This window comes from Loxodonta africana, chromosome X, assembly GCF_030014295.1.
Source record: "Loxodonta africana isolate mLoxAfr1 chromosome X, mLoxAfr1.hap2, whole genome shotgun sequence".
Lineage (NCBI taxonomy): Eukaryota > Metazoa > Chordata > Mammalia > Proboscidea > Elephantidae > Loxodonta > Loxodonta africana.
The window spans coordinates 95652096-95724184 of record NC_087369.1 but is presented as its reverse complement, the minus strand read 5'-3'; positions in this window follow the sequence as shown (position 1 = coordinate 95724184).

Here is a 72089-nt window from a genome sequence, read left to right as displayed (position 1 = left end):
TTTTTTATTGCTGAGTAGTATGCCATAGTACGGATGCAATAGAGTTTAACTATGCACCTGTTGAAGGATTTGTTTCCAGTTTGGAACTACTAAAAATAAAGTAGTTACGAAAATTCATGTACCGGTTTTTGTGTGTAAATACATTTTCATTTCCCTGGGATAAATGTCCAGGAATGTAATTTTTGTGCCAAATGGTAGTCACATGTTTGGTTTTACAAGAAATCGCACAAGAGGTTTTTAAGGATCAAGCTGGAAATTGTTTACTTCGTTTTCTACCAACATTTATTTCACTGTCTAGAAATGATGTACATGGCGGATTCCTAACTGAAAATGAGTCTCAGAAGTGTAATCTGTTTGCTCAGGAGGAAAGAAAACAGATTTTGGTGAACACATAGCAGTTCTGCTACCCACATTCTGGACTTCTTTAATTTGGAGCCCTGGTGGCGCAGCGGTTAAGAGCTTGATTGCTAACCAAAAGGTCAACAGTTAGAATTCACCAGCCGCTCCTTGGGAACCCCATGGGCCAGTTCGACTCTGTCCTGTGGGGGCGCTATAAGTCCTATTGCTATGTGTTTGGCTCTAATTGGCCAGAGTATGTTTTGCATTTACAATCTGAAAAAAAGTTCTGGTTGGAGGCATTAGAGAGAAGAGAGTTCACTCATTTCCAGGTAACTGTTTCTACCTTTGACGTTACTTTTCCCTTTTATAGATATGGTGCTAGCTGGCATTGCTTTAGATATAGAAACTATGGCGGCGGATTTTCAGAATGTCGTTGCACTCTTTGTCTCTTTGGATAAAGAGTACAGAACTGATTTGACATAGTTTTTTTTTTTAATAATTCAGTTCATTTTTATCGAAATATCTTTATGGAGCATATGGTATCAAATAATATGCTTGACCTTCACTCCTTTCACTTTGAGGGGATTTTTGACATTATGTAGACACAACCAGAAATTACCTTTGGCATCTCCTGTTGTTCAGAAAAAAGAATAATCGATTATTTCTCTACATGTTACTCAAACAATGAGAAAACAAACAAACCAATTGCCATCAAGTCCACTTCGATTTATGGCAACGTCCGTGCGTCGGAGGGGAGCTGTACTCCCCAGAGCCTTCAGTGGCTGGTTTTTTGGAGAGTAGATCACCAGGACTTTCTTCTTAGGCACCTCTGGGTGGACTCAAACCTCCAAACTTAAAAGTAGCAGCCGGGAGCCTTAACTCTTTGTACTACCCAGGGATTCTCACTCAAACAAAAGGAGTACAAAAGCAGCTCTGGAAGGAAATTGCTGAATCACCCCTCTCCCCCACATTCCTTAAGACAGAATCAAGGCTTAATTCTTGAAGGTAATTTCTGGTTTAGCAACCTTGAGTAGTTTCGAACAATTGATTAAAACTTTGCTTTCCATTTTCCTAAGTGAGAAGACCCCATGTGTTTGTCAATTTGTCGTACTGTGGTGGCTTGTGTGCTGCTGTGATGCTGGAAGCCAGGCCACCCGTATTGCAAATACCAGCAGGTTTACCCATGGTGGACAGGTTTCAGCTGAGCTTCCAGACTAAGGCAGACAAAGGAGGACCTGGTGGTCTACTTCTGAAATTATTAGCCAGTGAAAACCTTATGAACAGTAGTGGAACATTGTCTGATATAGTGACAGAAGATGAGTCCCTCAGGTTGGAAGGCATTCAAAATATGACTGGGGAAGAGCTGCCTTCTCATTTAGAGTCAGCCTTAATGACACTGACAAACTAAATCTTTTTGGGACCTTCATTTGCTGGTGTTGCACAACTCAAAATTAGAAGAAACAACTACAAACATCCATTAATAATAGGAATGTGGAATGTACGAAGTATGAATTAGGAAAATTGGAAATCATTAGAAATGAAATGGAATGCATAAACGTTGATATCCCAGGCATTACTGAGCTAGGATGGACTGGTATTGACTATTTTTAATCAGACAATCACGTATTCTAGGATACTGGGAAAGAAAAATTGGAAAGAAAAGGCATTGCATTCATCACCAAAAAGAACATTTCAAGATCTATCCTGAAGTACATACAAAAGGATCAGTGATAGAGTAATATGCATACACCTACAAGGAAGACCAGTTAGTAAGACTATTATTCAAATTTACACACCAACCACTAAGGCCAAAGATGAAGAAATTGAAGATTTTTAACAACTTCTGCTGTCTAAAATAATCAAATATGCAGTCAAGTTGCATTAATAAGCACTGGTGTTTGAAATGTGAAAGTTGGAAACAAAGAAGAAGGAACAGCAGTTGGAAAATATGGCTTTGATAATAGAAATGACGACGAAGATCTCATGAGAGAATTTTGCAAGACCAACAACATCTTCATTGCAAACATCTTTTTTCAACAACATAAATGGTGACTACATGCGTGAACCTTGCCGGATGAAATACATAGGAATCAGATCGACTACATCTGTGGAAAGAGACTATGGAAAAGCTCAATATCATCAGTCAGAACAAGGCCGGGGCCGGCTGCGGAAAGGACCATCAATTGCTCACATGCAAGTTCAAGTTGAAGCTGAAGAAAATTAAAACAAGTGCACGAGAGCCAAAATACCACCTGGAGTATATTCCACCTGAATTTAGAGACCATCTCATGAACAGATTTAATGCATTGAACACTAACGACCAAAGACCAGACTAGCTGTGTAATGGCATCAAAGACATCATACATGAAGAAATAAAGAGGTCATTCAAAAGACAGGAAAGAAAGAAAAGATCGAAATGAATGTCAGAAGGGACTCTGTTCTTGAATGTAGAGTATCTAAAGCAAAAGAAAGAAATGATTAAGTAAAAGAACTGAACAGAAGATTTTGAAGGGTGGATTAAGAAGGCAAAATAACGTATTATAATGAAATGGGCAAAGACCTGGAGTTAGAAAACCTCGGCATTTCTCAAGCTGAAAGAACTGTAGAGAAAATTCAAGCCTCGAACTGCAATATTGAGGGATCTACGTGGAAAATATTAAAAAACTAAAAAAAAAAAAAAAAAAAACCCATTGCTGTCGAGTTGATTCCAACACATAGAGACCCTATAGGACAAAGTAGAACTGTCCCATAGGGATTCTAAGGAGCACCTGATGGATTCAAACTGCTGACCTTTTGGTTAGCAGCCATAGCTCTTTTCCACTGTGCCACCAGGGTTTCCATTAAAAAAAAAATTAGAGAGCATCAAAAGAAGATAGAAGGAATACACAGAGTCACTATATCAAAAAGAATTGGTCGACATTCAACCATTTCATGAGGGAGCATATAATCAAGAACTGATGGCACTGAAGGAAGAATTCCAAGCTGCACTGAAGGCATTGGTGAAAAACAAGGCTCTTGGAACGGACAGAATACCAATAGAGATGTTTCAACAAATAGATGCAGTGCTTGAAGCGCTCACTCATGTATGCCAAAAAAAATGGAAGACAGCTACCTGGCCAACCAATTGGAAGAGATCTATACTTGTACTTATTCTAAAGAAAGGTGATCCAACCAAAAGCAGAATTATTAAACAATGTCACTACTATTGTATCAATATTAATATTTCCACAAGTAAAATTTTTTCTGAAGATCATTCAAAAGCGGTTGTAGCAGTACATCAACAGGGAACTGCCACAAATTCAAGCTGGATTCATAAGAGGATGTGGAACAAGGGATATCATTGCTGATATCAGATGGATCTTGGCTGAAAGCAGAGACTACCAGAAAGATGTTTACCTGTGTTTTATTGACTATTGAAAGGCATCCAACTGTGCAACATAACAAATTATGGATAAATTGTGAAGAGCAGGAATTGCAGAACTTAATTGTACTCAGGAGGAACTGTACATAGACCTGTTTTGTTCGAACATGGGATATTGCCTGGTTTAAATTCAGGAAAGGTGTGCATCAGGGTTGTATCTTTTCACCATACCTATTCAATCTGTGGAAACCCTGGTGGCGTACTGGTTAAGTGTTACAGCTGCTAACCAAGAGGTCAGCAGTTCAAAGCCACCAGGTGCTCCTTGGAAACTCTATGGGGCAGTTCTACTCTGTCCTATAGGGTCGCTATAAGTCAGAATCAACTCGACAGCACTGGGTTTGGTTTTGGTATTCAATCTGTATGTTCAGCATATAATCCAAGAAGCTGGACTATATGAAGAACTCAGCATCAAGATTGGAGGAAGACTCATTAACAACCTGTGGTATGCATATGACACAACCTTGCTTGCCGAAAGTGAAGAAGACTTAAAGCACTTACTGATGAAGATTACAACTTTCAGTATGGAGTACACCGTAACATAAAGAAAATGAAAATCCTCATAATAAACATCGTAATAAACGGAGAAGCGACCGAAGTTGTCAAGAATTTCATTTTACTTGGATCCACAATCAATACCCATGGAATTCAAAGAAAAAAAAATCAAGCCCATTGCCACTAAGTCGATTCCAACTCATAGTGACCCTATAGGACAGAGAAGAACTGCCCAATAGAGATTCCAAGGTGCGCCTGGCAGATTCGAACTGGCAACCTTTTGGTTAGCAGCCATAGCACTTAACCACTATGCCACCAGGGTTTCCTCCATGGAAGTACCAGTCAAGAAATCAAATGACTTATTGCATTGGGTAAATATGCTGCAAAAGACCTCTCTGAGGTGTTTAAATCAAAGATATCACTTTAAGGACTAAGGTGCGCCTGACTCAAGCCATGGTGTTTTCAATCTCCTCATAAACGTGGGAATGCTGGACAATGTACAAGGAAGACCGAAGATGAACTGATGCTTTGAATTATTGCATTGGCAAAGAATATTGAATATACCATGGACTGCCAAAAGAATGAACAAATGTGTCTTGGAAGAAGTACAGTCAGAATGCTCCTTAGAAGAGAGGATGGAGAGACTTCATCTTCCGTGCTTTGTACATGTTATCAGGAGGGACTAGTCCCTGGAGGAGGAGCATGATGCTTGGTAAAATAGAGAATTGGCTCAGTGAAAATGAAGAAGACCCTCAACCACATGGATTGACACAGTAGCTCCAACAGTGGGCTCAAACATAACATCAATTTTGAGAATGGCACAAGACTGGGCAGTGTTTCTTTCTATTGTACATAGGGTTACTATGAGTTGGAAACAACTCGTGGAACCTAACAAGTGAAAAGCATCATTTTCTCTCCCGGTTTCTTTTGTTTCTCTAGCTCCACTCCTGGCTCTTCTTCTTGATGGTAGTGAGGTCCGTCCTCAACCTCTGAGGGACAGCTGCTTATATAGGCTAGTGGTTCAATCCTATTAGGCCAATTTTATGCACCCTATTTGCATAATAACTGACTAACCCCTTCACTAAACTAAACTCTCCAATCCCCTAACAAGTGGCTACATCTATTTGCATAAAAACTGACATTTTCGGCCAGCAGGGACTGGCTTTTTCCCTAGGTAACTGTAACAGGGGTAACTGTAATAACGCCTCAGGGCCAAGGGAAATATCTCCCAGGCTGTTTTCTTTTTGTCTCTTTTTCACAGAACTAAGGCAAAAGGCCACATTAAGAAGCTCATTTCACCACAATAACTGAATCTTATAACTGAAAGGAAACCACCATTCCCTGTATCTGAAAATCAGCCTTGTTCTGTGATTTCTAATTCTTGGGGTGTTATGCTAATTACCTCATTCCCTGAGAATTACCTTCCAAGCAGGTCAAACGGTATTCTGTAAGCAGTGTTTTCTAAAGTGCAATATGCCACTGGTGACTTGCCTGAAAGATTATTTTTTTAGTACAAAGAAAACTTAAAGAAAATTATTGATATATTTTTCATGTTATCAGAAAAATATTACTCATATATTAAATCCATGGTTTTATGGATATTATTGCTTAGGACATTGCTGAAGTGATGGTGATTCTAAAAGTTAGTAAATTTGAGGAAATACAATATTTTGAGAAAAATACTAAAAGTAGTTTATACAAATATAGAAAAAATGTGAAGTTTATTTATGAATAATGGAGTTTGGACTTTAATGTCTTGAATTTTGATTATTAAATCTTATAAGTCATAAACTTTAAAAAATATTGTTTAATATTTTATAAAAATAATTTTACTTGGTTCAAACATAAGAATAATGTAGTATTTACTTTGAAAAGTATTCCTCCCATTCCTATTATCCATCTTCTCCCCAAAAGTAACAGTTTACCACTACAATTAACTATAATTAATGTATTGCATGTTATATCCTTCCAGATACTTTTCAATTAATATGCAAGCTCATAAAATAGTATTTCCTTACCTCTCTCCTTTTTGTAGAAATGGAAGAATACTATATGCATCCTTCTGTATCTTGCTTCAAGTTAACTGATACTTGGTAATTTTTTAGTATCAGTACCCAAAGAGCATCCTAATCCATTTTTTAATGCTAAATATTATTCTGTCACTGACAGCATTGTACTTCGAGATAGATCTTGAAATGTTCTTTTTGATGATGAATGCACTGCCATTCCTCTTCAAGTTCTCATTCCCGGCATGGTAGACCATGTGATTGCCTGATTCAAAATGGCCCATACCGGTCCATTTCAGCTTACTAATGCCTAGGATATCAATGAACATTTCAAGATCTATCTGAAGTACAACGCTATCAGGGATAGGGTAATATCCATATGCCTATAAGGAAGACCACTTAATATGTCCATTTTTTTCCAGTATGCTATGATTTTGTCATTCTTTTATTTATTTATTTATTTATTTTTATAATTTTTATTATACTTTATGTGAAAGTTTACAAATCAAGTCAGTCTCTCACACAAAAACTTATATACGCCTTGCTAAATACACCTTGCTAACATACTCCCAAATACACTCCCTGTAGTGAGACAGCCCGCTCTCTCCCTCCACTCTCTCTTTTCATGTCCATTTTGCCAGCTTCTAACCCCCTGTACCCTCTCATCTCCCTTCCAGGCAGGAGATGCTAACATAGTCTCAAGCGTCCACCTGATCCAAGAAGCTCACTCCTCACCAGCATCCCTCGCCAGCCCATTGTCCAGTCCAATCCAAGTCTGAAGAGTTGGCTTCTGGAATGGTTCCTGTCCTGGGCCAACAGGCTGGGGGCCATGATCACTGAGGTCCTTCTACCCTCTCATCTCCCCTCCAGGCAGGAGTTGCCAACATAGTCTCAAGTGTCCACCTGATACAAGAAGCTCACTCCTAACCAGCATCCCTCTCCAACCCATTGTCCAGTCCAATCCATGTCTGAAGAGTTGGCTTCTGCAATGGTTCCTGTCCTGGGCCAACAGAAGGCCTGGGGTCCGTTACCACTGGGGTCATTCTAGTCTCAGTCAAACCATTAAGTCTGGTCTTTTTATGAGAATTTGGGGTCTGCATCCCACCGCTCTCCTGCTCCCTCAGGGTCTGCTGTGTTCCCTGTCAGGGCAGTCATCAGTTGTAGATGGGCGCCATCTAGTTCTTCTGGTCTCAGGATGATGTAGTCTCTGGTTCATGTGGCCCTTTCTGTCTCTTGGGCTCATAATTGCCTGGCATCCTTGCTGTTCTTCATTCTCCTTTGATCCAGGTGGGTTGAGACCAATTGATGCATCTTACATGACTGCTTGCTAGTATTTAAGACCCCAGACGCCACTCTTCAAAGTGGGATGCAGAATGTTTTCTGAATAGATTTTGTTATGCCAATTGACTTAGATGTCCCCTGAAACCATGGTCCCCAGACCCCTGTCCCTGCTGCACTGGCCTTCGAAGCATTCAGTTTATTCAGGAAACTTCTTTTCTTTTGGTTTAGTCCAATTGTGCTGACCTCCCCTGTACTGTGTGCCGTCTTTCCCTTCACCTAAAGTAGTTCTTATCTACTATCTAATTAGTGAGTACCCCCTCCCGCCCTCCCCCCTCCCTCCTCTCGTAACCACAAAAGAATGTTTTCTTCTCAGTTTAAACTATTTCTCAAGTTCTTATAATAGTGGTCTTATACAATATTTGTCCTTTTGCTACTGACTAATTTCACTCAGCATAATGCCTTCCAGGTTCCTCCATGTTATGAAATGTTTCAGATTCCTCACTGTTCTTTATCGATGCGTAGCATTCCATTGAGTGAATATACCATAATTTATCCATTCATCCGTTGATGGGCACCTTGGTTGCTTCCATCTTTTTGCTATCTTAAACAGAGCTGCAATAAACATGGGTGTGCATATATCTGTTTCTGTAAAGGCTCTTATTTCTCTAGGATATATTCCGAGGAGTGGGATTGCTGGATCTTATGGTAGATTTATTTCTAGCTTTTTAAGGAAGCGCCAAATCGAGTTCCAAACTGGTTGTACCATTTGACATTCCCACCAGCAGTGTAGAAGTGTTCCAATCTCTCCACAGCCTCTCCAATATTTATTGTTTTGTGTTTTTTTTATTAATCCCAGCCTTGTTGGAGTGAGATGAAATCTCATTGTAGTTTTGATCTGCATTTCTCTAGTGACTAATGATCATGAACATTTCCTCATATATCTGTTAGCTACCTGAATGTCTTCTTTAGTGAAGTGTCTATTCATATCTTTTGCCCATTTTTTAATGGGGTTATTTGTCTTTTTGCAGTTGAGTTTTTGCAGTATTATATAGATTTTAGAGAACAGGCACTGATCAGAAATGTCATAGCTAAAAACTTTTCCCAGTCTGTAGGTAGTCTTTTTACTCTTTTGGTGAAGTCTTTGAATGAGCATAAGTGTTTGATTTTTAGGAGCTCCCAGTTATCTAGTTTTTCTTCTATGTTCTTTATAATGTTTTCTATACTGTTTATGCCATGTATTAGGGCTCCTAACGTTGTCCCTATTTTTTCTTCCATGATCTTTATTGTTTTAGATTTTATATTTAGGTCTTTGATCCATTTTGAGTTAGTTTTTGTGCATGGAGTCAGGTATGGGTCTTGTTTCATTTTTTTTGCAGATGGATATCCAGTTATGCCAGCACCATTTGTTAAAAAGACTGTCTTTTCCCCCATTTAACTCTTTTGGGGCCTTTGTCAAATATCAACTGCTCATATGTGGATGGATTTATGTCTGGATTTTCAATTCTGTTCCATTGGTCCATGTATCTGTTGTAGTACCAGTACCAGGCTGTTTCGACTACTGTGGTGGTATAATAGGTTCTAAAATCAGGTATAGAAAGGCCTCCCACTTTGTTCTTCTTTTTCAGTAATGCCTTATTTATCTGGGGTTTCTTTCCCTTCCATATGAAGTTGGTGATTTCTTTCTCCATCTCATTAAAGGATGTCGTTGGGATTTGGATCAGAACTGCATTAAATGTATAGATCGCTTTTGGTAGAATAGACATTTTTATAATGTTACGTTTTCCTATCCACGAGCAAGGTATGTTCTTCCATTTATGTAAGTCTCTTTTGGTTTCTTGGAGACGTGTACTGTAGTTTTCTTTGTATGCCTTTTACATCTCTGGTAAGATTTATTCCTAAGTATTTTATCTTCTTGGGGGCTACTGTAAATGGCATTGATTTGGTGATTTCCTCTTCGATGTTTTTTTTGTTGTTGTAGAGGAATCCAACTGATTTTTGTATGTTTATCTTGTATCCGATACTCTCCTGAACTCTTAGTTTCAGTAGTTTTCTTGAGGATTCCATAGGATTTTCTGTGTATAAGATCATGTCATCTGCAAATAGAGATACTTTTACTTCTTCCTTGCCAATCTGGATGCCCTTTATTTCTTTATCTAGCCTAATTGCTCTGGCTAGGACTTCCAGCACAATGTTGAATAAGAGTGGTGGTAAAGGGCATCCTTGTCTAGTTCCTGATCTCAGTGGGAATGTTTTCAGGCTCTCTCCATTTAGGGTGATGTTGGCTGTTGGCTTTGTATAAACGCCCTTTATTATGTTGAGGAATTTTCCTTGTATTCATATTTTGCTGAGAGTTTTTACCATGAATGAGTGTTGAACTTTGTCAAATGCCTTTTCTGCATCAATTGATAAAATCATGTGATTCTTGTCTTTTGTTTTATTTATGTGTTGGATTACATTAATTGTTTTTCTAATGTTGAACCATCCCTGCATACCTGGTGTGAATCCAACTTGGTCATGGTGAATTTTTTTTTTATTATTTGTTGTTGAATTCTATTGGCTAGAATTTTGTTGAGGATTTTTACATCTAGATCCATGAGGGATATAGGTCTATAATTTTCTTCTGGTGTCTTTACCTGGTTTTGGTATCAGGGATATGGTGGCTTCATAGAATCAGTTTGGTAGTATTCCGTCCTTTTCTACACTCTGAAATACCTTTGGTAGTAGTGGTGTTAACTCTTCTCTGAACGTTTGGTAGAACTCTGCAGTGAAGCCGTCCAGAGCAGGGCTTTTTTTTTTGTTTGTTGGGAGTTTTTGGATTACCTTTTCAGTCTCTTTTATTATGGGTCTATTTAGTTGTTCTACCTCTGTTTGTGTCAGTTTAGGTAGGTAGTGTGTTTCTAGGAATTCACCCATTTCTTCTAGATTTTCAAATTTGTTTGAGTATAGTTTTTCATAATAATCTGATATGATTCTTTTAATTTCAGTTGGGTCCGTTGTAATATCACCCATCTCATTTCTTATTCGGGTTATTTGCTTCTTCTCCTGTTTTTCTTTTGTCTGTTTGGCCAGTGATTTATCAATTTTTTTGATTTTTTTGAAGAACCTGCTTTTGGTCTTGTTAATTCTTTCGGTTGTTTTTCTGTTTAGAGGGATCTTGTGTTTTAACCCATTCTGCCACTCTCTGTCTCTTTATTGGTGCATTTAGTCCATTTACATTCAGGGTAATTATGGATAGGTATGAATTCAGTGCTATCATTTTGATGTCTTTTTTTGTGTGTTGTTGACAGTTTCTTTTTCCCACTTAATTTTATGTGCTGAGTAGATGTTCTTTATATATTGTGCCTTTCCTCATGTTTGTTGTTGTTGATTTGGTTTCTGCTGAGTCTTTTTTTTTTTTCTTGATTTTTATTTTGATGAGTAGGATAGTTTGTCTCCTTTGTGGTTACCTTATTATTTACCCCTATTTTTCTAAATTTAAACCTAACTTTTATTTCTTTGTGTCTCTGTATCTTCCTCTCCATATGGGAGGTGTACTATTACATTTCTTAGTCCCTCTTTATTATTTTAATGTTGTCTTCTTTTATATAATAACATCACTGTCACACTGTTTTGAGCTTTTTTTTTTTTTAATAATCTTGCTTTGCTTTTTGGATTTCCCTGTCTGGGTTGACTTCTGGTTGTTCTGTCCACTGTTCTAGTCTTGGGTTGATACCTGATATTATTGATTTTCTAACCAGAGAACTTCCTTTAGTATTTCTTGTGGTTTTGGTTTGGTTTTTACAAATTCCCTCAACTTGTGTTTATCTGGAAATGTCTTCATTTCACCTTCATATTTAAGAGACAGTTTTGATGGATATGTGATTCTTGGCAGGTAATTTTTTTTCCTTCAATTTTTTTAAATATGTCATCCCATTGCCTTCTTGTCTGCATGGTTTCTGCTGAGTAACTCGAGCTTATTCTTATTGGCTGTCCTTTGTAGGTGATTTTCTGTTTATCCCTTGCTGCTCTTATAATTCTCTCTTTATCTTTGGTTTTAGCAAGTTTGATTAAAATATGTCTTGGTGACTTTCTTTTAAGATCTACCTTATGTGGAGTTCGATGAGTGTCTTGGATAGATATCTTCTCATCTTTCACGATATCAGGTAAGTTTTCTGCCAACAAATCTTCAGCAACTCTCTCTGTATTTTCTGCTATCCCTCCCTGTTCTCGGACTCCAATCACTCGTAGGTTATTTCCCTTGATAGAGTCCCACATGATTCTTAAGTTTTCTTCATTTTTTTGTGATTCTTTTACCTGACTTTTCTTCAAATATATTAGTGTCAAGTGATTTATCTTTGAGTTCAGAAATTGTGGCTTCTATTTACTTGGTTCTGCTCCTCTGACTTTCTATTGAGTTGTCTAATTCTGTAAATTTATTGTTAATCTTCTGAATTTGTGATTGCTCTCTGTCTATGGCTTTTTCCAGCTTATTAAACTTTTCATTATTTTCCTGAATAATCTTTCTAATTTCTTCAATTGCTTTATCTGTGTGTTCCTTGGCATGTTCTGTGTATTGCCTCATTTCCTTCCTGATGTCTTGAAGGGTTCTGTATATTAAACTTTTGTATTCTGGCTCGGGCAATTCCAGGAATGCACTTTCATCTAAAAGATCCCTGGATTCTTTGTTTTGAGAGCCTGTTGAGGTGATCATGGTCTGTTTCTTTATGTGACTTTATATTGTGTTTTACCTCTCTAGCCATCTATAAGTTATTGTATTAGTTTATGCTTGCTTACTGTGTCATAGCTTCTTGCTTTGTTTTATTTTCTTATACCCCTGTGGGTTGCTTGAGTGAACTAACTTGATTATTTTTGCCTTTGGAGCTCTGACGTCCTGTCCCCAGATGGCTAGAGGTGTTATCAGGTATATCAGTCTAGGATTCCATTCAGTTTTCTTGTATGAGTTCAGCTGAGGTTTCCAGGTAGCTGATCATCAAGTGTGTGGTACATGCTCTGTCCTACAGTCTTAGAGGGGCAATGGTGATTGGTGTATATGTTGGTATCTGATTGAAGCAGGGGGTCATGCTCTGAACAGGGCAGGGGGCTGAGAACCGGCCCCCAAGTGTCTCTGAGGAAAGCACTTCCTTGTTCCCTAGAATGTGCAGATGTGTGGGTTCTGCAGATGGACCTTTGGCACCCGAAGTTTTTGGTTGTAAGGACTGGGAGGTTCCAGTTATCTTTGGACTCCTGCTGCGGGTGGCTGGGTGACCTCAGTGGAACTACCAGTCCTTAGGTCCCTGATGTGGGTAGGTGAGGACCTTGTTTAATAGGCAAAGCAATGTCAAACATCAAACACCCACCTCTCCACCGCACAGTTGAAATGTTTGGAGTTTGCCAACAAGGGCCTATTCTCCCGAAATAGGCCGACACAGGTCCATACAGAAGGGAAACGTGCTCAAAGTCCACGGAAGTTTTATGCCTGGAGAGGAGCCACTTCTGTCCTGAGCTCCCCCATAGTGGAGCAAAGAAATTATCTTTTCCCCCAATTGCAAATTTTTTCCTTCCCCAAGTCTGGGAGGATGGCTCTAGGTGCTCATCAGGGTCTATCTCAGTCCTAGGGATTCAGCCCCTGAAGCCGGCTTGGGGGTGTGGGGGGGCATGGCAAAATATACGCAAGTACTTTGCCTTTGCCTAGAGCGCTGTTCTTCTCAGGTTCCAGAGGTGTGAGTAGGCTGTGTGGCTGGCTGCTTCTCCCTGAGGAAACTACAGCCAAACGCCAGTATCAGCGTGCTGCAGCGGCTCCTGGAATGGTGCCTGAGGGTTCCCCTTTATTCAGGTCTGATATCTCCTCTCCACTTCTGAATGGTCTCTTACTCTGCCTCCTCCTTAGTTCATTTTCTAAGCTTGCCTTAGAAGCTCAGGGCTCCCAGCTTATCACAAATATACTTGTTTCACTTGTTTTTTTGGGTCTTTGTTGTAAAGAGGGTTGGTGGAAGTGTCTGTCTCTTCCTCCATCTTGGCTCTGCCTCCCTAATATGTCTATTATTCAAATTTACACAGCAACCACTAAGGCAAAAGATGGAGAAATTGAACATTTTTAACAACTTCTGCAATCTGAAATGGATTGAACATGCAATCAGGATGCATTGATAATTACTGGAGATTGGAATGTAAAAGTTGGAAACAAGAAGGATTGGTAGTTGGAAAATGCGGCCTTGGTAATAGAAACAATGTCAGAGATCGCATGAGAATTTTGCAAGACCAATGACATCTTCACTGTAAACACCTTTTTCAACAACATAAATATTGAGTATATACGTGAACCTTGCCCAAGGAAATACACAGGAATAAAATTGATTACATCTGTGGAAAGAGACTATGGAAAAGCTCAATACCATCAGTCAGAAAAGGCCAGGGGCCGACTGCGGAAAAAACCATCAATTGCTCATATGCAAGTTCAGTTGAAACTGAAGAAAATAAGAACAAGCACAAGAGAGCCAAAATATGACCTAGAGTATATCCCACCTGAATTTAAGAGACCATCTCACGTGCAGATTTTATGCATTGAACACTAATGACCAAAGACCAGACTAGTTTTTTAATGACATCAAAGGCATTGTACATGAAGAAAGAGGTCATTCAAAAGACAGGAAATAAAGACCAAAATGGATGTCAGTAGAGACTCTGAAACTTGCTCTCGAACGTCAAGCAGCTAAAGCGAAAGGAAGAAATGATGAAGTAAAAGAGTTGAGCAGAAGATTTCAAAGGGCGGCTTGAGAAGACAAAGTAGTATAATAACGTGTGCAAAGACCTGGAGATGGAAAACCAAAAAGGAAGAACACCCTCTGCATTTCTCATGCTGAAAGAACTGAAGAAAAACTACAAGCCTCAAGTTGCAATGTTGAAGGATTCTATGGGCAAAATATTAAACGATTCGGGAAGCATCAAAAGAAGATGGAAGGAATACACAGAGTCAGTATACCAAAAAGAATTGGTTGACATACAACCATTTCAGGAGGTACAATATAAGTAGGAACCCATGGTACTGAAGGAAGAAGTCCAAGCTGCATTGAAGGCACTGGCGAAGAACAAGGCTCTGGGAATTGATGGAGTATCAATTGAGGTATTTCAACAAACAGATGCAGTACTGGAAGGAGAGATTGTCAGGAGTGATCAGTCCCCTGGAAAAGAACATCGTGCTTAGTAAAGTAGAAGGTCAGCAAAAAAGAGGAAGACCCTCAATAAGATGGATTGACACAGTGGCTGCAACAATGGGCTTAAACATAACAACAATTGTGAGGATGGTGCAGGACCAGGCAGTGTTTCATTCTGTTATACATAGGGTCACTATGAGTGGGAACTGACTCGATGGCACCTAACAAGAAGTCATATTCTACTGAATGAAAGTACAGTCATTTTTTAAAAAAAACAAGTCTCCTATTGATCAACATTTTAGATGTTTCTACTCTGTTTTCATTACAAATAGAAACCCTGATGGTGTAGTGATTAAGTGTTATGGCTGTTAACCAGAGGGTCTGAAGTTCAAATCCACCAGGTGCTTCTTGGAAACTCCATGGGGCAGTTCTACTCTGTTGTATAGGGTTGCTATGCTGCAAGGAATACATTTGTAAGTATAACTGTAAATTTCTAGAAGTGGAATTGTTGGGTCAAAAGATACATGCATTTCAAGTTTTCCTAGATCTGTCAAATTGTCGTGCATATGGAGTTATATTCATTTATCTCTTTTCTTCCCTCTCGTTCCGCCCCGATGAGATTTTTTTAAATTGCACTTTAGAAGAAGGGTTACAGAGCAAATTGGTTTCTCATTAACAATGAATACGCATATTGTTTTTTAACATTGTTTGCCAATCCCACGATGTGTCGATACTCTCTGTCTTGACCTTGGGATTCCCATTTCCATTCATTCAGATTGCCTGTCCCCTCCTACAATTCCGTCCTTGCCCATGGGCTGGTCCGAGCATTTAGTCTCATACATGGTTGAGCTGAGTATTATTTGTTTTATGGGCCTGTCTAATCTTTGGCTGGAGGGTGAACCTCAGGAGTGACTTGTGCACAGGGTTAAAAGGGTGTCTGGGGGCCATACTCTCAGGGTTTCTCCAGTCTCCTTCAGACCAGTAAGTCTGGTCTTTTTTTGTGAGTTTGAATTTAGTTCTACATTTTTCTCCAGCTCTGTCCAGTACCCTGTTTTTTAATCCCTGTCAAAGCAGTCGGTGGTGGTAGCCGGGCACCATCTGGTTGTGCTGGACTCAGTCTGTGGTAGTTGTGGTCCATTTTTACTTTGGACTAATCTTTCCCTTGTGTTTCAGTTTTCTTTGCTCTGTCTTGATCCAGACGGGGTGGGACCAGTGGAGTATATTAGATGGTCACTCACAAGCTTTTAAGACCCCAGACACCACTCACCAAAGCAGAATGTAGAATATTTTCTTTTTAAACTATGTTATGCCAATTGAGCTAGATATCCCCCAAGACCATGGTTCCCAGTCCTCAGCCCGTTAACTCGGTCCCTCAAGGAGTTTGGACGTCTCTAAGAATCTTCTATGACTTTGCCTTGGTCAAGTTGTGCTGACTTCCCCCGTATTGTGTACTGTCCTATCCTTCACCAAAGTTACCACTTATCTATCGTCTAGTTAGTGTTTTTTCTTTCCTCACCGCTCCCCTCCCTCTTAACCATCAAAGATCGTTTCTTTCTGTGTATAAACTTTTTCATGACTTTTTGTAATAGTGATCTCATACAGTATTTGTCCTTTCGTGATTAAATTATTTCACCCAGCATAATGCCATCCAGACTCATCCATGTTGTGAGATGTTTCACAGATTCATCATTGTTCTTCATCTTTTGCGTATATACCACAGTTTGTTTATCCATTCATCTGTTGATGGGCAACAAGGTTGTTTCCGTTTTTTGCTATTATGAATAATGCTGCAATGAACATGGGTGTGCATATGCCTATTCGGGTGATGGCTCTTATTTCTCCAGGACATATTCCTAGGAGTGACATTGTTGGATCACATGGTATTTCTATTTCTAACTTTTTAAGGAAGTGCCATATCATTTTCCAAAATGACTGTACCATTTTACTTTCCCACCAGCAGTGCAAAAGAGTTCCAATCTCCCAGCAGCCTCTCTAACATTTGTTATTTTCTGTGTTTCTGATTTGTGCCAGTAATGTGGTGAGATGGTATCTCATTGTAGATTTGATTTGCATTTCTCTGATGGTTAGTGACATGAGCATTTCCTTGAGTGTCCGTTAGTCACCTGAATGTCTTCTTTGGTGAAGCATCTGTTCCTTTTCTTTGCCCATTTTTAAATTGGATTATTTGTCTTTTTGTTGTTATCTTTTTACTTTTTTGGTGAGGTCTTTTGATAAGCATAAATGTTAATTTTTAGAAGATACCACTTATCTAACTTATCTTCTAGTGTTTGCGTATTGTTAGCTATGGTTTGTATTCTATTTATGCCATGTATTAGGGCCTCTAGTGTTGACTCTATTTTTTCTTCTCTGATCTCTGTAGCTTTTGGTTTTATTTTTAGGCCTTTGATCTATTTGGAGTTAGTTTTTGTGTATAGTGTGAGGTATGGGTCCTGTTTCATTTTTTTACAGGTGGACATCCATTTGCCAGCACCATTTGTTAAAAAAAAAAAAACAAAACTGTCTTTTCCCTATTAAATGGACTTTAGACTTTTGTCAAAGATCAGATGACCGTAGGGTTCTCGATTCTGTTCCATTGGTCAATGTGTCTGTCATTGTACCTGCACAAGGCTGGTTTGACTGCCATAGCTGTACAGTAGGTTCTGAGGGCAGGTAGCATGACTCCTCCTTCTCTATTCTTCAAACATGAGGAAATCCGCACAGGAGAGTAAGAAGAACAAAAGCTTTGTATAGATGCCCTTTATTATGTTGAGGAATTTTCCTTCTTTACCTATTTTATTGAGAGTGTTTATTAGGAATGTTTGTTGGACTTTATCGAATGCCTTTTTTGCATCCATTGAGGTGATAATGTGATCTTTTTTTTTTCTTTTGTGGTGGATTATGTTGATTGATTTTCTAATGTCGAACCATCCTCGTATACCTGTTATGAATCCCACTTGGTTGTTGTCATGGATTGAATTGTGTCCCACAAAATGTGTATCTCTTTGACTAGGCCATAATTCCAGGTATTATGTGATTGTCCACCATTTTGTCATCTGATGTGATTTTCCTATATGTTGTAAATCCTATCTCTATGATGCTAAAGAGACTGAATTCAATTAACATAACAGTAATGTTAACTAGATGGGACTCAATCTACAACATTAGATTGTGTCTTAAGCCAATCTCTTTTGAGATATAAAAGAGAGAAGCGAGCAGAGAGACATGGGGACTTCATACTACCACAAAAGCAGCGCCGGAAGCAGAGCATGTCCTTTGGACCTGGGGTTCCTGAACTAAGAATCTCCTAGACAAGGGGAAGATTGATGACAAGGATCCTACCCCCGAGCTGACAGAGAAAGAAAGCCTTCCCCTGGAGCCGCTGCCCTGAGTTTGGACTTCTAGCATACTAGACTATGAGGGAACAAACTTCTGTTTCTTGAAGCCATCCACTTGTGGTATTTCTATTATAGCAGCACTAAACAACTAAGACAGTGTGCATAATTTTTTTATATCATGCTGAATTGGCTATAATTTTTTGGAGAATTTTTGCATCTATATTGAGGAGAGAAATTGCTCTGTAATTTTCTTTTTTTGTGGTGTCTTTGCCTGGTTCTGGTATCAGGGGTATGCTGGCTTCATAGAATGAATTGGAAGTATCCCTTCCTTTTCTATGTTCTGAAATAGTTTGAGTAGTGCTGATGTAAGCTCTTCTCTGAATGTTTGGTAGAATTCTCCAGTGAAGCCATCAGGGCCAGGACTTTTTTTTTTTTAATTACCTTTTCAATCTCTTCTCTTGTTATGGGCCTGTTTGGATTTTTGACCACAGATTGTTTAGGTAAGTAGTGTGTTTCTAGAAATTTGTCAATTTTCTCTAGGTTTTCAGATTTGTTGGAGTATAATTTTTCATAGTTCTCTGTTATGCTCCTTTTTATTTCTGTTGGGTCAGTTGTAATGTCCCCCATTTCATTTCTTATTTGGGATATTTTCTTCCTCTCCTGTTTTTCTTCAGCCAATTTGGCCTATGGTTTGTCGATACTATTGATCATTTAAAAAAAACTGACCTTTGTTTTTTGTTTTTAATTTCTATTCTGCTTTAAGTGAAAGTTTACAAATCAAGTCAGTCTCTCATACAAAATTTATATACTCCTAGACACTCACCCCCTAATGAGACAGCACACTCCTTCTCTCCACTCTATATTTTTGTGTCCATTCAGCCAGCTTCTGACCCCCTCTGCCCTCTCATCTCCCCTCCAGACAGGAGCTGCCCACATAGTCTCATGTGTCTACTTGACCCAAGAAAATCACTCCTCACCAATATCATTTTCTATCCCATAGTCCAGTCCAATCCCTGTCTGAAGAGTTGGCTTTGGAAATGGTTCCAATCTTAGGCTAACAGAAGGTCTGGGGACCATGACCTCCTGGGTCCTTCCAGTCTCAGTCAGACCATTAAGTCTGGTCTTTTTACAAGAATTTGAGGTCTGCGTCCCACTGCTCTCCTGCTCCCTCAGGCGCTCTCTGTTGTGTTCACTGTCAGGGCAGTCATCGGTTGTAGCAAGACACCATCTAGTTCTTCTAGTCTCAGGCTGATGTAGTCTCTGATTTATATGGCCCTTTCTGTCTCTTAGGCTCATAATTACCTTGTGTCCTTGGTGTTCTTCATTCTCCTTTGATCCGGGTGGATTGAGACCAATCTATGCATCTTACATGACTGCTTGCTAGCATTTAAGACCCCAGATGCCACCCTCCAAAGTGGGATGCACAATGTTTTCTTAATAGATTTTATTATGCCAATTGACCTAGTTGTCCCCTGAAACCATGGTCCCCAAACCCCTGCCCCTGCTACGCTGGCCTTTGAAGCATTCATTTTATTCAGGAAACTTCTTAACTTTTGGTTTAGTTCAGTTGTGCTGACCTCTCCTATATTGTGTGTTCTCTTTGCCTTTCACTTAAAATGGTTCTTGTCTACTATTGAATTAGTGAATACCTCTCTCCATCCCTCCCTCCCCACTCTTGTAACCATCAAAGAATATTTTCTTCTCTGTTTAAGCTATTTCTTGAGTTCTTATAATAGTGGTCTTATACAGTATTTGTCCTTTTGCCTCTGACTAATTTCACTCAGCATAATGCCTTCCAGATTCCTCCATGTTATGAAATGGTTCACAAATTCATCATTGTTCTTTATTGATGCATAGTATTCCATTGTGTGAATATACCATAATTTCTTTATCCATTCATACATTGATAGGTCCCTTTGTTGCTTCTGTCTTTTTGCTATTGTAAACAGTGCTGCAACGAGCATGGGTGTGCATATATCTGTTCTTGTAAAGGCTCTTATTTCTCTAGGATATATTCCAAGGAGTGGGATTGCTGGATTGTATGGTAGTTCTATTTCTAGCTTTTTAAGGAAGTGCCAAATCAATTTCCAAAGTGGTTGTACCATTTGATATTCCCACCAGCAGTGTATGTGTTCCAGTCTCTCCACAACCTCTCCAACATTTATTATTTTGTGTTTTTTGGATTAATGCCAGCCTTGTTGGAGTGAGGTGAAATCTCAGTGTAGTTTTGGTTTGTATTTCTTTAATGGCTAATCATCGTGAGAATTTCCTTATGTGCCTGTTAGCTACCTGAATGTCTTCTTTAGTGAAGTGTCTGTTCATATCCTTTGCCCATTTTTTAAATTGGGTTATTTGTCTTTTTGTAGTTGAGATTTTGCAGTATCTTGTAGATATTGTTGTAGATATTAGAGATCAGATGCTGATCGGAAATGTCGTAGCTAAAAATTTTTTCCTAGTCTGTAGGTAGTCTTTTTACTCTTTTGGTGAAGTCTTTGGATGAGCATATGTGTTTGATTTTTAGGAGCTCCCAGTTATCTAGTTTCTCTTCTGCATTGTGAACAATGTTTTGTATACTGTTTATGCTATGTATTAGGGCTCCTAGTGTTGTCCCTATTTTTTCTTCCATGGTCTTTATTGATTTAGATTTCATATTTATGTCTTTGATCCATTAGTTTTTTTGCATGGTGTGTGGTATGCATCTTGTTTCATTTTTTAGCAGATGGATATCCAGTTATGCCAGCACCATTTGTTGAAGGGACTGTTTTTTCCCCAATAAACTGACTTTGGGCCTTTGTCCAATATCAGGTGCTCATATGTGGATGGATTTATGTCTAGATTCTCAATTCTGTTCCATTGATCTATGTATCTGGTGTTTTGATTACTGTGGCAGTATAATAGGTTCTAAAATCAGGTAGAGTGAGGTCTCCCACTTTGTTCTTCTTTTCTGTAATGCTTTACTTATTTGGAGGCTCTTTCCCTTCCATATGAAGTTGGTGATTTGTTTCTCCATCTCATTAAAAAATGTTGTTGGAATTTGGATGGGAATTGCATTTTACCTATAGATGCCTTTTGGTAGAATAGACGTTTTTACAATGTTAAGTATTCCTGTCCATGAGCAAGGTATGTTTTTCCACTTATGTCAGTTTCTTTTGGTTTCTTGCAGTAGCATCTTATAGTTTTCTTTGTATAGATCTTTTATATCTTTGGTAAGATTTATTCCTGTATATTTTATCTTCTTGGGGGCTACTGTAAATGGTATTGATTTGGTGAGTTCCTGTTAGATGTTCTTTTTGTTGGTGTAGAGGAATTTTGTATGTTTATCTTGTATCATGATACTCTGCTAAACTATTAGTATCAGTAGTTTTCTTGAGGATTCTTTAGGATTTTTTGTGTATAAGATCATGTCATCTGCAAATAGATATATTTTTACTCCTTCCTTACCAATCTGGATGCCCTTTATTTCTTCATCTAGCCTAATTGCTCTGGCTAGTACCTCCAGCACAATGCTGAATAAGAGCGGTAATAAAGGGCATGCTCCTATGGTTCCTGATCTCAAGGGGAACGCTTTCAGACTCTCTCCATTTAGGGTAATGTTGGCTGTTGGCTTTCTATAAATGCCCTTTATTATGTTGGGGAATTTTCCTTCTATTCCTATTTTGCTGAGAGTTTTTATCATGAATTGGTGATGAACTTTGTCCAATGCCTTTTCTGCATCAATTGATAATATCATGTGATTCTTGTCTTTTGTTTTATTTATATGATGGATTACATTGATTGTTTTTCTAAGGTCGAACCATTCCTGCATATCTGGTATGAATCCCACTTGGTCATGTTGAATTATTATAATTTTTTTTATATGTTTTGAATTCTATTGGCTAGAATTTTGTTGAGGATATTTGCTTCTAAGTTCATGAGGGAATTCCATCTGTAATTTTCTTTTTTTGTGATGTTTTTACCTGGTTTTGGTATCAGGGATATCCTGGATTTATAGAATGAGTTTGGGAGTATTCCATCCTTTTCTATGCTCTGAAATACCTTTAGTTGTACTGGTGTTAACTCTTCTCTGAACGTTTGGTACAACTCTCCAATGAAGCTGCTGAGCCAGTGTTTTTCTTGGGATTTTTTTTTAATTACCTTTTCAATCTCTTCTTTTGTTGTGGGTTTATTTAGTTGTTCTACCTCTGTTTGTGTTAGTTTAGGTAGGTAGTGTGTATCTAGGAATTCATCCATTTCTTCTAGGTTTTCAAATTTGTTAGAGTACATTTTTTTGTAGTAGTGTCATATGATTCTTTTAATGTCAGTTGGGTCTGCTTTGATATCGCCCATCTCATTTCTCATTTGGGTTATTTGCTTCCTCTCCTGGTTTTCTTTTGTTAGTTTGGCCAATTGTTTATCAGTTTTGTTAATTTTTTCAATGAAGCAGCTTTTGGTCTTAACTCAGTATTTTTTCCTTTCTCTATTTTATTTAGTTCTGTTCTAAATTTTTTTTATTTGCTTTCTTCTGGTACCTGAGGGTTTCTTTTGTTGCTCTTTTTCTGTTTGTTGAAGTTGTAGGGATAATTCTTTGATTTCTGCCCTTTTCTTTTCGAATGTGTGCATTTATTGATATAAATTGACCTCTGAGCACTGCTTTTGCTGGTCCCAATGGTTCTGACAGGAAGTATTTTTATTCTCATTGGATTCTATGGGTTTTTTATTCCATCCTTAATGTCTTCTATAACCCAGTCGTTTTTGAGCAGGGTATTGTTCAGTTTCCAAGTGTTTCATTTCTATTCCCTGCTTTTTCTGTTATTGATTTCTACTTTTATGGCCTTATGGTCAGAGAAGATGCTTTGCAATATTTTGATGTTTTGAATTCTGCTGGGGCTTGATTTATACCTAATATGTGGTCTATTCTAGGGAATGTTCCATGTGTGCTGGAAAAGAAAGTGTAATTGGCTGCTTTTGGGTGGAGTATTCTGTATATGTCTATGAGGTCAAAGTGGTTGATTGTGGCATTTGACTTTCAGTTTTTTGTATTCTATTACTTTTCTATTCTCTATTCCAATTATTTCCACTCTGATCTTTATTATTTCCTTTCTTATGGTGACTGGGTTTCCTTTTCCTGTTCTCTTTGTATTTGTTTGAGCTGTATAGCAAACATTTTGATTTTACCCCATTCTTATTTTTAATGTGTGCATCTTTTGCTATAAATTGAACTCTGTGCACTATCTTTGCTGTGTTCCAGATGTTTTGGTGAGATGTGTTTTCCTGTCATTTGATTCCAGGAAATTTTTTTATTCAATTTTTGATTTCTTCTATTAACCAGTGGGTTTTTAAAGTGAGTGTTATTCACTTTATATGTGTTTGATTGTTGTCCTTGTTTTTCCTGTTATTAACTTCTACTTTTATAGCATTGTGATCAGAGAAGATGCTTTGTATTGTCTCAATATTTTGGATATTTTTTGAGGGTTACTTTGTGGCCTAAGATGTAGTCTATTCCGGAGAATGTTCCATGAGTGTTGGAAAAGAATAAATGCTTTCCTGATGTTGGTTATTCTATATATGTCTGTGAGGTCAAGTTGGGTGATTGTGGCCTTAAGATCTTCTGTATTTTTGTTGAGTTTCTTTCTAGATCTTCTGTCCTTCATTGAGAATGAAGTGTTGTTGTTGTTAGGTGCCGTCCAGTCGGTTCCAACTCATAGTGGCCCTATGCACAACAGAATGAAACACTGCCCGGTCGTGCACCATCCTTACAATCGTTGTTATGCTTGAGCTCGTTATTGTAGCCACTGTGTCAATCCACCTCATTGAGGGGCTTCCTCTTTTCTGCTGACCCTGTACTCTGCCAAGCATGATGTCCTTCTCCAGGGACTGATCCCTTCTGACAACATGTCCAAAGTACGTAAGAGGCAGTCTGGCCATCCTTGCCTCTAAGGAGCATTCTGGCCACACTTCTTCCAAGACAGATTTGTTCGTTCTTTTGGCAGTCCATGGTATATTCAATATTCTTCACCAACACCACAATTCAAAGGTGTCAATTCTTCGGTCTTCCTTATTCATTGTCCAGCTTTCACATGCATATGATGTGATTGAAAATACCATGGCTTGGGTCAGGCCCACCTTAGTCTTCAGGGTGACATCTTTGCTCTTCAACACTTTGAAGAGGTCCTTTGCAGTAGATTTGCCCAATGCAATGCGTCTTTTGAATTCTTGACTGCTGCTTCCATGGCTGTTGATTGTGGATCCAAGTAAAATGAAATCCTTGACAACTTCTATCTTTTCTCTGTTTCTCATGATGTTGCTTATTGGCCCAGTTGTGAGGATTTTTGTTTTCTTTATGTTGAGGTGTAATCCATACTGAAGGCTGTGGTCTTTGATTTTCATTAGTAAGTGCTTCATGTTCTCTTCACTTTCAGCAAGCAAGGTTGTGTCATCTGCATAACACAGGTTGTTAATGCGTCATCTGGTGTTTTGCTTTGGTCTCTTACTGGAGCCATCCTGTCTTGATTCTTTTTATTTTTTTAGTGTTTTGATATTTTCTGCTGTCTCTGGGACATTCAGGAAGTATTTTCTTCATTTATTGATTGTAGAATTGTTTGTTTCATCCTGCTTTTTTTGTTTTATTTGCTTATGTCTGGGCAGGCGAGCTCAGTATGTTTTGTCACTTGCTTATCTGTGGGCATACTTCTCACCACCTTGTCCAGGTGGGCAGGGTTGGTTGCTCAGCTATGGTGCAGCAGGGCATGTCCAGCAGTGGGGGGAGAGGTGGGAATGGGTCGTTTGTGGCATGAACTGGGGTTGGTAGTGTTCACCTGCAGGGCAGTGCTGGGTGGGATCCAGAGGTCTGTGCCAATGTCACTTGTGGGGCATGGTGCTTGGCACACAGTGAAGGTAGGAGGAGGAAGAGCATACGATGTGTGGAGCTAAGTGGGTAAGAAAAAGAAGAGAGAGTAATAGAAGTGAAAAAAAACACAAAAACAGGGAAGACTCAAGAAGGCTGTGTTTTGGTAGCTTTCTAGCCACGTGGTGTATCATGGAATGCTGAGAAGGAGAATGGGTGGTACACAGGGCTAGTTGTGTGGGATAAAGGACAGCAAAGAAGGAAAAGAGAGAGGAGAAACAAAAAACAAAAACAGTGACAAGAAAAATATGGTGCTGAGGGAACAATTTGTGTGTTGGACAGAATTGGGGTAGCAGCGAGCTGGTGTCTCTTTCACTGTGTGGTGTGGCACAACCCTTCAGGAAGGGGCAGAGGCAGCACAGACCCTGGGTGGGAGGGGGAGGGTAAAGGGAGAAGGGAAAATATAAAGAATAATAAAAAATATTGTGATGAGGCAGCCGGACTCTGGGGGTGGTGCAGACCAGAGGAGGCTGAGTGTCAGTGACTCTCTAGCCAAGCAGTGCAGCACCATCCCTTCAAGAAGGAGCCAGGGTGGCTCACAGAGCTAGTTGGGCAGGAGAAAGGAAAGGATGGAAATGTTATAGAGAAGAAACAAACAAAAAAATGAAACACAACAACAAAAAAACAAATAAATTAATAGTAATATGGCACTGAAGTAGTTGACTCGTGGGGCAGCATGGGCCAAGGGAGGCCTTTTGCCTGTGGGTCTCTAGCTGAGTGGTGCAACACCACCCAACGAGAAGGCGTGGAGGCAATGCATGGGGCTAGGTGGGTGGGAAAAAGGAAAGGAAGGAAGGGGTAGAAAAAGAAGAAACAAAAAAGACAAAACCAAAAAATATGACGCTGAAGGAGCTGGATGGTGGGAGCAGTGTGGACATGGGGAGGCCATGTCCCAGTGGCTCTCTAGCCAAGTGTTGTGGCACAGTCTGTTGAAAACAGGCAGGTACAGCACACAGGGCTAGATAAGTGAGAGAAAAGAAAGGAAAGGACAGAAAGAAAAGAAAAAAATGGTGTTGAGGGAGCCAGCCAGTGGGGAGGGCATGGAACTGGGGAGGCCGTGCCATGGCTCTCTAGCCAAGCGGTGCATCACAGCCCATTGAGAAGAATTGGAAACAATGCATGAGGCTAGCTGGGTGGGAGAAAGGAAAGGAAGGAAGGGAGAGAGAAAGAGAAGAAACAAAAAAAGGAAAAAAAACTTTAAAAAGGCAATGGGGGAATTGGCCATTGGGCAGACCTAGGTGGCAGTGAGCTGGTGTCTCTTTGGCAGAGTGGCCATGACTCTTTGAAAAAGGGTGGAGACCTTATACAGGGAAGAAAGGTGGGGGTGGGAAAGCTTGTATCCCTGGTTACTGAGTGCTCTGTGTCCTGTTGGGAGCTCCATGAAGTTGCCTTCCTGTACTAGCTATCTGCAGTTCTTGGTGGCTGAGGTCCAAGATGGTGAATCCATGCACGTTAGCTGGTGGGGCACCTTCACTCTGTAGCTCTCCTCGTTCTGTTCTCTGTTTCTTATTTCATTCGGTTCTTGACTGAGTTCTTTATGCCTTCATTTGATGCTTAGGGTTTCAGGATTGATGTTTATATCTATTTTACTTAGTTTTTCAGGTCTTTGCTGTAGAAGGACAGCATGATGCTTCTATCTATAGTGCCATGTTGGCTCCGCCTTCTCATTTATCTTAACAGCAGTGTAGAATGACAGTTTTTTTCAAAATCTGCTGAGAGAAAGTCTTACCAAACTTTTGGAATTTTGCCAATGTGATAGGTTAAAAAATGATATTTTGGTTTAATCTTAATTTGCATTTTTTATAAGTGAGAATTAACATCTTTACATATACTTAAGATCCATTTGATTTATGTTTCTTGAAAATGTCTTTCACATCATTTCCTATTTTTCTGTTGGATTATTGGTCTTTTTCTTACTTATAAATAGAAGTCTTTTACATATTAGGGATATTAACTTTTTTGTGATATGTGTTACATTTTCTCCCTCATTTCATCATTTGACTTTCCTTATGGTGGTATTTTTCCCCATGCTATTTTTTATGTTGAATTTAACAGCTTATTTTTCTTTTATGGTTTCTAGATATTATATTATATTTTAAAGGTATTTTTCACTTGGAAGTTATAAAATAATTATCCCATATTTTTCGTAGTTATTTGAATTTTGAAGAGTTTGGAATTTATTCAAATTCTTAAAATTTGTTTCCCAGTTGGTTACCTACTTGCTCCAAGACTATTGGTGCAATAGTTAGCTTTTTCCTAACTGATTTGAGGGACTGTTTTACCATATGTAAACTTTCTGTATGTATTTGAGTTTATTTATGGAATTTTTTTCTGTTTCATGAGCCTTAGACAATGAATTTGTTGCAATTTTTGAAATTTGAGGCTTAAAAAATCATTGAAAGGTAGTATAGTAAACCGTACGTACTTTCATCCAGATTTCTCAATTGTTAATATTTTACCGCATTTTTACCACATTACTTTATAATTCTTTCTTCTCAATTTCTGGTCCAGGTATCCAGGATCTTAGACTGCAATTAACTGTCATGATTAAATATATATATATATATATATATATATAGGCAAATATATGCAACAAAAATTGCCATTTTAAGTGTACAAATCAGTATAATTGAGTGCATTCACCATGTTGTGAAACCATCCCCACTATCCATTTCCAAATGTCATTCACCACAGCAAACAGGAACTCAGTACCCCTAAAGAAATAACTCCTATTCACCCTTGTCCTCAAGCCCTGGTAACCACTGATAAACTTTGTCTGCGTTCCCCTATCCTGGGTATTTCATTTAAGTGGGAAAATAAAATATTTATTCTTTTGTGTCTGATTTATTTTGATTGGCATAATATTTTCAAGATTAATCCATGGTATAGCATGTATCAGAACTTTACATCTCTTTATGGCTGAAGAATATTCCATTGTATGCTGTCTTAATTAGTGCTGCTGTAGCAAAAATATTATAAGTGTGTGGCTTTAAAGAATGGAAATTTATTTTCTGACAGTTCAAGAGGCTAGGAGTCCAAATTCAGGGTGTGAATCAATGGGGAGGTCCTTCTTTGTCTATTTCATCACCTAGTAGCTGGCACCTGTTTGTCAGTTTGTTGTACTGTAGTGGCTTGTGTGTTGCTCTGAGGCTGTAAGTTATACCACCTGTATTATAAATATCAGCAGTGTCACACATGCGGGACAGGTTTCAGCAGAGCTTCTTGACTAAGACATACTAGGAAGAAACACCTGGTGATTTACTTCCAAAAATTAGCCAACAAAAACATTATGGATGGCAAAAGAACATTGTGTGATATAGTACTGGAAGATGAGCCATTCAGGTAGGAAGGCACTCAAAATATGACTGAGGAAATGCTGCCTCTGGAAAGTAGGGTCAACATTAGTGACACAGATGGAGCAAAGCTTTCAGGACCATCATTTGCTAATATGGCATGACTCAAAATGTGAAGTAACAGCTGGAAATGTCCATTAAAAATTGGAATGTGGAATGTACAAAGTATGAATCAAAGAAAATTAGATGTCATCAAAAATGAAATAAAATACTTAATGATTGAAATCCTAGGCATTATTGAGCTGAAAAAGACTGGTATTGGCCATTTTGAATTTGACAGTAATATTACATGCTGGGAATGACAAAAAGAAGGACAGCATTGCATTCACCATTAAAAAGAATATTTTGAGATGTATCCTGAAATACAATGTTGTCAGTGATAGGTAAGTATCCACATGCCTACAAGGGAGACCAGTTAATACAGCCAATATTCAAATTTACCCACCAACTATGAATGCTAAAGATGAAGACATTGAAGATTTTTACTAACTCTGCAGTCTGAAATTGATCAATCATGCAATCAAGGTGCATTGATAATTACTAGTGATTGAAATGCAAAAACTGGAAACAAAGACAAAGGATCAGTAGCTGGAAAATGTGACCTTGGTGATAGAAATGACGCTGGAGATTGCATGATAAAATTTTGCAAAACCAAAGATTTATTCATTAGAAATGCTTTTTTTCAACAACACAATAAACTTTACACAAGTGGACCTTGGTGATTAGATTACACAAGAATCCAATCAACAACATCTGTGGAAAAGGCAATGGAAAAGCTCAATATCATTAGTCCAGATAATGCCAGAGTATAACTGCACATCAGATCATTAAATGCTCATGTGCAAGATCAAATTGAAGCTGAAGAAAATTAAGGTAAGTACACAAGAGCCAGTTTGACCTTGAATACATCCCTCCTGAATATAAAGACTATCTACATTTGTTGCACTGAACACTAATGACCAAAGATAGGAATAGTTGGGGTGTGACACTAAGGACATAATACATAAGAAAGTGCAAGGTCACTAAAAAGACAGAAAAGACAAAAATGGTTGCTATAAGAGACTCTGAAACTTACTCTTAAGTGCAGAGTATCTAAAACAAATGGAAGAAATGTTAAAGTAAAAGAGCTGAAGAGAAGATTCAAAACATGGCTCAAGAAGACAAGGTAAAGCGTTATAATGATATGTGTAAAGACTTGGAGTTAGAAAACCAAAAGGGAAGACTATGGTTGGCATTTCTCAAGCTGAAAGAACTGAAGGGAAAATTGAAGCCTCTAGTTGCAATACTGAAGGACTTTATGGGCAAAAAATTGAATGACACAGAAAGCATCAAAAGAAGATGGAAAGAGTACACAGAGTCACTGTACCAAAAATAATTGGTCAATGTTCAACCATTTCAGGATTCAGCATATGATCGTGAACTTCTGGTACTGAAGAAAGAAGTTAAGGCTGCACTAAAGGCATTGGTGAAAAACGAGGCTCCAGGAATTGATGGAATAAAATTAAGATGCTTCTACAAATGAATAAAATGCTGGAAGTGCACAAAAAAATATATGTAAAGAGATTTGGAGGACAGCAACCTGGCCAACCAACCAGAAGAGATCCATATTTGTGCCCATTCCAAAAAAAGTGGTCAAATGAAATGCAGAAATTATTGAACAATAGCATTAGTATCGTATGCTAGCAAAAGTTTGCTGAGGATAATCCAAAAACAACTGCTGCTGTCCATCAATAGGGAACTGCCAGAAGTTCAAGTCTGATTAAGAAGAGGACATGCATGAGGAACATCTTTGCGGATGTCAGACGGATATTGGCCAAAAGCGGAGAAAACCAGCAAGATGTTTACCTGCGTTTACCTGTGCTTTAATGCCTAGGTGCAGTCATTCAACTCTGTGGATCATTAGAAATTATACATAAAACTATGAAGAATGAGGATTTCAAAATAATTATGCTCATGCAAAATCTGTACATGGATCAAGATGCAACCACTCAAATGAAACAAGGTGATACTGCATGGTTCAAAATTGGAAAAGGTTTGTGGCAGGGCTGTATCTTTTCATCATGTTTATTCAATCTATATATGATGAACAGTAATCCAAAAAGTCAGAGTTTATGAAAAAGAATACAACATCAGGATTGGAGAAAGCCTAATAACTTGTATAATGCAAATGACACAACCTAGCTTGCCAAAAATGAAAATGACTCAAAGCACTTACTGATGAGGGTCAATATAGATTACATATGAACTTAAAGAAAATGAAAATCCTCACAATTTGACCAATAAGAAACATCATTACAAAAGAAGAAAAAATTGAAGTTGTCAATGATTTCAGCCTACTTGGGTCAACAATCAATGCTCGTGGAAGCAACAGTCAAAAATTAAAATGTAAAGTATTATGATGACAAGTACAAAGACCTGGAGACAGAAAATGAAAAGGAAGAACATGCTCAGCATTTCTCAAGCTGAAAGAACTGAAGAAAAAATTCAAGCCTCAAGTTGCAACACTGAAGAATTCTACGGGGGAAATATTAAATGACACAGGAAGCATCAAAGGAAGGTGGAAGGAATACACTGAGTCACTGTACCAAAAAGAATTGGTCTACGCTCAACAATTTCAGGGGGTAACATATGATCAGGAACTGATGGTACTGAAGGAAGAAGTCCAAGGTGCACTGAAGGCATTGGCAAAAAACAAGGCTCCAGGAATTGACAGAATACCAATTGAGATGTATCAGCTAATGAATGCAGTGCTGGAAGTGCTCACTCATCTATGCCAAGCAATTTGGAAGACAACTACCTGGCCAACCAAATGGAAGAGATTCATATTTATGCCTATTCCCAAGAAAGGTGATCCAACCAAATGCGGAAATTATCAAACAATGGTATTAGTATCACATGCAAGCAAAATTTTGGTGAAGATCATTCAAAAGTCGCTGCAGCGGTTTATCGACAGGGAACTGCCAGAAATTCAAACTGGATTTAGAAGAGGATGTGGAACCAGGGATATCATTGCTGTTATCAGATGGATCCTGGCTGAAGGCAGAGAATACCAGAAGGATGTTTACCTCTATTTTATTGACTATGCAAAGGTATTTGACTGTGTGGATCATAACAAATTATGGATAACATTTTGAAGAATGGGAATTCCAGAGCACTTAACTGTGCTCATGAGGAACCTGGACATGGATCAAGAAGCAGTCATTCAAAAGAAAAAAACTGCATGGTTTAAAGTCAGGGTTGTATCTTTTCACCATACCTATTCAATTTGTATGCTGAGCGAATAATTCAAGATGCTGGAGAATACGAAGAAAAACATGGCATCAGGATTGGAGGAACACTCATTAACAACTTGCCTTATGCAGATGACACAACCTTACTTGCTGAAAGTGAACAGGACTTGAAGCATTTACTGATGAAAATTGAAAACGACACCCTTCAGTATGGATTACACCTCAACATAAAGAAAACAAAAATCCTCACAACTGGACCAATAAGCAAGATCATGATAAATGGAGAAAAGATTGAAGTTGTCAAGGATTTCATTTTACTTGGATTCACAATCAAAACCCCTTGAAGCAGCAGTCAAGGAATCAAAGTATGCATTGCATTGGGAAAATCAACTGCAAGAGATCTCTTTAAAGTGTTAAAAAGCAAAGATGTCATCTTGAGGACTAAAGTGCACCTAACTCAAACCATGGCGAATATTGAATATACCATGGACTACCAAAAAAATGAACAACTCTGTCTTGGGAGAAGTACAACCAGAATGCCCCTTGGAAGCAAGAATGGCCAGACCATGTCTCACATACTTTGGACATGTTTTTGGGAGGGATCAGTCCCTGGAGAAGGACATCATGCTTGGTAAAGTAGAGGGTCAGCAAAAAAGAGGAAGACCCTAATGAGATAGAATGACACAGTGGCTGCAACAATGGGCTCAAACATAGCCACAGTTGTGAGGGTGGCACAGGACTGGGCAGTGTTTCATTCTGTTGTACATAGGGTCGCTATGAGTTGGAACCAACTCAATGACACCTAACTACAACAACAACATTGTGCAAATTTGCTGCAAAAGACAACTTTAAAGTTCTAAAAAGTAAAGACGTCACTTTGATGACTAGGATGTGCCTGAATCAAACCATGGTCTTTTCAGTTGCCTCATATTTATTCAAAAATTTGCACAATGAAAAAAGAAGACAGGACAGCAATTGGTTCATTTAAATTGTGTTGGGGAAGAATATTGAATATACCATGCATTGCCAGATGAACAAATAAATCAGTCTTAGAAAAAATAAAACTGGAATAATCCTTAGAAGATAAGATGATGAAGTCTGGTCTTGCTTACTTTGGACACAACGAACAATGTCTAGGAAAGGATATCATGGTCAGTGAAACTGAGGGAAACATTCAATGAGATGGATTAACATAGTGGCCACACAAATAGGCTCAAACATATCAAAGATCATGAAGATGGCACAGGAATGGGCAATGTTTTATTCCATTATACATAAAATTGCTACGAGTAGGAGCTGACTTTATGGCAACTAACAAAATAGTTGGCAATCCTTGGAGTTACTAGGCTTGTAGATTCATCTGCTTTCCTCATCAAATAGTGTCTGTCTTCCCTCAGTGTGTGTCTCTGTGTCTATTCTTGCCTTTTTATAACTCAAAAGTGATTATGTTTAGGATTCACTGTATTCTGGTATAACCTCATTAACATAATAAAGTAAAAACCTTACAGGTAATCCCAGACTTACCATGTCTTCAAGTTATGATGGACCACACTTATGAACTTCAGTGTACCTGGAATATTGTATCTTCCTGGGAGTAAGTTAGGAAAAATGCAAAAATGCATGCAAGGTGTTTTAGGCTGGGTTCTCTAGAGAAACAAAACCAGTAAAGGGTGTGTATATATATATATATATATACACACACACACACATATATATATACATATATAAAAAAAAAAAAATATATATATATATACACTCTTCTCTGGTTTTGAGAGAGAGAGTTTATCTCAAGGAACTGTCAAGGAAATGGCCCACATTTTTGTAGAGGCTGGCAAGTCCCAAGTCCGTGGGTCAGGCATCAGGTTTCAGGCTGGAGGCTTCTCCTGACTCACGTAGCTGTAGGGGCTGATGAGCCCAAGAGCCATAGGTTAGAAGGCAGGCTGCTGGCTCACAGCTTCGAAGGCTGACAAATCCAAAATCAGCAGGTAACACAGCAGGCTGCTGGCCCAAGTCCCAAGAACTGGAGTTCAGATGCTGACAAGTCGAATGCAGAATTCAGAGCAGAGCAAAAGCCAGTGAGCTTTGCCAGAAAGTCCACATATATTGGATGCAGGCCACGTCCTCAAGGGAAATTCCCTTTCAATTGATTGGCTATTCATAGCAGATCACATCATGGAAGCGATTACAACATTATACGGCTGACAAACTACATCATAACTGCCAAACCACTGAGAATCATGGCCCAGCCAAGTTGACACACAACCTTACTGATCACACAGGGGATATGGACAAAATTGTTGTTATGTGAACATGATCCAAGCAAGCATTTGATCGGGAAAATATGATGGAGGAGAGGTGATCAGTGAAAAAATCGTTCATATGACAAGAAAGCTGAGGTAGAACTTGATATCACTCATAGAATACAAAGAAGGGAATTGACACATTAGGACTTAATGGATTTTGAAGAGGAAAGAAATGCTGAAGAAGAAAAATAATGAGGAAGAGAAAAGAGAGTTTTCAAAAATTTTACAGTGAAAGAATTAGCTGGAGTTTTTCTTGCTAAATCAGGGGCTTCAGTTGCTTGAAAATATGGATCCATATGCTGGTCGCTTTGTTAAAGTTGATAGGCACATTTGGGAAGCAATGAGATGTTACCATAAAATATATGAAGAAAAAAAGAAAAGAACCATACAGACAATTCTCACTAATTTTCTGGGTAGAAATGCCATCCCCATTCCCAGGAATAATCCAGATGACCCAGAACCTTCCACAAGTGGAGTCATTACCACAGCTAACAAAATGCCATAGTGGTCCAGTTCTTCCTCATCATCAAAGAAAATGTTTATGATTTGTGTATTTTTTATGTATGAATGTATGTATTAAAATATATCTGTAAGTTTATATGTAATGTTTCCAACCACCAAAGACAAATCGAATTTATAATGATACTACTAATAAAATGCAATCAGAATGAAAACTAAGAAAAAAAATGAGGTATCCCACTTAAGTCAGAACGGATTTACAATGGAGTCCTCAGAATGGAATTGCATTGTAAGTTGGGGACTTCCTGTATTTCCAAACAGGGTCATAATTATAGGTACAAGGGTTGTGGTTTCAAAACATATTTTGGGGGAACACAATTCACTCTATAACAAGCATATACCACATTTGTTTATCCATTCATCTGCCAGTGGGCATTTGGGTTGTTCCTACCTTTTGGCTATTGTGAATAATGCTTTAATGAACATTGGTACAGGTATCTGTTTGTGTCCCTGTATTCAAGTCTTTGAGGTATATACCTAGGAGTGGAATGTTGGGTCATATAGAAATTCTGTGTTTAACTTTTTACTTTAAGTATAATTTGGCTGGTATTAATATAGTTACTCCTGCAAAGATGTCACCTTGAGGACTAAGGTGCACCAGACCCAAGTCATGGCATTTTCAATCACCTCATATGCATGCTAAAGCTGGACAATGAATAAGGGAGACCAAAGAAGAATTGATGCCTTTGAAGTATGGTGTTGGCAAAGAATATTGAATATAACATGAACTTCCAGAAGAAGGAAAAATCTGTCTTGAAAAACATACAGCCAGAATGCTGTACTTAGAAGTAAGGGTGTGAGACTTTGCCTCATGTACTTCAGACGTGTTATCAGAAGGGACCAGTCCCTGGAGAAGGACTTCATGCTTGGTAGAGCGTCAGCAAAAAAGAGGAAGACTCTCAATGAGATGGACTGACACAGTGGCTGCAACAATGGCTTCAAACATAGCAAAGACCATGAGGATGATGCAGGACTAGGCAGTGTTTCCTTCTGCTGTACATAGGGTCTCTATGTGTGGGAACTGACTGGAAGGCACCTAACAACAGCAAACTCCTTTTCATTGTTATTTTCATGGAATATTTTTCCGACGCTTTCATAATCAACTTATTTGTGCCTTTGGGTCTAAAGTGGGTCTTTTGTAGACAGCATGTAGTTGGATAGTGTTTTATTTTCCAACCTGCCAATTTCTGCCTTTCAACTGGAGAGTTTAATCCATTTATATTGAAGTTATTACTGATAGGGACTTTCTTCTGTCACTTTGCTATTTGTTTTCTGTGTGTCTTACCTTTTTTGTCCCTTATTTCTTCCAATACTGCCTACTTTTGTGTTTAGTTGATATTTTTGTAATGAACCATTTTGATTCCCTTCTCATTTATTTTTGTGTATATTTTTTAGATTTTTTTTGTGATTACCAAGAGAATTACATTTAACATCCTCAATTTATAGCAACCTAGCTTAATTTGATACCAAGTTAACACTTCAATAACATGCAACAAGTCTGTTCCTGTACCACTCCACTCCCTTTGTGTTGTTGTTGCCACATATTGCATTTTTATATATGTGTTCCCAGTAACAGATGTTTATAATTATTTTTGTGCAGTGGTCTTTGAAATAGGGTAGGACATAACAAGCAGAGTTACAACACACACACACACAAAATCATAAAATTGGCCTCTATATTTACCTATGAAATTACCTTTATTGGAGATATTTTTTTTCTTCATCTGGGTTTGAGTTACTGTCTACAGTGTCTTTTCATTTCAGTCTGAAGGGCTCCTTTTAGCCTTTCTTGTAGGGCAGGTCTAATCATCATGATCTCCCTCAGCTTCTCTTTATCTGGAAATGTCTTAATTTCACCCTTCTTCTTGAAAGGAAGTTTTGCCTGATATTGAATTCTTGGTTGACTGTTTTTTTATTTCAACACTTTAAATATGTCATTTTACTACCTTTTGGCTTCCAAGGTTTCTGTGCCTAAAGATTGGAAGGAAAGACTGGGGAAAGAGGTTTTTTTTTTTTTTTTTTAATTAAGAATTTCAAAAGTACCTTGTGTACTTTTGATAAAATTCTCTGTATTGAGGATTCCCTAGTATGTGACAATTAGCTTCTCTTGCTGCTCTCAAGATTGTCTATTTTTGGGTTTAGAGAGTTTGGTTATAAAGTACCTCAGTGTGGATCTCCTTGGGTTTATCCTACTTGGATTTCCTTGAGCTTTTTGTATATATAGATCATGTCTTTTTTCAAATTGCAAAGTTTTTGGCTATTATTTCTTCAAATGTTCCTTCTTTCCTTTTATCTCTCTTCTCCTTCCAGAAGTCCCACAACCTGTAAGTTGTTCCACTTAATAGTGTTCCTTAAGTACCTTAGATTCTGTTCACTTTTCTTCATGCTTTTTTTTTCCCGTTTTGATCTTCAGAATCAATAATTTCAATTGTCTTATCTTCAAGTTTGCAGGTTTTTCTTGTCAGTTCAAATCTGCTGCTGAACCCCTCCAGTTTATGTTATATATTGTACTGTTCAACTCTAGTATTTCTGGTTGATTGCTTTTTATAATTTCTGACATATTCTTTATTGATATTCTCTTTTTGTTCCTGTGTCATTTTCCTGCCTTCTTTTAGTTCTTTATCTGTGTTTTCCTTTAGCTCTTTGAGCATATTTAATACTGTATTTTAAAGCCTTTGCCTAGTAAGTCCATTAAGTAGGCTTCCATGGAGATGGTTTCTGTTGCTTTATTTTGTTATTTTGAATGGGCCATTCTTTCTTGTTTCTTTGTATGCCTGTGATTTTTGTTGATATTGGACATTTGAATATGACAGTATGGTAACTCTGAAAATAAAATTCTTCCCCTTCCTCAGGGTTTGCTTTTTTTTTTTATTTTGAAGGCTATAGTTGTCTATTTTGTTTTGAGACCTTCCCTAACTATTTTTTCAAAATCTTTCCCAGTATTTGCAAATTGACTCTGTTCTGGGGCCCTTCTTCAACACTCAGCCAGGCTTGCACTGCACATAGATTTCAGCCAGAGGTGAAAGAAAAGGGTCTTCTTATAAATTCAGAGCATGTGTCTTTCCCTGTGCATATATATAGCTTTCTAAATTCCCTCTTAAATACAGTACTTTTGAAAGCCTTAATTAAAAAAAAATATCTCTCTCCCCAGCCTGTCCTGCCAGTCTTTAGACACCTACTATATGCCTTAATGGCACTCTTTAGCCACAGGCAGCTACAGATGGTTACAGCCTTAATTAATTTTCCATTGCCCCTCAGCCTTGTATGAGCTCCAAGACAGGTCAAACTGAGATTAGTGCCTTGCTTCAGTCCTTCAAACAGGTTAAGATAGACACACAATAATTTATGAATAAAACCTTCTCTGCTCCTTCTAGAGCCAGAAACCATGCTCCCTCTCTGGTAGCGTGGGCTGCTGCTATTTTACAATGACCCCTCTGAGCAGTGGAAGAGGTGGGGAGTGCCACATAGAGAACCAACACTTTCTTACTATTTATATGTCAACTTATTATTGCTTCAATGTTTGCTTAGTTTCTGTAACACTTTGACTGGTTTCCAGAGTTCTGACAAAGTTGGTTCTGCCAGTTTCTACTGGATTTATTATTATTCTCTTTGGTGTTTCTGTGGGAAGATGGGAGCATGCAGCTGCTCATGCTGTCATCTTGCTCAGAACTTCTAATTGTCATGACATTTTATTCTCCTTTAATGTGGGATAATTCCTCAGTATTTGTTTTCTTTCATGACCTTAGCATTTTGGAAGTGAAGAGTAAAGGTCAATTATTATGTAGAATGTCCCTGAATTTGGATTTGTGTGATTTTTTTTTTTTATGATTAGATTCTTGTTATGCATTTTAGGAAAGCATACTACAGAAGGGATGTAGTATTCTTTTCAATGCATTTTACCACATAGAGATTGATGTTGCTACGTCTCTTTCCTGGTGATGTTTAATTTGATCATTTATTTAAGATATGGTCTGTAATACTTCTACATTGAAAAAATGCTATTTTACCTTTTGTACTTAATAAGTATCTTGTGGGGAGATATCTTGAAAAACTGTAAATATCCTGTTCTTCATCAAACTTTAATCAGCTAGTTTTATAATCCATTCATGATTCTTGGCTGAATCAAATCTTACAATGATGGGTACAAAAGGGTGACTTTTCCAATTTCATAATTCCTTATAAATTTTTTAGTTGGCATTCTACTGTGAAGAATAACTTTTCTTTCTCTGATATTTATCAATTTATTTATATCCGGATGGACTTATGGATTTCTATTTTATTCGGTGAGTTATATAACACCCCTATCATTTTTTTTTATCATTAATAATTTTAATACTCAAATATAACCAGATTTGTTCACTGGTTGTCCCTTTAAGCTGGCTCTTGTGTCCTTTTTCATTTCATCTGTGTTAAAGCTCTGATATTAATTGCTTTAACTTTTTGGATGTTTATGTTCTCTTCACGAATTTACTCCTTTATAAATATGAAAGAACCCTTGTTATCTTTGGTAATATTCTTTGCTATAAATCCATTTTCTCTACTTTAATATTTACTACTCTGGCTTCTTTTTGATTTGTGTTACCATGATGTATCTATTTCCATCTTTTACTTTTAACTTACTTGTGTCTTTATATTTAAAGTAGGTTTAAAAAATTTTTTTTTTTCTTGTAGGTAACAAGATGTGTTTTCTTGTTTTTTTTAAGTTAAACAACCTTTTAATTGGAGTGATTAGACTGTTTAGATTCAATTTGCTTATTGTTATGTTTAGTTTATTGTTTGTCCTATGTGTTTATTTCCCTCTTTCTTCCTTTTCTGTCACATTTTGGATGGTGTTTTTTATGAATATTTTTTCTTTTGTATGGTTTAATAGCTATAACTCTTGTGTGTTAATTCAGTGATTGATTTAAGGTTTATAGAATATACATTTAATTATCTACAGTCTGAGTTCATCTGATATTACTCTGATTTACATATAGTATAAGAACTTCACAAAAATAGACTTCTTTTTCTCCATTCCTCGCCCTTGTGCTATTGTCAAATATTTTAATTCTACATATGTTATAAACCCCACAATGCATTACTATTATTTCTGCTTTAAGTATTCTTTTATGTTCAAAAAGAAATTTAAATAAGAAAACATTCTCTTATATTTATGTACAAAATTACCATTTCTAGTGCTACTCATTTCTTTCTGTAGATGCATATTTCAATCCAATTTCCCTTTTGCGTTAGCATTTCCTTTCACACTTTTTTTTTTTTGCAATGCAAGTCCGTTGTCTGATGATGATGATGAATTTTTTCAGCTTTTGCATGCCTGAAAAAATCTTTATCTCATTTTTGTTTTTGGAAGATGATTTTTCTAAGTATAGAATTTTAGGTTGACAAATGTGTTTTTCTTCTTTCAGTACTTTACAGGTGATCTTTCACTGTCTTCTGGTTTGCATTGCTTCCAACAAGGAGTCTGCCATCGTTCTCATTTTGTTCTTCTGTATGTATGGAAACCATTTCATCCTCTTGTGTCTTCTTTTAAACTTTCTTCAGTAGGACCAGAGAATCATTTAGTCCAAAAAAAAAAAATTGCCGTTGAGTTGATTCTGACTCATAGCGACTCTATAGGACAGAGTAGAACTGCCCCCATAGGGTTTCCAAGGAGTGCCTGGTGGATTCGAACTGCTGGCCTTTATGGTTAGCAGCCAAACTCTTAACCACTGTGCCACCAGGATTTCCTCATTTAGTGTAGCGCTATTTTTTTCCTCAAGGCAAAAATGTTCTGTGTAAATAACCTGATGTCCTGTGAGTTATAAGATTTTCCTCTCTGGCTTGTGAAAATCAGAATTATTTTCAGCCCCATGCAAACTCTGAATATTGTTGCCTCTAATACTCTTTTAGTTGTTTTCTCCCTAGGCTGGGGTAGTTGCCTCACAAGCATGTGGTGATAAATAATTAACTGGAGACTGAAAGGGGGCCTTCCACAAGTCTCTGGAGCTTTCTTTTTTTTTATATGCAACTCTATTCTTTACGGTAATCCTTCTAGTGGTTTCCGAGGACTTAAAACTCTGTCTCCTCAAGTAAGGGACACTCCTGGGCTCTGCATGAATTCCTTCTTATCTGTGCTACAGCCTAGAAACTAACTCTAGGCAGTGAGATGGGACAATCATAATGCTCAACTCATTTGTGCTTGCTGTGGATCATTGTCTTTGTTGCTTGAAAACCAACATCTTGAAAATTGATGTTTGACGAATGTTGTCTGGCTTATTAGTTATTTCAGGAGGGAAGAGTAAATCCGGTCTCTGTTACTCCAACTTGATTGGAAGTGAAACTCCTGTGTCCCTCTTTTACAAATGAGCTTTATAGAGTATGATTTATGTAAATAAAATTCTGCCATTTAAATTGTACTATTTGATGAATTTTGATACACACACATACACGCATATATATATATAAACAAAATGTCCACCATGACAATCAAGACATAGAATATTTTAATTGCTTAAAATGTTACTTTGTACTGCTTTCTTGTCAGTCCTCTCAAACTCCACTCCCAAGAAGCTACTATTCAGCTTTCTATCACTGTAGATTAAATTTGTCCTTTCTAGAATCTCTTATGGAGCAAATCATAGTCTATATGTAATCTCCTTTATATGTTTCTTTTTCTCTAGCTTCTTGCTCTGCATTCCTTTTTTCAGAGTTATCCATGTTGTTTTATGTATTGGTAGTGTTTACATTTCTATTGTTGAGTAAGGTTCCACTATACACATATATCAAAATTTTTTAAAATTCATTAACCTGTCAATGAGCGTTTCGTTTGTCATCCTTTTTGACACGTCCCTATCATTCTTTGAGAACTTCTTTACTTTATGGCACAATAAGGTGTTTCAAGTTCATCTTATACTTTCTTGCCCCAGACCTGTAGCCAACACTTTCTCTAATGAGACCTGGTTCCTTTTAGTGGAAAATGGTATTAAGAAACCAATATCTGATCACTAAGGGTGCTCATTGCATCTATATTTATTTCTGTTCTTAATTGCTCTCTGGATGGTTCTGACTCATGGTAACCCCATATAAAATACAAGGAAACATTGTCCAGTCCTGTGCCACCTTCACAATAATTGGTATGTTCATGTCCATTGTTGCAGCCACTGTGCTTTATGAATGCCTTCCAACCTAGTGAACTCATCTCCCAGTACTATATCAGACAATACTCTGTTGTTATCCTTTGGATTTTCTTTGGCTAATTTTTGGGACATAGCTTGCTAGGCTTTTCTTCCCAGGTTGTCGTAGTCTGGAAGCTCTGCTGAAACCTGTCCACCGTGAGTGACCCTGCTGGAATCTGATGCTTCCAGAGTCCTAACAACACTCAAGCCACCATAGTATGACAAACTGACCGATGGGTGGTGAATATCCATTTCTATGTCTATCAAAATATGAATTCAAATGTGTGACTTCGCACTGATGCTCCCAGTTCTAGATTTATTCTAGGTATCCCCCTTAATATAAGTGTATTTTCCTTCTTTTTCTGACATTGAGAAAGAAACCTAGCTTCCATCTTCTTCAATATCCCTGTATGTAATCAATCTTTTAAACATAATAGCTACATTCTTGGCTGCCTCCAGTAATTTTTTTTAATACAGAAAGTAAAAGGAAAGAATAGAACATAAAATGAAAGAAAGAAAAGGGAAGTATGATGGTTAATAATATCTGTCAACTTCACTAGGCTACGATTTTCAGTGGTTTGGCAGACACTATGTAATCACCTTCCATTTTGTGATTTGATGTGAGCATCCAATCTGTTGAAAGTGGAGTTTCCTTGGGGGCATTGCCAGCCTCCAATATATAAACGGATGTCCTGGCAAAGCCCATGTTCTTTCTCAACACTGCACTCCTCTTATTGCCTGACTAATGATTCTTAAGACATCAGCCTGAAAGAGCCTCTGGCCTGCTGACTGACTTAGAGATTTTGAATTTGCCAACCCCAGCAACACCATGAGCTGGTAGAGGCCTCCAGCCTGTCACCTGACCTATAGATTTTCTATTTATCCACTCCTGCAACCACGTGAACCTTCAGAGGTCTTCAGCCTGCTGCCTGATCCATGGATTTGGGACTTGCCAGCCCCCACAATTGTGTGAACCATAGCCTCAAAACTGCACAAGCCATTGGCTTGAAAGTAAATTTCTTTCTATATATCTATGGAGCCCTGGTGGCATGGTGGTTAAGTGTTGGCTGCTAATCAAAAGGGGGGCAGTTCAAATACACTAGCTACTCCTTGAAAACCCTATGGGGCAGTTCTACTTTGTCCTATAGGGTAGCTATGAGTCAGAATTGACTCCACGGCAATGAGTTTGATTTTTTTTTTGGATATACGTCTATATAGACTTCACTGCTTTTGCTCCTCTAATGGTTCTAGAGGAAAAAAAAAATCTTAAGGATGAGTTTTCTGAGTTGATTCTCAAGTCTGGCTAGACTTAAAGGCACTAATGCTTCTATTTACAGTAGAAAAAAATAGAGGGCACTGTTAATACTAATACACAAAATATAACCACCATTGGATCAAGTATCTATAAGAGGCAAGGCTCTGGGTGATTGTGTATTTGGTACCTTTCAGTATTTTTGTCAAACTGAGAAGTATAATGAAGTTGGCTAGTTGGTTCTACTTTCACTAAACAAAGTAGAGAAAAAAAAAGGATGACATCAGGAATTCATACTCCCAGATAAAGCGAGACATAAAAGACCTGAAAGTTCCTATTTGTGCCCTGAAAGAAAGCCTTATTTCTTGTAGTAACAGAGCTGGTATTGCCAAAAAACAAACCTAGAGTGTTATCCTCAGAGTGGCTGAATTACAAAGCCAATTGAATTCACAAACTCGAATACTGTCTAAAGTTAAAGTGAGGGCATTGATTGGGAAGAAATAGGATCCTGAAGGGATGGGAATATATGGGCATATACTCTTGAAGTTGGGGACACTGAGCACCTAAATTCTGTTGAATAGCAACTGTCAAAAGAACCAGCCCTCTCACTCCTTTGTGAAGAGATTACTCCAGATTTGACTGCTAAGCCACCTTGCTCAGTAAAACTAACATTTCCACCCCCACCTGATGAGATTAACCCAGCTGTGTCTGAAAAGTCCTTGTGTGAGACATTGCCTGAGGTGACACGTGGGACATTTCCTGGGGCATCACTTGAGGCAGATTTTTCTAATATGTACAAACAGAAACCTGGGGAATATGTGTGGGATAATGGTGCAAGGAACATAAAATTGGATCAGTCTGAGTTTATTGATATGGATCCATTAAGCACAGATTCTTTATTCAGCGTTTTAGCTAGAGAGATTAGAAAAGGATCTAATAGTTTATTTGGCTGGTTGACTGAAATGCGGACCAAATGAACAAGTGAAGTTGAAATGCCAGAACTACCTTGGTATACTGTAGAAGAAGGTTTTTAAAAGCTTAGAGACACTGGAATGTTAAAGTGAATTTTTTAGGTTGGACCCACAGAATCAACCACGGAGTGTCCAGAGGACACGCCTTTCACCACAGCTCTGAGGAGCAAATTTGTGAAGGGAGCCCCAGAATCCTTGAAGACTGCTGTGATTGCTCCTCTGCCTAGGTCAGATATTACAGTGGGAGCTGCCTAACTGAATTAAGACACCTAACTACAATGGGGCTCATTGGATCCCTGGGTGGTAGGAGTCAAGTGGCAGCACTTAGTCGTCAAAGATAAGGTGTGAATAGTTACTGTAATGGACAGCACAGTCAAAGCAGGAATCAAACTAATCTGACTCTCATGAACTTATGGCATTGGCTACTTAGTCCTGGTGTCCCTAGGAGAGAAATAGGAGGAAAACCTACTGAATAGTTCCTTGATCTTTACAAGTAGAAGAATTCTAGGTCAAGAGAATGGCAGTCTAACTTGAATCACCAAAATAGAGAGTCGTAACCGCTTAATCAATTCCCAGACTTGAGCCTGTTTACTGACCCTCAACCCCGTGGATGAAGGGGAGGCTGGGTCCCATTAAGGAAGGACCCCACTACACTGCCAAAAGTTTATACTGTTAATCTTTCTACCAGACTTCCCCAGTGGGATCTATGACATTTTATGGGAGTAACCATTTACTGGGAAAAAGGAAATAATAAGACTTTTTGAGGATTACTTGAAACTGACCCTGAACTGACACTAATTCCGGGAGACCCAAAATGTCGCTTTGGCCAACCAGTCAGAGTACGGGTATATTGTGGTCATGTTATTAACCGAGTCTTAACCCACGTCCAACTGGCAGTAGGTCCAGTGTGTCCCCAAGCCCATCCTGTAGTGATTTCCCCAGTTCCAGAATGCATAATTGGAATAGACATACTCAGTAACTGGCAGAACCCTGGCGTTGGATCCCTAACATGTGGAGTAAGGGCTATTATGGTATTAAAGGCCAAGTGGAAGTCATTAGAACTGCCCCTACCTAGGAAAATAGTAATCCAAAAACAATACTGCATTCTTGGAGGCATTGTAGAGATCAATGCCACCATCAAGGACTTGAAGGACTCAGGGGTGGTACTTCCTACCACATCCCCATTCTTCTCATCTATTTTGCCCAGTGCAGAAGACAGCTGAATCTTGGAAAATGACAGTAGACTATTGTAAACTCAGTTAAGTGGTAAATCCACTTGCAGCTGCTGTTTCAGATGTGGTTTCATTGCTTGAGTAAATTAATATATCTCATGGTTTCTGGTACACAGCTATTGATCTGGCCAATGCTTTTTCTAGATTCCTGTTTGTAAAGACCATCAGAAACAGACCTTCAGCTGGCAAGGTCGTCAATACACCTTCACTGTCCTGCATTAGGGGTATACCAACTCTCCAGCCCTGCGTCATAATTTAGTACACAGGTACCTTGATCACATTTCCCATCCACAAGACTTCACACTGGTCCATTACACTGATGACATTTTGCTGATTGCAGTTAGTAAGGAAGAAGTATCAATGATTCTGAATTTATTGATAGAGGGTGGAGAATTAACCAGACAAAAACTCAGGCTTCTTCCACTTCAGTGAAATCTCTAGAGAGCCAGTAGTATGGGGCTTGTTGAGATATTCCTTCTAAAGTGAAGAATAAGTTATTGCATCTGGCCCATACTACAACTAAAAAAGAGGCACAATGCCTGATTGACTTCTATGGATTTTGGAGACAAAATATCCCTCATTTGGGTGTGCTACTCTAGCATATTTATTAGAGTGGGGCCCAGAACAAGAGAAGGATCTGCAACAGGTCTAGCCTGCCGTGCAAGCTACCTTGCCACTTGAGCCATATGATTCGGCTGATCCAATGCTGCTGGAACGGACAGTGCCAGAGAAAGATGTTTTTGAAGTCTTTGGCAAACCTCTATTGGTGAATCACTAAGAAGATGCTTAAGATTTTGGAGTAAAGCCCTGCCATCCTCTACAGATACCTACTGTCCTTTTGAGAAACAGCTTTTGGCTTGTTACTGGGCCTTAATAAAGACTGAATGCTTAGCCATGAGTCACCACATTACCATGTGGCCTGAGCTGCCCATAATGAACTAGGTTTTGTCTGACTCACAGAGTCATAAATTTGGATGTGCACTGCAGCACCCCATCATTGAATGGAAAAGGTATATATGAGATCAAGTTCGAGTAGGACCTGAGGGCACAAGTAAGTTACATGAGGAAGTGGTCCAAATGCCCATGGTTCCTACTCCTGTCACATTACCTTCCCTCTCCCAGTATGCACCTATGACCTCATGGGGAGTTCTTTATGATCAGTTGACTGAATAAGAGAAACTTGAGCCTGATTTACAGATGGTTCTGTGTGATATGGAGGCATCACTTGAAAGTGGACAGTTGCAGCACTGCAGCCCCTCTATGGGACTTCCCTGAAGAACAGTGGTAAAGGGAAATCCTCCCAACAGGCAGAACTTCGAGCAGTGCACCTGATTGTTCTTTTTGCTTGGAAGGAGAAATGGCCAGATGTGTGATTATGTACCTAATCATGGGCTGTTACCAATGGCTTGGCTGGATGGTCAGGGACTTGGAAGGAACATGATTGGAAAATTGGTGACAAGGATGTATGGGGAAGAGGTATGTGAATAGACCTCTCTGAATGGGCCAAAGAAGTGAAGATATTTGAAACTTATGTGAGTGCTCACCAAAGGGTGACCTCAGCAGAGGAGGATTTTAACAGCCACGTGGATAGGATGATGTGTTCTGTGGATAAGAGTCAGATTTTTTCCCCAGCCACTCTTGTCATTTCACAATGGGCTCACGAACAAAGTATGCATCGTGGCAGTGTTGGAGGTTATGCATGGGCTCAGCAACATGAATTTCCACTCACCACAGCCATCTTGACTACAGCCACTGCTGAGTGCCCAATCTGCCAACAGCAGAGACCAACACTGAATCCCCAATACGGCATCATTCCTTAGGGAAATCAGCCAGCAACCTGGTGGCAGGTTGATTACATTGGACCACTTCCATCATGGAAAGGGCAACTTTTTGTTCTTACTAGGATAGACACTTACTCTGGATATGAATTTGCTTTCCCTGCGTGGAATGCTTCTGCCAAGACTACCACCCAGGGACTTACAGAATGCCTTACTTACCATCATGGTATACCACACAGCATTGCCTCTGATCAAGGAACTCACTTCATAGCAAATGAAGTGCAGGAATGGGTCCATGATCATGGAATTCACTGGTCTTACCATGTTTCCCATTATCCTGAAGCAGCTGGCTTGATAGAATGATAGAATATGCTTTTAAATACAAAGTTACAGTGCCAGATGATTGGCAATACCTTGCAGTGCTGGGGTAATGTTCTCCAGAAGTCTGTATATGCTCTAAATTAGCATCCAGTTCGGCACTGGGACATGGCGTTGTTTCTCCCACAGTGAGGATTCATGGGTCCAAGTATCAAGGGGTGGAAATGGGAGTGGCCCCACTCACTATTACCCTTGGCGAACCACACATAAAATTTTTGCTTACTAGTCCCAGGTGTCTATGCTCTGAGGGATCTAGAGGTCTTAGTTTCAAAGAAAGGAAGGCTCCCAACAGGAAATACAACACTGATTCTATTGAACTGGAAGTTAAGAATGTCATCTGACCACTTTGTGCTCCTCATGCCTCTGGATCAATGGGCAAAGAAGGGAGCCACCATATTGGCTGGTGTGATTGATCCTGATAACCAAGGGGATATTGGATTGATATAGCATAATGGAGGTAAAGAAGAGTATGTCTGGAATACAGGAGATCACTTAGGTTGTGTCTTAGTACTATCATGCCCTGTGATTAAAGTCAATGGAAAACTACAGCAATCCAATTCCAACTTGACTACTAATGGCTCACATCCACATGTTTAAGACACCCCGCCATGACCAGCTAAGGTGCTTGCTGAGGGCAAAGGGAATACAGAATGGGTGGTAGAAGAATGTGGTTCTAAATATCACCTACAATGATGTGTCCAGTTGCAGAAATAAGAACTGTAATTGTTATTAATATTTCTTCCTTGTTTTGTTATATGTGTTCATATACATGTCTTTATACTAAAAATCTTTTCTTTCTTGCCTCCCTTACCCTTACTTATTATAAAATACAAGATGTAAACAGTGCTAGTGCATTTTTGGCTGTACACATGTTTGTTGTATCATGTTAGAAGCAAGTATGAGTTTATAATTATCTTTATTTAGAGATTATGTATGGAGGTATGCATGGGTGCCAGGTTGAAAAGTGGTGTATTGTGATGGTAAATATTTCATGTCAAATTGGCTAGGCTATGATTCTCAGTGTTTTGGCAGACACTATGTAATCACCTTGCATTTTGTGATCTGACATGAGCAGCCCATCAGTTGAAAAGGGAGTTTCCATGGGTTTGTCCCCTGCCTCTTGAATATAAATGAATGTTCTGGCAAACCTCACTCTCTTTCTTGACCCTATTCTTGTCTTGTCACCTGACCTCTGGTCCCTGCTGACTGACCAACAACCCCATGAGCCAGAAGAGGCCTCCAGCCTGATGACTGAGCTGCAGATTTTGGGTTCTTCAGCCCCTGAAACCATGTGAGCCATCAGAGGTCTTCAGCTTGTTGTCTGACCCATGGATTTGAGACTTACCAGGCCCACAATTGCGTGAGCCATTTCTTCACAATTACATGACTCAGTTCCTTGAAGTAAATTTATCTGTATACGCTTAACTGGTTTTTCCCCTCTGGAGACCACAGACTAAGACAGGAAGAGAAGGCAAACTTTTTTTTTTGTTTGCAAATTTATTTAGTATGCCCTAAGAACCATGGTAAGGATCCCTGGTGGTGCAGTGGATGAGTGCTTGGATGCTAACTGAAAGATCAGCAGTTTGAACAAATCAACTGCTCCCCAGGAGAAAGGTATGGCAGTCGACTTCTGTAAAGATTACAGCCTTGGAAACCCTATGGGGCAGTTCTACTCTGTCATATCAGGTCACTAAGAGTCCAAATTGACTCAGCGGCGATGGGGTCAATGATTAAGAACCATAGTGAGTGCCTAAAATAAGTACTTATTTTATTTCATTTATACTTTGAATTATTTCATCTGATTTACTCTTAGTAAGTAATTTACATGAGCATGGAAATGCCTGTGGAAAGGGTGATTTTGTTAGTTATGGTGGTATTCTGTATTTTATGCTTATTTCCTTTTGTCTTATTTTACCCTGTGATTAATCCTACCTGTTATTCCCGGTAAAACCTGTTACAGATTGAAAAAATGGGAAAGTTTCCATGAGATATGGAAAGAATCTTGGAGTAGGTGTCAGGAGATCTTGGATTAAGCCTAGCACTCTTCTATGTGACCTTGATGAACCACATAGTCACCCACTTTTCTAGGCCTTGGTTAGCGTTAGGCTAAATTATCTCAAAGGCTCTTTTAGTTCTAATAGTGTATGACTCCCTGTGTAGAAAAATATATGATGCTCTGACTTCAATAATTCATCTAATTTTCCACTTTTTAAATATTTGAGGTGATCAATGCACATTGTAAAGAATCACATTTGTCATGTAACACTTATGTCATTGTTCAATTGCAATTTGCTTAGGCTAAATGGACATATTTTAACACTGTTTTCATGGTGCCGTAAAAACTAGTTAAAAGTCAAAAATTCAATCAACTAATAGTTTCTCTGCATTTGCTTAATGCATAATTTGCAAAATTTTCACTAAATTGACTTGTTTTGTCATGGGGTAGATATTGTCATAATCTGTTATAAAACATGATAAAAACCAAAAATAAGATATTAATTATATTCAACAAACATTTATTGAACACCCATTTTTTTTTTCAGATACTCTTGTAGATTCTATAAGAAATAGATAAGCATGAGAGATGGTATCTGCCCTCAAGAAACTTCCATTCTGTTAGGGGAGATAAAACAAGAATATGTTTTAAGCAAACTCAGGGATACACAGCAATTTTTAACCCTGAGTTTTTACTCTCAGATTTAAAATGTTGGGCACACCAAAACTTTTCTTATAGAAAACAATCGCACCCAATTTTTGATGATAAATTCTGTCTTAGTTTGCTAGTGCTGCCATAACAAAAAATACCACAAGTGGGTGACTGTTAAGAACAGCAATTTACTTTTTTAACTGTTCTGCACACAATAAATCCAAATCAGTATCTTGGCTGTGTTGATTCCTTCTCAAGGCCTCTCTCCCAATTTCTGGTGTATGTAGGCAATTCTTGGCATCCTTACGCTTGTGCGTGGGTACTTTCATGGCATCTATCTTCCCCCTGTGTGGTGTCTTTGTATCTTTTCTGCTATTTTTACAAGACACCAATTAGAAGTGATCAGATTAAGGAATCATCCTACTCTAGTATGAACTTATTAACATAACAAAAACAAAAACCTTATTTCCAAACTGGGTCATATTTGCAGGTACAGAGTTTAGGACTCCAATTCATATTTTGAGAGGATAAATTTTAATCTATAACAAGCCAAATAAATTTTATTAAATGACTCATTTTAGAATTTATTTTAGGTTTTGTGTTTGTGGCAAAGTTGTGTTAGGAAACAGAAGTTGTAGTTTCAGCCTTCCAATATGATAAGGGGTAAGTCATTTCATTATGTTTATCCTCAGTTTCCTTTGTTTCGAGTGTGTTCATAATTGCTTGTTGAAGCATTTTTTATTACGGCTGCTTTCAAATTCTTGTCAGATAATTACAACATCTTGGTCATCTCGACATCTGTTGATTGTTTTTTCTTATTCAAGTTTAGAGGAGTAATTTTCAATTTTATCTTGGACACTGTGGATATTATGCTATGAGACTATGTATCCCATTTAAGTCTTATGTTTTAGCAGAGCTCCTCTCACATTACGCAAATGGGGGAAAAGAGTGTATAGTCCCATTGTTGCCAGACATGGGTGGAAGTCCAGGTTTCCCACTCAGACTCAACTGATGCTGTGAGGGAGAGGAGACACCTCATTACCATTGGTAGGGGTGGAAGTCCAGCCACCACTCTCAGCCTCTGATGACACTACCCTGATGTGGGAGGAGCAGGGGTGCTTCCACACTACTGATTGTGAGTGAAACTTTAGGCTCCTCATTTGGCCTCTGCTGATGCCACTGGGAAGGGGTGGAGTGCCTGCTTACTGCTAAAGGGGGTGGACGTCCAGTGTTCCCACTTGGCCTCCATTGACACTATGCGAAGGCTGAAGGATACCTCAAAATCATTGGGTGGGGATGGATACCCAGGCTCCCTCTTCTGCCTCTGCTGATGTTGGGGGAGTGTGAAGAGAACTCTCCCTCAACCCCTGTGGTGCTTGTCTGGAGCAAAGCTGGTATTGTTGAAAAGGTTTTTGTCTTGCTAGCCTACACCTTTCCTGGTCTTTTGCTTAGAGAGAGAAAATTTTTCTTAGGACTTTTATTTCTCTGTACCCATTAGTGTTTGTGAGTTATTGGTTTCTCTAGTACCAAGTCTGAGATATAAAAGGAAAACCCAGGGAACTCACTGCTGTGTTGTTCTTCAGGTCCCAAGGTCCTTAGCCAGTCTGTCTTCCCTCCAACTTTTGGACTCTTCATATGTTTGTTTTATATATAAAGCTTAGGGTTTTTAACTGTGTTCAGTGGGAGAATCTACTCCATCTTGTCTGAAATAGAAAGTCCTCATGCTCAGTTTCTGAAACCTGTAAAGTAGCAATAAAGTAACACTAGTACCAGACTACCTAGTATATATTTGTTTTAAGTCAGCTTTATTGAGGTAAATTATGAATCCACCTATTTTGAGTGTATAGTTTGATGAGTTTGGCAAAAGTATATGGTAATATAACCACCACCACAATCATGATATACATTACCCAAAACAACTTTCCTTTGTTCCACTTTGTTGTCAATCCCTCAGTCCCATCTCTAATCCCATGCAAACCTTCTGCCTTCTGTAACTATAGAATTTTTTTTCTGTTCTAGCACTTTAAATACAAGAAATCATTCAGTATGTACCATTTTGTGTCTGACATCTTTTGCACAGCATAAAGTTTTTTGAGATTTAGCCATGTTGTGTATCTTTAGGTAATTCCTTTCATTGCCAGGTAGTATTCCATTGTATGGTTATACCATAGATTGTTTATCCATTTATTGGTTGATGGGCATTTGGGAACTTTGGTGATTATAAATAAGGCTACTGTGAACATTCGCATACAAGTCTTTGTATGAACTTAAGTTGTCATTTCTCTTGGGTGAACACCTAGGAGTGGGATTTCTGGATTATATGTTAAACAAAGGGTGTATGTTTAACTTTATAAGAATCTGCCAAGCTCTTTTGCTAATATGATTTTGGAAGGATCATGTATTATGAAAAATTAATTTATAAACTCCAGTGTAATGCAACTGCAATGTTGTAATAAACATTACATTTTCAAACCTTTCTAAATACAATTTTTCAATAAGCCTTTGTCTATAGACAAGAATAACCAACTTTTCTAAACCTCTGCCAAGACTGCTGGACCACAGTGTGTCAATTAAACTAAAAATTTAGGTTTGAATGGCTCTGCTGCGGTGTCCACTGATACATACAATGCTTATCTTGAAAAACTAGCAACACAAAATTTCCCTTGTAGTGCTTATTTTAAAATGCATTATTTGGGAAATTTGCACTTTTTACATTATTGTCTGGTGGGGAATCAATGCTGACAAATACTAAGTTTTCTTATATTTATTTAAATTATGGCCTGTTTATATTATGCCATTAGAGAAAAATTTTCTTCCTTTTATTTTTTAAATCTTATCTACTTTCAAAAGGATCTGAGGAAATTTACAGAATTAATAGTAGTGTGATGCGTCATCAGTTTATTGTACTGTAGGGGCTTGTGTGTTGCTGTGATGCTGGAAGCTATGCCACCGGTATTCCAATACCAGCAGGGTCACTCATGATGGAAAAAATGATGAAGTAAAAGAGCTGAACAGAAGGTTTCGAAGGGCAGCTGGAGAAGACAAAGAGAAGTAGTTTGATGACATGTGCAAAGACCTGGAGATAGAAAACCAAATGGGAAGAACATGCTTAGCATTTCTCAAGCTGAAACAATTGAAGAAAACATTAAAGCCTCAAGTTGCAATATTGAAGGATTCTACAGGGAAAGTATTAAACGACACAGAAAGCATCAAAAGAAGATGGAAGGAAAACACAGAGTGTCCACACCAAAAATAATTGGTCTATGTTCAACCATTTCAGTAGGTAACGTAAGAACAGGAACCGATGGTACTGAAGGAAGAAGTCCAAGGTGCACTAAAGGCATTGGTGAAAAACAAGGCTCCAGGAATTGACAGAATTCCAACTGAGATGTTTCAAAAAGTAGATGCAGAACTGGAAGTGCTTACTCATCTATGCCAAGAAATTTGGAAGACAGCTACCTGTAATCCAACCTAATGCGGAAATTATCAAACAATATTATTAGTATAACATGCAAGCAAAATTTTGCTGAAGATCTTTCAAAAGCAGCTGCAGAAGTATATAGACATGGAACTGCCAGAAATTCAAGCCAGATTTAGAAGAAGACATGGAATCAGGGATATCATTGTGGATTCCTGACTGAAAGCAGAGAATACCAGAAAGACGTTTACCTGTGTTTTATTGATTATGCTAAAGCATTTGGCTGTGTGGGTCATAACAAATTATAGATAATATTTCCAAGAATGGGAATCCCAGAACACTTAATTGTGCTAATGAGGAAACTGTACATGGATCAAGAGGCAGTCGTTCAAACAGAACAAGGGGATACTGCTTGGTTTAAAGTCAAGAAAGGTGTTTGTCAGGATTGTATCCTTTCACCATACCTATTCAATCTGTATGCTGAACAAATAATCAGAGAAGCTGGACTCTGTGAAGAAGAACGGGACATCAGGATTGGAGGAAGACTCATTAACAACCTTCGTTATGCAGATGACACAACTTTGCTTGCTGAAAGAGAAGACTTGAAGCACTTACTGATGAAGATCAGGGACCTCAGCCTTCAATATGAATTACCCCTCATCATAAAGAAAAGAAAAATCCTCACAATTGGACAAACAAGCAACATCATGATAAACAGATAAAAGACTAAGGTTGTCAAAGATTTCATTTTACTTGGATTCACAATCTACACCCCTTGAAGCAGCAGTCAAGAAATCAAAAGACACATTGCATTGGGCAAATCGGCTGCAAGAGATCTCTTTAAAATGTTAAAAAGCAAAGATGTCACCTTAAGAACTAAGGTGCACCTGACCCAAGCCAAGGTGTTTTCAATGGCCTCATATGTATGTGAAAGCTGGACAATGAATAAGGAAGACCGAAGAATTGACACTTTCGAATTGTGGTGTTGGCGAAGAATATTGAATATACTAAATCCACTGCCGTCGAGTCAATTCCAACTCATAGTGACCCTATAAACCAGAGTAGAACTGCCCGACAGAGTTTCCAAGGAGCGCCTGGAGGATTAGAACTGCTGACCTCTTGGTTAGCAGCCGTAGCACTTAACCACTACGCCACCAGGGTTTCCACTGAATATACAATGGACTGCCAAAAGAACAAACAAATCTGTCTTGGAAGAAGTACAACCAGAATGCTCCTTGGAAGAAAGGATGGTGAGACTGCGTCCCACATACTTTGGACATATTGTCAGAAGGGATCAGTCCCTGGAGCAGGGCATCATGCTTGTTAAAGTGGAGGGTCACCAAAAAAGAGGAAGACCCTCAAGGAGGTGGGTTGACACAGTGGCTGCAACAGTGAGCTCAGGCATAGCAACAATTTTGAGTGTGGCATAGGACTGGGCAGTGTTTCCTTCTGTTGTGCATAGGGTCCCTATGAGTTAGAAATGATCAACGGCACCAAACAACAACAAGAACAATAGTAGTGCAATAAAAGAATAATTAAGTATAAAAATAGAACAAGAAGATATGACGGGGATTAGGAAATCATACCTTTTGAGAAGTTGAAAACTGTATCTTACCGTTTCTTTCATTTCAAGGATGTCCATGAACTTAAATAGCTCCTGATTTAAAATTTGTGAACCATCAAACATTTAAGGATTTTAGGCAACTTGTAATGCATTTTTCACTCTGAGAGAATGTTGTTAACTACCTTCTTAGCAACTTCCCCAAATATTTCTTTCTATCTGGAGGGAGTAGAGGGGCAGCTTGTCAAAAAAGTAAGAACACTGAGTTTGGAATTAGGTGAAACTTTTTTTTTAATGATAATATCTTATCTTGTAGGATACTTGTGAAGATTAAATGAGATAATGCATGTAAACCACTTAGTACACTGTCTAGAACATGGTAGGTACCTAACAAATACTCTTTTTCTTCTTCTTGCAAACAGAATTCCTTTCCTTTAGTTAGGTGTCACCAGTAGACCCTAGCTCCGGGGGCATGGTTGACTTAATTGCTAAGGGTAAGTTCTCAAAATCTGGTCTTCACTGGCCAGGATCTCTCACCTCCTACCCTAACTATAGGCTATTTTTTGACTTGTCTATTCTTTGGTTTTTGCTGTTTAGCTCATTTGATCCTTTTCCCTTTTTCTGCTCCCATTATAGGCCCCACTCACAGCCTAGCCTGTGTTCCTGTCTTAATGCCTGTCATGCCCATCTTATTATCTCTCAGTTTTTTAGAGAGTGACCTCAGCATATTTTATGGCCAAGCACTAGACACTCCCAAATGAATTAGAGGTGCAACCCTATCTTTCAGCAGCTTCCCTAGAGTTTTTGCATCTTCAGCCCATAAACATGCTTTCTGCTGTAAATACGGATCTTCCGTTGATACCCACATCATCCTCACCAAACATTGTCTATCACTAGCATTCCTCCAGCTGCCTTAATTGTAGTGATATGTGTTAGTAAACAAATAAACAAAAACAAGCAAAACAAAAACATAGAATCCAAACCAAGAGCTTATAAATAAATGCCAGATTTTTTTTTTACTGACTTTTTCTGGAACTCACTTGATGCTAGCTGGTGATGTGACTCTGAGATATGATGCACTGCTTAGGTATTTGCATAGGTTGTAAGAGGTATTGATCCGTAATGTGTAAGGAAAACCTCGCATGACCCCTGTCTAACGTTCAGACCAATCTGTGCCTAAAACACACGGGTGTTGATATTTTTGTGCATCTCTATTTTTATTGCTAAATTAGGTTCCTCGTGTGGCCTTAGTACAGCAGTATCTTCCAAAGTATGTAATTTCTCACATTCTCCTTCACTGCCACTATTTCTAAGACCTCTAATTATGGCCATCCTCTGTCACTATTCTGTTTATGATGTTGTTATAGGTTTTGCTGGTCCATAGAATAATGTGAAAAGCAAGAGGCATTTTGGCTTTCTGGAAAATTCTGGGACCAATGAGGCCTGCATGATGTGCTTGGTCTTCAGTCACAGTTTGCAATGATGCAGTATGTATCTAATAAATTTTTTATATCATTTTTATTGTGGTAAAAATACATAGAACAAAATTTGACATTTTTGTCCTTTTTAAGTGTACAGTTCAGTGGTATTAATTACATCTATAATATTGTACAATCATCAGTATTATCTATTTCCAAGATTTTCCATTACCCTCAACAGAAGCTATGTATCATTAAGGAATAACTTCCCATCTCCTCCCCCCATCTCCTGATAATCTCAAATCTACTTTTTGTCTCTATTAAATTGACTATTCTGGATATTTCATATAAGTGGGATCATATAATATTTGTCCATTTGTGTGGCTTACTTCACTCAGCATAATGTTTTCAATTTCATGCATGTAGTTCCATGTCTCAGAACTTCATTTCTCTTCATGGTTGAATAATATTCTATTGTATGTATACACCTAATTTTGTTTACCATTCATCTGTTGATGGACAATTGGGTTGTTGTTTCCACTTTTGGCTATTGTGAATAATGCTGCAATGAACATTGGTGTACACGTTTCTGTTTGAGTCCCTGCTTTCAAGTCTTTAGGTATATATCTAGAAGTGAGATTTTGGATCTTAACCTAATTTTATATTTCACTTTTTGAGGAACTGCCAGACTCTTTAGCACAGCCACTGCATCATTTTACATTTCCACTAACAACACACAAGAGTTCCAATTTCTCCACATTCTCACCAACCTTGTTATATTCCTTTTTTAAAATAATAATAATAAAAAAACCAAACCCAGTAGTATCTAGTGGTTTTCATTTACATTTCCCTAATTTCTAATAATCCTTTTTAACAGCAGAAAATTTAATTTAGTGGTATCACTTTGTTTATAAGTCTTTTTGTTCATGATATAAAAATCCTGATACAATTTTCCTATCTCCAAAGACAGAGTTAGTGAAAGGAATTGTTAATATTGAAATGTATTTTTGGTTGGGAAAAGGCACACCGTCTTGGGTAGAATTATTAGAATGACAATTGTGAAGAAAAGGTTTCTGGTTATGAGAACTGGATTTACAGTTCTCATTATTATAAATTAACATCCTTTTATTATTTTATTTTATGTTTTTGCTTCAGTGTGGGCAGTGTGAATAGGAACTGAATTTTTTGGAAAACATTTATGAATGAAAGAGAGTGCAATGGAGTTGAGTCCTACTCCTCTTAACTATTTTTTTCCTCTCAGATGAATCAAAATGAACAACAAAACTGTTCATCATGAATTTAATATTTCAATTTTTTTTAGACTGAAAGAAAATGTAGGCAAAAATGACCACACATCCTCCTATGCCATCTCTCCCTTAAGGGATAAATAGTACTGAGTTTGATACAAAATAATTCAACAAATATGTGCTGATTTTCCACTATAAGCTTTGAGTATGAAAGATAAAGAAATGATGATGATGATGATCCATTACATTTTATAGTGTTTTACAGTTTTCAAAGTGCCTGAACATTCTCTCATTTGATTCTCATAATAACTTCATTGTCAATGAGTTTATAGTCATGTTGACTGAAACATGAGTTATGTCTCTATTAGGATGTTCCTTTAAACTTTAATCGGAAATGGAGAGAAACAGAAATAAACATAGCATGAGCAAATATAAAAATTCTAAACTAAATAGAACTCAATTTTTTTTCCATGTGGACACTGTTTAAGAGAAAGATGCAAATGGGGGCAAGAAATGGGAAGATTTTCTATACATTAAAGAAAAAACAACAAGCATATTTGTAGAATATCGCTTTGTCTACTGCATGTTTATATCAGACTCTTAAATCTTTTATATTTACTGTTACATCTGCAACAATAATAATAGAAAGTGAGAACCAATGTTGAGAACATCTCTGATGTTTCGGAAACCTGCTTCAAATATACAATATGTGTGTGTGTGTATACACTTGTGTGTATGTGTGTGGGTGTGTGTGCACAACTTATCCTCAAAGACAAAAAATTAACTGAAAAGGTGATATATAATGTGTGTGGTCTACTAAACTGTGAATTCCCATGAGGACAGGGAATATGTCTTACCCATCTTAGTTTATTAATATTTTTTCAACTGCACTATGACACTCAAAGTAAGGTGAAGCATTAAAGAAGCTGTAGAAGCTTTGGGTTGGGCTTTAAGAAACAGGTTGGGAAGGTGAAAAGATTCCAGTGTAAGAGCTATAGGAACAAATCCATCAAGTTGAAAATGAACACAGGATATTCATTTTCTTTTAAAAAACCTGTTCTGACTGGATTATTGTTGAGAGTACCAGAAGATGAGGTTTAGCAGGAATGGTGGGGCTGATTATAGAAAATCCACAGGGAGTCTGACGAGTTTAAATATCATGATAGGGATTTTTTCCTGGAGAGCAGCTAAAGGCTTTTAATAGAGTATTGACATGATAGAATTAGGAGTGACATAAAGTTCACATCTCAAAGCATTTGGCAAGTTTTCAATTTTAATTTGCAACCATTGCTACCCCAATTTAAACATGTATTTATTTATTTTTCTCTGTAGATGAGTAAAACTAAATGCAGCTAACATCTGTCAAGTTTGCCTGCAAATTACTGAAGTATGTGATTAAATTTTTTTATAGTTGGCTACAACTTTCGATACTACATACATTACCCTAGGTTTCTTGCTGTGGGTATTCAACTTGTATCATTAATGCTTATTTTTCCTGGTTGTAAAAATAATATATTTTGGGAGGGGGGAAGGGAGTTGTTATGTTGGTAATCTGGAACTTTTCTGTTTTTTTTCTTGACAATATTTCTCAAAATGTAGTCTTTACACTATCTACAGAAGAATTACTTGTCATATTTCTCAAAATGCAGATATCTGGCGCCTACTCGCAGACTCAGTAATTCAGAATCTGTAGACGTAGGGCCCATTTGTTTTTTAAACAAGGTTTCCCAGTGATTCTGGTACACTAAGTTTTTAAGAACTCTCACTTCACGTTCTTATATATTGCTTAAACATTTTACAATAAAAATGCATTCATGTGTTTCTTGTGTGAGTAAAAATCTGAATGTCAATGCATGAAAAAAGCAAAAGAAATTCACCGTGGTAAATTTAGAAAATACAACCTTGAATTAAAAACAAAAATAAAAGCCCCAGTATACGCTTCCACTCACAAATAGACATTGTTAACATTTAGTTGTATTTTCTTTCATTTTTTTTTCTTTATGTGCTTAACTATATCTATGGCTCAAAATTTGGATCATATTGGTTATGTCAGTCTGTATATTTATTTTTCACATCTCATCATATTGTAGGACTTCCACAACTTGATAAATTTTTTAAAAATATCATTTAAAGTATATGTAATATTCCATAATAATAACAAAAACATATACAGACCTTACAATATGCCAGGCCCTACTCTTAATCCATCATATAAATTAACTAATTCTTAGAGTAATCCTATGATGTAAATGCTATTATTATCCCATTTTTTATAGGACAAAACAAAGGCAGAAAGAGGACAAGTAACTTGTCCAGTCATACTGTTAAGTCAATATTATACCAAGATTCAGAACCAGGCATTCTGACTCCACAATTTATGATCTGAAACTGGGTGCTGTCTGGCATACCCCTCAAGTATTCAGCAGAATTCTGATAAGCTTATGCCTGTGAGTAAATTAACTGAACTAGGGAAACTTATCACTCACCTGAAAGGTTTAGAAAGAATAGTACATATTTTTCAAACAGGGTCAGAAATAGTGCCTGTTACCACAAGCCAGACTGGAAAACCTCATGATTCACATGGCATTGGGTCGAGTGTTCAGATGAGATTTGTCTCAGTAGTGTGGAAAAATTAGCCCTAGACTGAAAGCTGCACTCGTTATGCTTAAAAAATCTTAAAAACAAGACTCAAAAAGATCAAACTGTTCCCTAGTAACTTAACTACTTCCAAAACACAAAGGACAAGAATATTTATAGTTATACAAAAATATCCAGCACTTGGAATTCCTAGTTAGAGCAATAAGGGAAGGAAAAGAAATAAATGGCATCCAAATTGGTAACGAAGAAGTAAAGCTGTCTCCGTTTGCAGATGATATGATACTATACATAGAAAACTCACAAGACTACACCAGAAAACTACTGGAACTAATAGAAAGATTCAGGAGAGCAGCAGGATACAAGATAAACATACAAAAATCAGTTGGATTCCTATACACCAATAAAGAGAACTAGGGAAAGGAGATCAGGAAAACAATACCATTTATAATAGCACCTATAAAAATAAAATACTGAGGAATAAATCTAACCAGAGATGTAAAAGACCTATACAAAGAAAACTACAAAACACTACTACAAGAAACCATAAAAGACCTACATAAATGGAAAGACATACCACGCTCGTGGCTAGGTAAACTCAACATTGTGAAAATGTCAATTCTACCCAAATCAATCTACAAGTACAATACAATCTTGATCCAAATACCAACAGCATTCTTTTAAAGAGATGGAAAAACTAATCCTTAACCCTATATGGACATGGAAGAGGCCCTGGATAAGTAAAGCACTATTGATGAAGACCTGGTGATCTGCTTTTGTAAAGATCACAGCGAAGAAAAGCCTAGAGAGCAGTTCTACTCTGTAACACATGGTGTCACCACGAGTCACAATCTACTGGACAGCAACAGATTTTATTTTGTTTTTTTGGATGGTATACAATAAAAAATTACCAATCATCGAAGGAAACAGGAAAATAAGCCCCATAATGAGGAGATAAATCAATCAGTCCAACTTGACCCACATATTACATAGATAATAGAATAGAATCAATATAGCAGGATATTAAAGCAGCTATTATGATTATATTTCTTATATTAAGATGATAGAGAAGAGAAAGCATATTAAGTAGAGGTTTGGAAAATATAAAAAGACACAAATTAAAGATTGATTCAAGAACCTCAAGTGCAAGAAACATGTGGAAAATTATACCAAGGCATATCATAATCAAATTTATAAAAATTAATGGTAAAGAGGAAATCTTAAAAGCAGCCACACTGATAAGCCACATTACATAGGTAGGAACAAACATACAGATAACAGTATATTTTTCCTCAGAAATGATGCAAACAAAACAATGTGAGGCTACATTTTTGAAGTACTGAAAAACAAAAAACAAAACAAACTGCCAACCTAAAATTCTATAAAAAGTCAAACCAAACCCATTGCCATTGAGTTGATTCCAACTTATAGCCACCCTATAGGACAGAGTGGAACTGCTCCATAGGGTTCCCAAGGCTGTAATCTTTAGAGATGCAGATAACCACATCTTTCTCCTGCAGAGCGGCTGGTGGGTTGGAACCACTAACTTTTCAGTTAGCAGCCAAGTGCTTAAACACTGAGCCACCAGGGCTTCTTTAAAATTCTGTATCTAGTGAAAATATCTTTCAAAAAGAAGGAAAAATGGAAACATTCTCAGACATACAAAAGTTGAAAGATATCATTACAAGGAGTTCCACACTCAAGAAATGTTAAAGGAAATCCTTCATGGAGAATGGAAACAATACCAGAGAGAAACCTGGATATATACCAAGAATGAAGATCACCAGAAACATTAACTATATGGATAAATACATAGAAATTTTAATTTATTTTAAAAATTATTGATGGGTTATACACAAATAATAACAATGTAGTTGGGGGTAATTATCAATATCCTGGATATTAGTGAGCTGAAATGACCTAGAATTGGCCATTTTGAATCAGAAAATCATATGGTATACTATGCCAGGAATGACAAATCAAAGAGGAATGGCACCACATTCATTGTCAATAAGAACATTTCAAGAGCTATCCTGAAGAACAATGCTGTAAGTGATAGGATTATATCCATACGCCTACAAGGAAGTCTAGTTAATAAAACTATTCAAGAAGTGGGGCCGAGATGACAGAGTAGTCAGATGATTCCTGTGGTCCCCCTTGAAACAAAGACCCCAAAAACCAAGTGAATGCATTACATATGACAATCTAGGAGCCCTAAACATCAAAGGCAAAGTTGAGGAACCGGACTGAGTGGCAGAGGGAGGGAGAGATGATTCAGAAGCAGCCAGGAAGGAGTTGCCAGACCTGACCTGGCAGGAACCGGCACCCTGCAGGCTGGATCAGCTGGTGTGTATGATGAGGCAAGCAGTTGCACTCAGGATGCATTTTCCACATCGGAGGAGACCAAGCGGCTGAAAGTCTTCTCAACCCTCCAGAAACAGCAGAAAGCAGCACTCAATTGGCAAAAGATAAGTACATGTGTCTAACCTATTGCACTGATCAAAAAACACCCCCTTTGGGAAGAGCTTCTCTCACATTTTTGTGCTCCTTCCCTGCTCTGTACTGGGTCCTGGCCAGTGATTTCCACATCTCCTGGGTCTAAAGTAAGACCCATCTCATGCCTTGAGCTATTCTCTAGGCTTTGGATAGGAAACAAGCTAACAAACAGGAAAAAATAATCTGCCAGCTCCCCTAATCTGGAAACTCAGGGCAAGCACAGCTCCTTTGCCTAAGCACAGGCATAAGCAGTCCAAGGATTTTGAATGCCTTTCGCCCCTGCATAGACTTGTGTGGGCCCATTTAATAGCATAGGCCCTCATTAGCACAGTAAAATATCGCAAATACCCAAAACCTAATTTCAACTGTATCAGCTATAAGGTGAAGTAGCAGGTAGGTGACATTTGACACCACTCTGCCCATTAAGTAGGGTTCTCACCTACCCACATAAGGGCCTGAGGACTGGTGGCTCTACCCATGCCACCTAGCCACTGGTGACAGGTGTTCAAGAATAAGTGGTGTCTCCGAGTCCTTATAACCAACAGCATTGGGTGGCCATAGTCCAGCTTCAAAACCCACCCACCTATACTCTCTATGGAACAGGGAAGGCTTTCCTCCCAGACACTCAAGGGCAACCATCAGCCCCCTGCCTTGCTCAGCAAATGATTCCCTACTGCAGCCAGATACCTTTGCCTATTACAATCACCCTTGCCCATCTAGGACTGTAGGTGAGTGCTGCACCACACACCTGGTGACCAACTACCTGGATACCTGAGCTGAACTGATACAGGAAAAGTAAATGGACTCCTGGACTCACATACCCTGTAACAACCCTAACCACCTGGTGACAGGACTTGAGGGCTTCAAAGGCACAAATAATCAAACTAGCTCACACAAGCAGCCTACTTGGGCATATCGAAGCAAAGCAAAATAAGAAGCTAGGACACTATAAGCAAACAATAAAAAAATAAACATAATAACTTATCAATGACTCAGGGACAGCAATCAATATCAAATCACATAAAGAGGCAGACCATGATGGCTTCAGCAAGCCCCCCCCAAAAAAAACTATAAAGAAGTCTTTTGGAGGAAGGGAACTTCTTGGAATTACCGGGGGTAGAATTCAAAAGATTAAAATGCAGAGCTCTTTAAGAGATCAGGCAAAAAGAAGAAGGAGGCCAAGGAACACACAGACAAAGCAATAGAGGAACTTAAGAAGGTTATTCAAGAGCATAATGACAAATTTAATAGGCTCCAAGGATCTATAGAGAGATAGCAAATAGAATCCAAAAGATTAACAATAAAATTTTAGAATTAGACAACTCAGCAGAAAGTCATAGGAGCAGAACTTAGGCAATGGAAGTTAAAATTAGTGAGACTGAAGATAAAGCGCTTAACACCAACTTATTTGAGGAAAAATCAGATAAAAGAATTTAAAAAAAAGAAGAAACCCTAAGAATTACATGGGACTCTATTGAGAGGAATAACCTACCAGTGATTGGAGTACCAGAACAAGGAGGCATAACAGAAAATACACAGAGAATTGTTGAAAGATTTGTTGGCAGAAAACTTCCTTGACATTGTGAAAGATGAGAAGATAGCTATCTAAGAAACTCATCAAACTCCACACAAGGTAGATGCCAAAAGAAAATCACTAAGACAGATTATAATCAAACCTGCCAAAACCAAAGATAAAGAGATAATTTTAAGAGTCACTAAGGATAAATGAAAAGTCATCTACAAGGAACAGTCAAGAAGAATAAGCTCGGACTACTCAGCAGAAACCACGCAGGCAAGAAGGCAATGGGATGACATAAAAAAAAAAGACATATACATAGACTTAAAGAAAAGTGGCAGCCAAAATGTATATATCCAGCAAAACTGTCTCTCAAATGTGATGGCAAAATTAGGGCATTAACAAATAAACGGACCTTTAGGGAATTTGTAAAAACCAAATGAAACTTACAAGAAATACTAAAAGGAGTCCTCCGGTTAGAAAATCAATAACATCAGATAAAAACACAAGACTAGAACACAGGGCAGAACAACCAGATATCAATCTAGGTAGGGAATTTACAAATAAATCAAAGCCAAACATTGAAAATAGGGAAACAGAGACGTCAAATATGTAAAAGATGAAAAACTTAAAACAAAAAAGAGAGACTAAATAATGTAGTCATAGATCTTTCATATGGAGAGGATGTCAAGGTGATAAAAAGAAATAAAACATTGGTTTCAACTTAGAAAAAATAGGGGTAAATATTAAGGTAACCACAAAGGAAACTAACAATCCTACACATTAAAATAAAAAAACAAGAAAGACATAAAGACTCAGCAAATTCAAAATCAACAACAATGAAAAGAATGGAAAGAAAATACATAAAGAAAAAGAACTCAGCACCAAAAATTAAGTGGAACAAAGAAACTTTCAACAACACACACACACACAAGAAAAGACATCAAAATGGTAGCACTAAACTCATACCTATTCATAATCACGCTGAATGTAAATGGACTAAATGCACCAGTAAAGAGACAGAAAGTGGCAGAATGGATAAAAAAATGATCTGTCTATAGGCTGCCTACAAGAGGCACACCTTAGACATAGACACAAACAAACTAAAACTCAAGGATGGAAAAACATATATCAAGCAAACAACAATCAAAAAAGAGCAGGAGTGGCAACATTAATCTCTGACAAAAGACACTTTAAAGTAAAATCTACCACAAAGTATAAGGAAGGACACTACATAATGATTAAAGGGCCAATACACCAGGAGGACATAACCATAATAAATATTTATGCACTGAGCGACATGGCTCCAAAATACATAAAACAAACTCCAACGGCATTGAAAAGAGAGCTAGACAGCTCCACAATAAGAGCAGGAGACTTCAACATACAACTTTCGATGAAGGATGGAACAGCCAGAAAGAAGCTCAATAAAGACATGAAAGATCTAAATGCCACAATCAGCCAACTTGATCTCATAGACTTATAAAGAACACTCCACCCAAGAGCAGCCAAGTATACTTTCTTTTCCAATGCACATGGAACATTCTCCAGAATAGAACAAATATGAGGCCATAAAACAAGCCTTAAGAGAATCCAATGCATCAAAATATGACTAAGCATCTTTTCTAGCCATAAAGCCATAAAAGTAGAAATCAATAACAGAAAAAGCAAGGAAAAAAAAATCAAACACATGGAAACTGAACAACACCTTGCTCAAAAACTACTGGGTTAAAAAAGAAATTAAGGACAGAACAAAGAAATTCACAGAATCAAATAAGAATGAAAACACATCCTGCCAGAAACTTTGGGACACAGCCAAAGCAGCGCTCAGAGGTCAATTTATAGCAATAAAATGCACACATCCAAAATAAAGGCTGAAATAAAAATACTAACACTGCAACTTGAAAAAATACAAAGAAAGTAGCAAAAGAAGCCCTCAGGCACCAGAAGAAAACAAATAGTGAAAATTAGAGCAGAATTAAATGAGAGAGCAGAAAAACAATTGAGTCAACAAGACCAAAAGATGGTACTTTGAAAAGATAACAAAATTGATAAACCATTGGTCAAACTGACAAAAGAAAAACAGGAGAGGAATCAAATAACCCAAATAAGAAAAGATGGGTGATATGACAACAGACCCAACTGAAATAAAAAGAATCATAACAGAATACTAGGAAAAAGTGTACTTTTTACAAATTTGAAAAACTTGAGGAAATGGACAAATTTCTAGAAACTCAATATCTACCTAAAATAACACAAATAGAGGTAGAAAAACTAAATAAACCTGTAACAAAAGAAGAGACTTAAAATGCAATTAAAAAGCTTCCAACAACAACAACAACAAAAAGCCTTGGCCCTGAGGCTTAACTAGAGAATTCTACCAAACATTCAGAGAAAGGTTAACACCACCACTACTAAAGGTATTTCAGAGCATAGAACAGAATGGAATACTCACAAACTCATTCTATGAAGCCAGCATACCTGGTACCAAAACCGGGTAAAGATACTACAAAAAAGAAAATTACAGACCAATATCCCTCATGAACTTAGACACAAAAATCCCCAACAAAATTATAGCCCGTAGAATTCAAAAACATATCCAAAAAATAATTCACCATGTCCAATTGGGATTCATACCATTTTTTTTTATGCAAGGATAGTTTAACATTAGAAAAACAATCAATGTAATCCATCACATTAATAAAACAAAAGACAAGAGCCACATGATCTTATCAATTGATGCAGAAAAGGCATTTGACAAAGTCCACCACCCATTCATGATAAAAACTCTCAGCAAAATAGGAATAGAAGGAAAATTCCTCAGTGTAGTAAAGGGCATCTATACAAAGCCAACAGCCAACATCATCCTAAATGGAGAGAGCCTGAAAGCATCCCCCTTGAGAACAGGAATCAGAAACCGATACCCTTTATCACCACTCTTATTCAACATTGTGCTGGAGGTCCTAGCCAGAACAATTAGACTACAAAAAGAAATAAAGGGCATCCAAATTAGTGAGGAAGAAGTAAAAGTATCTCTATTTGCAGATCATATGATCTTATACACAGAAAACTCTAAAGAATCCACAAGAAAATTACTAGAACTAATAGAAGAGTTCAGCAGAGTATCAGGATAAAAGGTAAACTTACAAAAATCAGTTGGATTCCTCTACACCAACAAAGAGAATTTTGAAGAGGAAATCACCAAATCAATATCATTTACAATAGCCCCCAAGGAGATTAAACACTTAGGAAAAATCTGACCAGAAATGTAAAAGACCTAGACAAAGAAATCTATAAGACACTACTGCAAGAAACCAAAAGAGACCTACATAAGTGGAAAAACATACCTTGCTCATGGATAGCAAGACTCAACATTGTGAAAATGTCAATTCTACCCAAAGTGATCTATAGATACAATACAATCCCAATCCCAATGACATTTTTTAATGAGATGTAGAAATAAATCACCAACTTCATATGGAAAGGGAAGATACTCCGGATAAGTAAAGCGTTAGTGAAAAAGAAGAACAAAGTGGGAGGCCTCACACTACCTGATTTTAGAACCTATTATACCATCACAGTGGTCAAAACAGCCTGGCTCTGGTACAACAGATACATACAGCCAATGGAACAGAATTGAGAATCCAAACGTAAATTCATCCACTTATGAGCAGCTGATATTTGACAAAGGCCCAAAGTCTGTTAACTGGGTTAAATACAGTCTCTTTGACAAATGGTGCTGGCATAACTGGATATCCACCTGCAAAAAAATGAAACAAGACCCATACTTCACACCATGCACGAAAACTAGCTCAAAATGAATCAAGGACCTAAATATAAAATCTAAAACAATAAATATCATGGAAGAAAAAACAGGGACAATACTAGGAGTCCTAATACATGGCATAAACAGAACACAAAACATTACTAACAATGCACAAACACCAAAAGTGGAACTAGATAACTGTGAGATCCTAAAAAACAAATACTTATGCTCATCGAAAGACTTCACCAAAAGAGTAAAAAGACAACCTACAGACTGGGAAAAAAATTTTGGCTAAACAAATCACATCAGCGTCTAATCTCTAAAATCTACAACATACTGCAAAACTTCAACCACAAAAAGACAAATAACTCAACTAAAAAATGGACAAAGGATATGAATAGGCACTTCACCCAAAGAAGACATCCAGGTGGTTAATAGATACATGAGGAAATGCTCACGACCTTTATCCATTAGAAAAGTGCAAATCAAAACCGCACCGCAACAAGGCTACATTAATCCAAAAACACAAAATAATAAATGTTGGAGACATTGTGGAGAGACTGGAACACTTATACACTGCTGGTGGGAATGAAAAATGGTACAACCACTTTGGAAATCAATTTTCTGTTTCCTTAAAAAGCTAGAAATAGAAGTACCATACTATCCAGCAATACCGCTCCTTGGAATGTATCCTAGAGAAATAAGAGCCCTCACACATATAGATATATGCACACCTATGTTCTTTGCAGCACTGTTTACAATAGCAAAAACACGGAAACAACCAAGGTGCCCATCAATGCATGAATGGATAATCAAATTATGTTATATTCACACAATGGAATACTATGCAACAATAAAGAAAGACGATGAATCCGTGAAACATAACATGGAGAAATCTGGAAGGCAGTATGTTGAGTGAAATTAGTCAGTTGCAAAAGGACAAATTTTATAACAGACCACTATTATAGGAACTCAAGAAAAGGTTTAAACACAGAAGAAAACATTGTTTGACAGTTGAGAGTGTGGGAAGGGAGGGAGTGGGGTATTCACTAACTACATAAAAAAAAAAAAAACAAAAAAACTAGTGCCATAAAAAAAGAATTAATTTAGGTGAAGGGAAGGTCAGTGCAAAATACAGGGGAAGTCAGTACAACTGGACTAAACCAAAAGCTAAGAATTTTCCTGAGTACAACCGAACACTATGAGGGACACAGTAGTGGCGGGGTGTGGGGGGGGTGGGTCTGGCACCATTGTTTCAGGGGACATCTAGGTCAATTGGCACAACAACGTGTATTAAGAAAATGCTCTGCATCCCACATTGGTGAGTGGAGTCTGGGGTCTTAAAAGCTAGTGAGTGCCCATCTACGATGGAATAATTGGTCCCAGCCCATCTGGAGCAAAGTAGAATGAAGAACGCCAAATACACAAGGAAAATATGAGCCCAAGAGACAAAAAGGGCCACATAAACCAGAGACTCCATCAGCCTGAGACCAGAAGAACTAGATGGTGCTTGGCTACCACCGATGACTGCCCTGAAGGGGAACACAACAGAAAATCCCTGATGGAGCAGGAGAGATGTGGGATGCGGAACTTAAATTCTAGCAAAAAACCAGGCTTAATCGTCTGACTGAGACTGGAGGGACCCCAGAAGACATGGCTTCTGGACTGTCTGTTAGCCTAAAACTAAAACCATTCTCAAAGCCAACTCTTCAGACAAAGATTAGACTGGACTATAAGATAGAAAATGATACTGGTGAGGAGTGAGCTTCTTTCGTCAAGTAGACACATAAGACTATATGGGCAGCTCCTGTCTGGAGGTGAGATGAGAAGGAGGATGGGGACAGGAGCTGGTTGAATGGACATGGGAAATACAGGGGGAGAGGAGGAGTGTGCTGTCACATTATAAGGAGAGCTACTAGGGTCACATAACATTGTGTGTATAAGTTTTTGTATGAGAAACTGACTTGAATTGTAAACTTTCACATAAAGCACAATAAACTGATCTTTTTTTTTTTTTTTTTGAAGAAAGAAAACAAAAATCCTCACAGCTGGACCAATAAGCAACATCATAATAAATGGAGAAAAAATTGAAAAATAAAAGTCAGAGCCATTCACCCTTCCTTGCTCTCTCAAGCCATTTTCAGACTTGCTTGGGAGCCTCTCCTACTGTCCCAGGAAAGGCTCACCAAATAAGCAATAAACCTTTACATACCATCCTGCTGCATTAGTGTCATCAGTCTCAATATTTCAACCAAATTTTGGGTGGAGGGTCCATCCCACACCCGTAGGGTGACCGCAACACAGATGGGTTCTCATATCTTTTTCTACATTCAATCTCTTGCAATGTGTTATTTTGGTTCAAATATATGAAGAATATCCAGCCTGACATAGACATGTAGTTGGAGAAAAGAGCATTTCAGTAGTCTTTTCAGATAATTGTGGATATTCTTCTTTAATACTATACCAAAACTTATTAAGTGTTAGTTTCTTAAAAGACACTTGCAATGTAAAATATGAACCCAGGTCCATGAATTTGACATTTGGAAACTTCTCACTGAGATATGCATATTTCTAAATATTAATACATTTTATTATATAATATCAAAATAATCATAATCCTTAATATAACCACTGATGTCATAAGTAAAGTTATAATTATTAGGAAGTTGCCAAGCTCATGGGGGCAGATACAAGTTTTCCAAAATTCTAATTTTGGCTTTAAAGATTAAATTTTATCATTTGCAGCAAATACTGTTTCTTTTTCTTCCTTGAAGCAACTGTCTTGCTTTCTTCATTTCTGAGGATATATCTGCCAAATATTCAAACCTGAATAACTATACTGTGTCAATCATTCTTTAAAGTAAAAAAAAAATGTGTTTATGGAAAAAAAAAATGGCTAGTTTGGCTTATACCTCAATCAATCTCAAACTGCTCTTTCTGGAGACAACCACTGTACTTCAGTATACAGCAAAAGTACTTTATGTATACTTTCCACTTTATCACAAAACAGTAAAATGTTGCAATCTCAAAGGTTGAGATTTAATAAAATTAATAATAGTTGCTACTATATTAAGAACACTTCTAAGGTGAAACTGTTCTGTTTTTACCTATAAGTATAAGTATATGGCAGTAAATAATGCAGTAACTACTACCAGTTTGGTGCTACTACCTTGATTCATTTTAAGGTGTCAGAACTTTTTACCCCCACCCCCGCCATTGCTTTTGCACCATCAGTGCAAACACAGCAAAGTGAAAAAGATCACATCTTAGCATTTTTATGAAAATAATTATGAAATGACAGGCTCCATGTAATGGTCTTGGGAATCGCAGATGTGCTTGGAACACTCTTTGAGAACCACATTTTGGGACCTAGAAAAGGGGGCAATTTGTGTGAGTTCTTATAGTGGGGGAGAATTTCATATAGGAAGCGTGATTAAGCTGGGGCTAAATTTTTTTTTTTTTAAAAGACTTAGAAGGTTTGCACTGGGGACTCAGAAAAGAAAGCATTCCAAGTGGTGTTGTCTGTATGAGCCAAGATGTGGTATACAAAAGAAATAACAACGGGTCTGATTTAAGACTGCAGATTAGAGGAAAGACAAAGTTCCATGGGTAGAATAGATGTGAGTATGAATATGAAATCAAGCACTGTGGTAAGGACTGATATGAAGATAAACAGGTGAGACCCTTTGGAAGTGAAGTGAAATAGTTGGAATCAGAGAGGAAATAAAAATCCCAGCAAAAAGTGGGCCCTTTATTTTTTACCAAAATTCTTAACACTTTCAAAAATCTTATTATAAATTAAGTGGAAGCACGAACAAGATGTGGTTAAATGGGAAGCATATTTATAGATAGGCAGCAAACCAGCCATACATCTTCACAAACATGACTCGAGCAGTTTTAATTACTGGTTTTTCTCTTACTTAATTTAATCAAAGCTTTCCTTCAATCTTCTGAGAGTCATATTTGTAAAGAAAATTTTCTAAGCTAATTACTGTCTTCTTTTTTTTTTCCTCCTTCTTCATGTCCGAGCATTTGTTCGTGTTGATGGCTTCCACACTCTCAATAGTCCAATGAAAGGATCCGTGCTTTCTCTCAGCATAGCTAACAGATGGAGTGCTGTGAAGACAACTGTACGTGTCAGCTTTGTCCAGACTGACTCCTGCTTTGGGACAAAACAAAATGTCAGAAGGCACTAATCATGTTTGGGTGGAAACAAGAGCATGGGGCAATTGTTTTTTGGCTCAAGTGAAGAAGTCCACATGGATTTTTCTGAACTGTTTTGCCCATGAAGTTTTGGAGGTAAAGCAACGTTTGCAAGTAAACTGCATAGAAAATACAGTTGCTGTATCTTAAAATGGCTGGGTCAGT